General features: G+C 43.9%; 5 protein-coding genes and 1 long non-coding RNA gene across 7 annotated transcripts; 5 read left to right on the top strand and 1 right to left on the bottom strand.

Annotated features, from left to right (window-relative positions):
* Positions 1-26,303: 26,303 nt before the first annotated feature.
* Positions 26,304-27,507, top strand: LOC136544400 (protein ALP1-like). The gene is made up of 2 exons (XM_066536578.1): positions 26,304-26,970; positions 27,056-27,507. Exons 1-2 carry the CDS (start codon positions 26,391-26,393, stop codon positions 27,505-27,507), a joined length of 1,032 nt encoding a protein of 343 aa, XP_066392675.1. The 5' UTR covers positions 26,304-26,390.
* Positions 27,508-29,116: 1,609 nt separating this feature from the next.
* Positions 29,117-31,518, top strand: LOC136546858 (WAT1-related protein At5g64700-like). The gene is made up of 6 exons (XM_066538824.1): positions 29,117-29,388; positions 29,582-29,647; positions 29,742-29,858; positions 30,007-30,421; positions 30,531-30,682; positions 30,994-31,518. Exons 1-6 carry the CDS (start codon positions 29,210-29,212, stop codon positions 31,217-31,219), a joined length of 1,155 nt encoding a protein of 384 aa, XP_066394921.1. The 5' UTR covers positions 29,117-29,209; the 3' UTR covers positions 31,220-31,518.
* An 11,689-nt stretch (positions 31,519-43,207) lies between these two features.
* Positions 43,208-45,642, top strand: LOC136546857 (uncharacterized). Its single transcript, XR_010781440.1, has 3 exons — positions 43,208-43,467; positions 43,565-43,667; positions 45,615-45,642. It is a non-coding gene; the product is annotated as an uncharacterized lncRNA (long non-coding RNA).
* Positions 45,643-48,745: 3,103 nt separating this feature from the next.
* Positions 48,746-49,599, top strand: LOC136546856 (uncharacterized). Its single transcript, XM_066538823.1, has one exon. It carries the CDS (start codon positions 49,060-49,062, stop codon positions 49,516-49,518), a length of 459 nt encoding a protein of 152 aa, XP_066394920.1. The 5' UTR covers positions 48,746-49,059; the 3' UTR covers positions 49,519-49,599.
* A 1,331-nt stretch (positions 49,600-50,930) lies between these two features.
* On the top strand, positions 50,931-51,843 carry LOC136546854 (uncharacterized). The gene has a single exon (XM_066538822.1). It carries the CDS (start codon positions 51,072-51,074, stop codon positions 51,657-51,659), a length of 588 nt encoding a protein of 195 aa, XP_066394919.1. The 5' UTR covers positions 50,931-51,071; the 3' UTR covers positions 51,660-51,843.
* A 3,236-nt stretch (positions 51,844-55,079) lies between these two features.
* LOC136542398 (protein disulfide isomerase-like 5-4) lies at positions 55,080-63,081 on the bottom strand. 2 transcript variants are annotated; one of them, XM_066534795.1, is made up of 16 exons: positions 62,933-63,081; positions 62,750-62,844; positions 61,452-61,542; positions 60,617-60,711; positions 59,710-59,767; positions 59,386-59,570; positions 58,623-58,680; positions 58,280-58,320; positions 58,112-58,186; positions 57,160-57,216; positions 56,728-56,794; positions 56,261-56,407; positions 55,927-56,151; positions 55,633-55,794; positions 55,468-55,545; positions 55,080-55,391 (listed from the first exon to the last, which is right to left on the bottom strand). In XM_066534795.1, exons 2-16 carry the CDS (start codon positions 62,788-62,790, stop codon positions 55,314-55,316), a joined length of 1,458 nt encoding a protein of 485 aa, XP_066390892.1. In that variant the 5' UTR covers positions 62,791-62,844; positions 62,933-63,081; the 3' UTR covers positions 55,080-55,313. The 2 variants fall into 2 exon arrangements, with proteins under 2 accessions (XP_066390892.1, XP_066390893.1); XM_066534796.1 differs by lacking the exons at positions 61,452-61,542; positions 62,750-62,844; positions 62,933-63,081 and having other exon boundaries at positions 59,386-59,565; positions 60,617-60,715.
* Between the last annotated feature and the right edge of the window lie 8,600 nt (positions 63,082-71,681).

Genomic DNA, 71,681 nt, shown 5'->3' with positions numbered 1-71,681 from the left:
TACTTTCAACACCATGCAGCCTATGGACCATCGTGTGACTTGGCAGGAGTTTACCACTGCTTTTCATGAGTACTATATTCCAATTGGTTTGCTGAACAGGAAGTTGACTGTGTTCCTAGATCTGAAGCAAGGGAGTATGACTGTGATGGATCATGTGAACAAGTTTAACCATCTTGCATAGTATGCTGGGACCCATGTAGACACTGATGAGAAGAAGAGGGACCGTTTCTACCGTGGCCTCTCTTGCATCTTGTAAAAGGAGCTGTACACCGGGGAAATTAGACTTTTGGTGCTTTGATGAATGCAGCCATTGCTATGGAGGGACTTTAGCATGATTCTTAGGCGGAGTGGAAGCGCAAGCGGGTGATCACTAGATCTTCTAGTCACCCATAGGCATAGAAGGTGCAGGTTGTCAAGAGGATGTCCTATCACTCTCTAGGTGGATAGCCGTCTTGCCAGACTCAGCAGACTCACCAGGCACCTCCCACTCAGTACCGTGCACCTACTCTACAGGTGCAACAATAGCCTCAAGGACAACAAGTTCTGCCTCATTAGGGACAGAGGAACAAGCTGGGTGCTTGTTTCAAGTGTGGCAAGGAGGGCCACTATGCTTGGGAGTGTCCATAGAACCAGCCTGCGTATTCTTCCTAGCCTTTAGCCAACTCCCATCTGGTCAAGATGATGATTATCAAGAAGAGGGTGTCTATAAGCCGCTCTGGACAAGTCAACTTCACTGAGGCTGATGAGATTTTGCAGAATGAACCTGTGATGGCTGGTATGTTTACCATTGATTCTCACCCAACATATGTGTTGTTTGATTCTGGTGCATCACATTCATTCATGAGCATGGGGTTTGCACAGAGGCACAATATATCTCTTTTGGCTACTCCTATTGCCTATAGAATCAGTACTTTGGATGCATAGTTGTGCGTTAATACTCGAACGGACATAGTCAGGTTAGTACTACCCACTCACACTTACCGCTTCCAGTTCATGGTTGTGGCAGAACCTCCTAATCTAATGCCTCACAGGAGTGCTTGACTTCCATTAGACACTAAGCACCCAAAGGAGAACACTAAATTACTCGGTTCCGTCGGGCACACCCCTTGGGAGAACCCAAAAATCTACATTTTTGCCATCAAGATCACAAATGAGAGAATAAAGCTTACATCATTCTTAACCATTTCTTACATCACTTTTAATACAACATCAGAGTATAACATTTATTAAATAGCGGAATGTAATCATATTATTAGAGTTATGAACAATTTAATTTAACAGCAAAATATAAACATGTGATCATAATTACAGCGGAAATAAATACCTATTCATGAAAGGATGAAGCATTGATATATAAACTATGACAACATATTATAATACTTTCATACATAAAATCATTTAGTGAGAGTTATAAATAAAAACTACAATCGCAGCGTAAAGGAATCCTCGCTGAGCCCACCAGGAGGTATCCACACACAAGGGTCAGCTCTAGCATCCACCTGTCACCTACAACAGGGGGAATAAAACCCTGAGTACTCAATTGTACTCAGCAAGACTTACCCGACAGGAGAAAAGAAAAAACTCCAAGGATATGCAAGGCTATCCGGCTTGTGGGTTTATTGCATTTGGAGGAAGCATTACTAAGCGTGCGTCCTTATATTTGATTTTTATTTATAGCCATATTGGTTCATTAACTAACCATTCTATGTAAGCACCTATGCTACTTTCAAGCAGGTGGTAAGCAATCAGATTTTCTTTTTCCATTCCATCTTTCATCTTTTAGTTCTTACTACAGTGCTAGGCATAAGACAAGCCATATCGACTCGGCGGCGATTTGCGAACCAATGTGCCCAGTTGAGTGCCCCAAAAACACACGCCCCGCTTGTACCCAAGGCACAAGCAGAACCAACCCATCACCCTTCTATCTTGGGGTCCTAAGTCCCCATCCAAACTAGGACTCCAAGCCCCGCCCCTGAGTCCTGAACTCAGTGCGGTGCAAGGACCTCCTCCACCAAAAAAATAACCCTAACAGTCGGTCCAAAAAGAGCCAGAACCCACGACAAGAGAGCAACAAGTCTTCTAAACACCAATACCCAAGTATGTGCTCAGGACAATAGATTTGTGACTTGCCTCGATGGCTTATGCAACGACCAGTCCTTAACCGACATAGACAGGGAAAGCAGTGTAACCAAGCCATGCCCCGCGTCCATGGCGACACAAACCTCTTACACCCACCAATACCCAAACCATATCCCTGCCCAATCATCATTTTCCTTTCCACCATTTATATTTTTCTAAGTAATGATAATACAGTAATATATTTCCTATCTCTCACGAGTACAGGCAATCACTCGACTTCTACCGAAGTCCTATAGCATAGCACTTTACACGATCCTGTTGTACTAGTAAGACTCATAGGATAAAGATGTATATGCAAGTGTGTTTCATTCAACTCCTTAAAACTTAATACACAAATATAATTTAAACTGTAGAAAAGTAGGGGTTATGTATGGGGGCTTACCTAGGTAAGATATATATTAAAAAGTTAGTATCTACATCTTCAAATCATCCACCATCAACTGAATAGAAAACCCATTGTATCATCTCCTAGAGGGAATACCATTACACCATCTTCGGATTCCCAATCATCCTTTAATTGATCCGTTGATCCATCATCGTACCTATATGATATGCAATACGATGCAATGCAAGAAGTAATTAATCAACTTCAATCGTGATTCGTACAATACAATTTACGCCTCTCAAGTTAACGAGCTAGTTCTAATAATGAACGTACTAATCTACGTATCAACATCGTCAAGAAAAGTGTCATTTCCCAACAATTATTTTAGTTACATAAACCCAAGTTGTAGCTTTATTCCATTATATCAATTTAATCATTATTCGAAATAGGGCATTATTATCTATTTAGCAAACTAATTATTCTAGAGCTACAAAAATTATAGTGGATACCTAATATTGCTAGGAGCATACTGTACAAATTTTAGATTCAACAATATTACCAATTTATCATGGAAATTCCTACAAGTTTATCTTTTCATAATATTAAGTGCCTTAAATTAATTATATAGCTCCCAAGAATATTATCAAACTATGTGAACAAAGTATACTAACAAGTAGATCATGATTTTAGAGACTCAACAAAACTGGTTTCATAATTTTTAGACAACTACACAGATTTATATTGCTTTAACAAGTTGCAGCCATTTTAAACAAAACAAGAAAAAGAAAAGGGGCACCTGGGCCGGCTTCGGCCAGCGTGGCCCACGTGGGTGGCCAAGAGGCCCAAGCACACGTGGCACAGCTAGCCAGGTAGGTGGTCAACCGGCATGCACGCTGCGGCCCAAACGCGGCGCGGTAACGGACGTGGCCCACCGCGGCATGAACAGCCCAGGCGCGGGCGGCACCAGATCGGCCCAAGTGGGGGCAAGGCCAGCGGCCCAGGCGGGCATGTGAGCGGCCCACCAGCGGATGAGCGTGGCCTAGCAGGCCCACGCCAACCGTGCCAGTGGCCTAGGCGGCAACGCAGGCCAGCCCAGGCGGGCATGTGGCGCAGCATATTAGCGAAACAACCCCTGCACTTTCCTCAAATTATCGAACGGTACAAACATACTATTTACACGAGTCTCATATTTTACAAGAAGAACCTCGTATAACATTTCTTCTTGGATTCTCACCCCTCTCACCTTCCTCAGAAGCAGAGTATGACCGGGGTAGAAATCCACCGACCACAGGAGGGCTCGCCGATGGCGATGCGGCCACAGATGATGGAGGGGGCGCACGAAAGGGCAATGCCATGGAGTCAGAGGTCCGGCATGGCCACGGGCACACGCGTGCTCACACACGCACACGATGGTGGTGAGAGGCATGACAACAGCGGCTTCCACGGCCTAGCTATGGTCATGGCGATGGGAACGGCCGCAGGTGTGTCGGAGGGGCAACGCTCGTGCGCTAGCGTGGGGGAGGGCCAACATGGGGCTAACATGGTGAGGTGCGGTGACTCTAGCACGAAATCATGGGAGTCCGTGCACGCGCCCATGATGGACTGGCGGTGGACAGCGATCTTGGCCCTAGGCGGGGTTGCAGGGCAGCGGCAGTAAGGGGCGCTAGGCGTAGACAATGGCAGAGCACTACGGCCTAAGCGCACTGAGGAGCCGTAGGCCTGCACAGAGCCAAGGGCACACGCACACACGAGGTGAAAAAAGGGGGAAGGCGACGGGTCAGTTTGGAGGACGAGCAGGAACTAGGATTGCTACTTCTATCACAGGACCAAGGAGCTTCATGCGCGCTCACGAAGATGAAGAGGAGGGCAGCGCTGAGGAAGCTGCAGGATGCTCGAGCAGTAGTGTCGACCTTGGCTGTTAGAGGAAAAAGAGAGGGATGGAGAGGCAGGACTAGAGCAGAGATGCCTCCTCTCAGCTACAGAAAACAAAAGGGAGAGAGAGAGAGGGAAGCAACGTTGCCGACACGGAGGTGACCAGGCCTGGCTTGCCTTGGCACGTCAGGACTTGAAGTTTTGCTCGTTAGCCACGTCACACAGCAGAGAGTAGAGAGCACACCAAGAGGACAGGGACAAGCCAAGGCAAGCAAGTAGAGACAGGTCTGGCATGACTAGACTTGGCTCGAAAAACACTCAAGATAGAGGCAGGCAGAGGCCATAGGAAAAGCAAGGAGATGCTAGCGGGCTCGATTACTTCTTAAACACAATGGCAGGACGGCTTGGCCCAATGTGGCCAGCAGGGCATGCCAATTTGCATGGACAAGACCGCGGCCGCAGAGGCAAATAAGGTAGGCAAGGACAAGACCGAGGTCACAAAAAAATAGAGGGAGGGGAGCAACACGAGGCTCGGCAGCAAGTCAAGAAAAGCAGACATAGATGATGCGACGAAGCAGGCAGATGGACGGTGATGCCTAGCGGGGACGTGGGAATCACAGAGCCTAGTGCTCTCATTAGAAATTTTTTGGACACGACACAAGCAATGGAGATAAAGACAGGGGCGCAGGCAAGCAGACGCGCCGGGGTGCAAAACCATGACGGAAAACGAGATGGTGCATCATTGCACAGCAAGGCGAGTACGCCGAAACCATGCCCGAAAAAGTAAATGAAGACTACTAAGCTACTGCGCTATCTCGCGTCTGTAACGTGTTTCACACTAACCACGTAAATTTATGAAGCGGCCAGACCGGCAGCTGTCGCGGGTACGTTACCAAATTATCATAGGGACTAAAACGAGTTTATACTTAAACATGTCACTAGACCAAGGCTATATATATATATCGTTCTATTTATTAATAGATTTTATTATATTTATAAAAGTTGATTTTTCCTGCTTAATCTAATAGAACAAACCGTTCACTATTTATTGGCTAGAATTGTTGTTCGATATTCCTAAATATCTTTACACACTGAGTAATTTAACTTGGGCATTGATTCGAGTCCACAACATTAAGTCACACAGGATTCACTCATCACGTCGAATACGTTTTAAATAAAAAATCCAAGAAACTCGTTTCGAAAATTTTACTTAGGCCTAAATCACGGTGGTAAGCAAGTTTGTAACACCAGGGGTGTTACAACCAACCCCCCTTAAAAAGAATCTCGTCCTGAGATTCAAAGCAAGAACCAGGAGAGGGGAAATGCGATTACATTTCGTAGATCAGGGATTACACGAAGATTACATGACTTCAAATACTAAACCACATGGGGATCTTGGGATACATGGTCAAGAGCAACCTAGTACAACCGAGACTTAATCTAGAAGTCAAGATAGACGAGGACAATGGAGAAATAACAAGATAATGATTATCCAAAACATGGCGTATCACCAACAGATCCAAAATAGGACTCCTAGAACTCAACCATTGTGAACCCTAAAACCAAACTAACCAAGGGAACTTAAACTTCTTCAGAAACCAGATCCTTCTTCTTCTTAGATTACACCATCACCTCAGACTAACGGACCTAGCTCCTCAGATGATGACTAGATTTCTCAGCTGTACTCTGAATGTGAGGGAAATGGGGATGGAGAAGAAGAGCAAGGACCAAGGGTAACTTATTGAGGCGAATGAAGGTGGGGCACAACACACTGGAAAAGGAGGCGATGTGAATGTGATACATAGATGAGTCATGCTGTGGGGATAAACACGGCCAGGGTGCGCTCGACGAGGGAGGCATATGGGCGGTCATGTCCCCAAAAGAAGAAACAAAGGAGAGGGAAAGGGGGTCCCGTATGAGGGACTAGGCGTGAGAGTCGAGAGCCAACCGGATGTCAGAGAAAAGCAAAATTGCATAGTGCACAAAGACAGCGAGTGCGGCACGATGCCGAGGCTACACAAGAATGGTGCGATAATGGACCCGACACATATGGCGTTCGCAGGGCACGCAGTGAAATAACCCAGCATGCGTAGCGTAGTCGACTAAATACAAGGATTGGGACATGACATCCACTCTGACTTTCGCAATCACTCCCGACTACCCAAGGCTAACTTTTCTTACTACTCTTCTTTTTCTTTCCTTTACTCGACCACATTCATCTTTCATGTAGACTAAGACCATGTCATACATTCTTCCTCCAAAACCACCTCCTCTTGCTTACTTTGAGAGAACACTATGTCATCAACCTATTGTGGATTTCCTGTTTAAACACCTGAACATTTCCAAGGAAATTTTTTGTAGCAAAAGTGGTATGGCGGTGTAACTTGGTAAAGGTACTTGGTCAACAACCTCGATACCAGCGCATGACGAGCAGCGTCACCATGTGGCAGCTGTTCCATAGGGAGCCCTCGGTGTCATCGTGGCACCATAAGCTATTAACCAGACAACTACTACCAATTTACACGCCATGAAGGTGGTGAGGTCATAGACCACATAATAAGAGGAGTATTGCAAGGGAAAATTCAAACAACAAAGGTTCCCTTTACAACAAGGGACAAGGAATTCAAATCCAATGGCAGATTTGATTTAAAGAGATTCAAGTGTTCTGCTGGGACATCCACAATTAGTCGATACAGTGTCCTATGTTCTCCAATCACAACTAGTTTGCTAATATCTGAATGGCAACTTCTCTTGTAATCCACCTAACATTGCCCTTGAAAAATTTAAGCACATCTAATGAAACTTAAGGTAGATGAATGCAATAAACATGGCAAAATAAACAAAATGCACATTCCAATGGTCTTATGCAGGTACAACATACAGGCATTCAGGCTCCCATTCATGACACAACATTCTCCTACGGTCAGACGATCTCAACAACTATAGATGAAATCAATGGCAAGAGTACAATACCAGAGAACAGCGACAACAAGCACTACTACTACTAGTATAGCCTTCCAAGGCAACTAAGCTACTCTAGCCATGCATCTTCATTCCCGGGCATGGTGGATTCTTCCACCACCCTGGCTATGGATCAACATCTTCTCGGGGTAATGGCTGAGTGAGAGGAAGCAAGGGTTCTGCTTCTAACACTTTCGAAGGTGGAGGTGTTGGCAGTTCTGTATCACCGGTTCTCCTTCTTTTAGGCGGGTCGATAGGGATCCACTCCAAGATCGGGGCATCTACCTTTCATCAACCAGCATCCTCTGCTTGGCCCTAGTGAATAGATAGGCCTCACCTAGCTGATGGACATCCTGATCTTTAGCCTCCTTTAGGGTTTTCGACATGGCACTCTCCTGGCTCTCAGCAGCTATAGCACTGGCATGCGCTTCGGTGAGCTGCACCTGGAGCATCCGGTTGAAGATCTTGGCTTCCTCAGCTCGATAGAGACAGATCCTTAGTTCCAAGGCTTCTTGGTCATACTGCTCATCCAGAGCAAGCAGGTAAGTGGTTAAGTGCACCATGGTTGGACTATCCTCTTATGCATCTCGCCCTTGAAAAGCCTCCATGCAAGCCCTCCATGCCTGCCGGTTCTTGTCAAAAGGTGGAAAGAACCTCAAGGGGGTACGAGCAATGGGCTCCTCATAGATTTCGTAGAGGTACCGCAAGGCTTTGCGGGCCACAACCTGGCAGGTGTCAACAAAGTGAAACCCAGTTGCGGTCACACTCTAGGCTTCAATGAGGTCGGGGAACTCTTCACTCTTTCTGATATAGACGGTAACCTCACACCACTCGTGCCATGCTCCTCATACTCATGGCCCCCATACTTGAGATGATCTTTGACTTCGAGCTTTTGCAGGGTGGCATGCACGATTCTAGGAAAACCCTCAGCATTCAGGCAGTAACTACTAACCCAGGCTCCTACCATTTCTGGCGGTGGTTGCAAGGAAGGCTGAGCGAAAGGCTGGCTCAAAAGAAGAGCTAAGCGAGCTAAAGTGCACCGAGTGGTGGTACTAATGGCTAAGCCAGGCTCTGCTTATAAAGGCGGAGCATTCAATGGTCCTGGCGTGGTTCACCAGGGTTCCTACACGGGATCACTACGACGAATCAACCAATTTTTGTGTGTTCGAGGCAAGCGACGTGCGATGCCATTACTGACTAGTACGACTGTAGGGCAAGGGTCTGACAAGAGTGCAGAAAAGGAGTATGGGGAGACATGGGTCACAATAGGCGTGAACCATAGGCGAGCGTGGAACATGAAGCCACAGTGTAGACCTAACTCTAGAACAGGAACGAGTCAGACGTGCACAATATGACATGCGCGACACCTAAGGAGGGCGTATCTACAAGCAATACGAGCGCTATAATGCACAAATAGGATATGCATGAATGCACGTCCTATACGTCCTTTCACTGTTGCCAACATATAGGGCAACCGTTCTTAGATTTTTGGCATATTGTTCTCTCTCTATAGCTAGTCGATACTATCGGACTATGCTCGAGTCAGTGTACCTGTAGAAAAATTAATTAAGCCTACCTAAGTCAGCAGAGTGCCATCTATCCTAGATACATAACCATAGTAATAGGGCTACTTATATAACTTCGCATAAAGATGCCCTAACTTTTTGTAAAAATAGGTTGTCAAATTTTAGTTTAGAAAAGGTTTTTGAAGCCTTATTTCCTCATTTGTGCTCTGATACCACCTATGGTAGAACCGCCAAATCTAATGCCTCCCAGGAGTGCTTGTCTTTCATTAGACACTAAGCACCCAAAGGAGAATACTAAATTACTCGGTTCCATGGGAGAACCCAAAAATCCAAAATTTTGCCATCAGGATCACAAATGAGAGAATACAACTTACATCGTTCTTAACCATTTCTTACATCATGTTTCATACAACATTAGAGTATAACATTTATTATTTAACAGCGGAATGTAATCATATTATCAGAGTTATGAACAATTTAATTTAATAGCAGAATATAAACATGTGATCAGAATTACAGCCGAAATAAATACCTATTCATGAAAGGATGAAGCATTGATATATAAACTATGTCAACAGATTATAATACTTTCATTCATAAAAACATTTAGTGAGAGTTATAAATAAAAACTACAATCACAACATAAAGGAATCCTCGCTGAGCCCACCAGGAGGTATCCACACACAAGGGTTAGCTCTAGCATCCACCTATCACCTGCAATAGGAGAAATAAAACCCTGAGTACTCAATTATACTCAGTAAGACTTACCTGATAGGAGGAAAGAAAAGACTCCAAGGATATGCAAGGCTATCTGGCTTGTGGATTTATTGCATTTGCAGGAAGCATTACTAAGCGTGCATCCTTATATTCGATTTTTATTTATAGCCGCATTGGTTCATTAACTAACCATTCTATGTAAGCACCTATGCTACTTTCAAGCAAGTGGTAAGCAATCAGATTTCCTTTTTCCATTCCATCTTTCATCTTTTAATTCTTACTATGGTGCTAGGCATAAGACAAGCCGTACCGACTCGGCGGCGATTCGCGAACCAATGTGCCCAGCTGGGTGCCCCAAAAACGCACGCCCCACTTGTACCCAAGGCACAAGTAGGACCAACCCATCACCCTCTTGTCCTAGGGTCCTAGGTCCCCATCCAAACTAGGACTCCAAGCCCCGCCCCTGAGTCTCGGATTTAGTGGAGTGCAAGGACCTCCTCCACAAAAAAAATAACCCTGACGGTCGGTCCAAAAAGAGTCAGAACCCATGACAAGAGAGCAACAAGTCTTCCAAGCGCCCATACCCAAGTATGTGCTCGGGACAATAGATTTGTGACTTGCCTCGATGGCTTATGCAACGACCGGTCCTTAACCGACACAGACAGGGAAAGCAGTGTAACCAAGCCATGCCCCGCATCCACGGCGACACAAACCTCTTACACCCACCAATACCCAAACCATATCCCTATCCGGTCACCATTTTCCTTTCCACCATTTATATTTTTCCAAGTGATGATAATACAGTAATATATTTCCTATCTCTCGCGAGTGATAGACAATCACTCGACTTCTACCAGAGTCCTGTAGCATAGCACTTTACATGATCCTGTTGTACTAGTAAGACTCATAGGATAAAGATATATATGCAAGTGGGTTTCATTCAACTCCTTAAAACTTAATGCACAAATATAATTTAAACTACAGAAAAGTAGGGGTTATGCACCGGGGCTTGTCTGGGTAAGATATATATTAAAAAGTTAGTATCTGCATCTTCAGATCATCCACCATCAACTGAATAGAAAACCCATTGCATCATCTTCTAGAGAGAATACCATTACACCTTCTTCGGATTCCCAATCATCCTTCAATTGATCCGTTGATCCATCATCGTACCTATATGATATGCAATGCAAGAAGTAATTAATCAACTACAACCGTAATTCGTACAATACGATTTACGCCTCTTAAGTTAATGAGCTAGTTTTAACGACAAACGTACTAATCTACATATCAACATCGTCCAGAAAAGTGTCATTTCCCAACAATTATTTTAGTTACATAAACTCAAGTTGTAGCTTTATTCCATTATATCAATTTAATCATTATTCGAAATAGGGCATTATTATCTATTTAGCAAACTAATTATTCTAGAGCTACAAAAAGTATAGTGAGTACCTAATATTGCTAGGAGCCTACTGTATAAATTTTAGATTCAACAATGTTACCAATTTATCATAGAAATTCCTACAAGTTTATCTTTTCACAATATTAAGTGCCTCAAATTAATTATATATCTCCCAAGAATATTATCAAACTATGTGAACAGAATATACTAACAAGTAGATCATGATTTTAGAGACTCAACAAAACTAGTTTCATAATTTTTGGACAACTACATAGATTTATATTGCTTTCAAAAGTTGCAGCCATTTTAAACAAAACTAAAAAAGAAAAGGGGCACCTAGGCCAGCTTCAGCCAGCGTGGCCCACGTGGGTGGCCAAGAGGCTCAGGCACGCGTGGCACAGCCAGCCAGGCAGGCAGCCTACCAATGCGCACGTTACGGCCCAAACACGGCGCGGTAACGGACGCGGACCACCATGGCACGAACAGCCCAGGCGCGGGTGGCACCAGACCTGCCCAAGCAGGGGCGAGGCCGGCGGCCCAGGCGGGCATGCGAGCGGCCCACCAGCGGACGAGTGCGGCCCAGCAGGCCCATGCCAACCGTGCCAGTGGCCCAGGCAGCAACGCAGGCCGACCGAGGCGGGCATGTGGCGTAGCATATTAGCGAAACAGCCCCTGCACTTTCCTTAAATTAATGAACGGTAAGACGTACTATTTATGTAAGTCTAGTATTTTACAAGAAGAACACTGTATAACATTTCTTCTTGGATTCTCACCCCTCTCACCTTCCTCAGAAGCATAGTACAACCGGGGCAGAAATCCACTAGCCATAGGAGGGCTCGCCGGTGGCGGTGCCATCGAGGGGCGGTAGGGCCACGGACGATGGAGGCGGCGCATGGAAGGTCAATGCCGTGGAGTCAAAGGTCCACCATGGCTATGGGCATGTGCGGGCTCGCACACACACACGACGGCGGTGAGAGGCACGGCAAGAGCGGCTTCCATGGCCCGACGATGGCCATGGCGACAGGAATGGCCATGGGTGCTGCCCTTCCATAAGGGGAACCAGGTGTAGACAAATGGTGGAGCGCTATGGCCTGGGCGCGCTGAGGAGCCGTAGGCCCGGGCGCACTGAGGAGCCACAAGCCTGCGCGGAGCCAAGGGCACGTGCACACATGAGGTGAAAAAAAGGGGGGAAGGCAACGGGTCAGCGGGGAGGACCAGTAGGAACTGGGATTGCTACTTCCAGCATGGGACCAAGGAGCGTCGTGCGCGCTCACAAAGAGGAAGAATAGGGCAGCGCTAAGGAAGCTGCAGGACACTCAAGCAGCAGCGTCGACCTTGGTGGTTAGAGGAAAAAGAGATGGATGGAGAGGCAGGACTGGAGCAGAGACGCCTCCTCTCGGCTGCAGAAAATGAAAGGGAGAGAGAGAGAGGGAAGCAACGCTACCGACACGGAGGTGACCCGGCCTGTCTTGCCTTGGCGCATTGGGCCTTGAAGTTTTGCTCGTTAGCCACGGCCCATAGCAGAGAGTAGAGAGCACACCAAGAGGATAGGGATAGTCGAGGCAAGCAAGCAGAGATAGGTCTAGCATGACTAGACTCAGCCTGGAAAACACTCAAGACAGAGGCACGCAGAGGCCATAGGAAAAACAAGGAAACGCTAGCGGGCTTGATTACTTCTTAAACACGATGGTAGGACGCCCTGGCCCAACGTGGTCGGCAGGGCGTACCAATTTGCACAGACAAGACCGTGGCCGTAGAGGCAAACAAGGTAGGCAAGGACAAGACCAAGGTCGTAGAAAAATAGAGGGAGGGGAGCAGCACGAGGCTTGGCAGCAAGTCAAGCAAAGCAGGCATAGATGATGCGACAAAGCGGGTAGATGGATGGTGACGCCTAGCAGGGACATGGGCATGACAGAGCCCAGTGCTCTCATTAGAAATTTTTTGGACATGATGCAAGCAATGGAGATAAAGACAGGGGCGCAGCCAAGCGAACGCGCCGGGGTGCAGAACCACGACGGAAAATGAGACGGTGCATCATTGCACAGTAAGGTGAGTATGCCGAAACTGTGCCTAGAAAAGTAAATGAAGACTGCTAAGCTACTGCTCTATATCATGTCTGTAACGTGTTTCACACTAACCACATAAATTTATGAAGCGGCTAGACGGGCAGCTGTCGCGGGTGTGTTACAAAATTATCATAGGGACTAAAACGAGTTTATACTTAAACATGTCACTAGACCAAGGCTATATATATATCGTTTTATTTATTAATAGATTTTATTATATTTATAAAAGTTGCTTTTTCTTGCTTAATCTAATAAAACAAACCGTTCGCTATTTATTGGCTAGAATTATCATTCGACATTCCTAAATATCTTTACACACTGAGTAATTTAACTTGGATGTTGATTTGAGTCCACAACATTAAGTCACACAGGATTCACTCATCACGTCGAGTACGTTTTAAATCAAAAATCCAAGAAACTCATTTCGAAAATTTTACTTAGGCCTAAATTGCGGTGCTAAGCAAGCTTGTAACACCAGGGTTGTTACAATGGTGCTGTCTAGGCAGGGCATAGATGCAATTCTGGGCGTGAACTGGTTCGGAGTTTATGGGGTAGTCTTGAACCTTAAGTAGAGAGTTGTTGAGTTATGGCTTCCTTCTTTCGAGGATAGGATGTCCCTTCTTATGCCCTCCGATCCAGCCTTACTAGTTGTTGCTCATGTTGAAGCTTCACTTGATCTTGCTTCTATTCCTATGGTCTATGAGTTTCTAGATGTTTTTCCTAAAGATCTACCTAGGTTGCCACCAGATAGGGACATGGATTTTACTATTGAGTTAGATCCTAGCACTGCTCCTATTTCACGATGTCCCTACCGCATGGCTCCTAAAGAACTAGAAGAAATGAAGAAGCAGTTAGAGGAATTATTGGAGAAGGGCTTTATCTATCCTAGTTCTTCATCATGGGGTTGTCCAGCTATTTTGTGAAGAAAAAGGACGGCACTCTTTGGATGTGTGTAGATTATCGCCCTCTCAATGCGGTAACCATTAAAAACAAGTATCATTTACCTTGTATTGATACTTTGTTCGATTAGTTGGTTGGTGCCAAGGTATTTTCAAAGATTGATCTTCGTTCTGGGTATCACCAAATTAAGATCTGGCCACAAGATATACTAAAGATAACTTTCTCTACTAGGTATGGTCTATATGAATACCTAGTCATGTCCTTTGGTCTCACCAATGATCCTGCATTCTTCATGTATCCCATGAATTCAGTCTTGATGCTGGAGTTGGATAAGTTTATAGTGGTGTTCATTGATGATATTTTGATATACTTCAAGAACAATGAAGAGCATGCACAACATCTTTGGATAGTACTGACTCGATTAAGGGAACACAAGTTGTATGCCAAATTCAGCAAATGTGAGTTTTGGTTAGATCGAGTGTAGTTTTTGGGACATGTTCTGACATCTGAGGGTATCTTTGTGGACCCAAGCAAGGTGCAAGATGTGTTAAATTAGAAGTCTCCCAAGTCAGTGCATCAGATCCGTCAGTTTCTTGGTCTTGCTGGTTATTATCGGTGCTTCATTCTTGACTTCTCCAAGATAGTCCAACCAATGACCAAGTTGCTCTAGAAAGATGTCAAGTTTGTATGGAGTCCGGCTTATGAAGAAGCTTTCCAAGCTCTAAAGCATTTTCTTACCACTGCTCATGTTCTTGCCCAACCAGATATTGACAAGCCATTTGATGTGTATTGTGATGCCTCAAGGACTGGATTGGGATGCGTGCTTTTGCAGGATGGGCGTGTGATAGCTTATGCTTCACGCCAGCTAAAAAGCATGAGGTAAATTATCCCACCCATGATTTAGAGCTGGCTGCTGTGGTGCACGCTCTAAAAATTTAGAGGCATTATTTGTTGGGAAATAAAGTACATATTTTTACGAATCACAAGAACCTCAAATATATTTTCACTAAATCCAAATTGAATATGAGGCAACGGAGATGGCTGGAGCTAATCAAGGATTATAATTTGGAGGTTCATTATCATCCTAAAAAATCTAATGTGGTAGCTGATGCCTTAAGTCAAAAGTCGCATCAAGCAGAAGAAGAATATTTGTCTCTCAACCATTCTGAGGTGTTAGCCCATATTGTTCTAGTCTCGGATTTACTTGAGCAAATTATTATTGAGCAAAGGCAGATGTTTTGGAAATTCCGAGTATCAAGAAGTTAATTGCCGAAGGGTGTGGTCCTCATTTCAGTGTTGATGATCAAGGTTTAGTGAAGTTCAAGAATCAATTGGTGGTTCCCTCAAGTGATGAACTTAGGAGAAAATTTTTGGACAAAGCTCATAACTCCAAGTTATCCATTCATCTAGGAAGTAACAAGATGTATCAGGATTTGTGTCACTTGTATTGGTGGCCAATTATAAAATAGGAAATTACCAAATACATCTCAGAATGTGACATTTGTGGAAGGGTTAAGGCAGACCATATGCGTACGACTGGATTTCTACAACCCTTGCCTAACCCTGTTTGGAAATGGGAGGATATTTCTATGGACTTTGTTGTGGGTTTGCCCCGCATGGCAAAGGGGTATGACTGTATTTGGGTCATTATGGATCGCCTTACCAAGTCCGCTTATTTCCTCCTAGTGGATATAAGGTATTCAGCCAAGAATTATGCCAAGTTGTATTTTGATCGGGTTGTGACCCTACATCGAGTTTCTCTTACTATTGTTTCCGATAGAGGGTCAGTCTTTGTCTCTCGTTTCTAGGAGCAACTTCAGAAATGTCTTGGTACTAGTCTCCTCAGAAGTTCAGTCTATCATCCGCAAACTGACGGTTAGACAAAATGAGTCAATCGGGTACTTGAGGATATGTTGAGGGCTTGTGTCATCTCTTTTCATGAAAAGTGGAACGAATGCTTGACTCTAGCTGTGTTTTCTTATAACAATAGTTATCAAGAAAGCATTTGAATGGCACCATTTGAGGCTTTATATGGCAAGAAATGTAGAACACCACTTAACTGGGTTGAAGTGGGAGACAATGGTTATTTCGGACCTGATATTATCAAAGAAGCAAGAGAGCAAGTCAGTGTTACTCAAAGTCATTTGAAGACTGCTCAAAGTCATCATAAGACTTATGTGGGCAAGCGAAGAAGGTCCTTGCAATTTGAAGTTGGTGATCATGTGTATCTCAAAGTGTCTCCCATGAGAGGGGTGCATCTCTTTGGTGTCCAGTGAAAGCTAGACCCTCGCTATGGACCGTACAAGATTTTGGCCCGGTGTGGTTCTGTTGCCTACTGTATCCAGCTCCCGGATATTTTGTTAGCAGTACATAATGTCTTTCATGTTTTCCAATTAAAGAAGAGTTTACGGGTTCCTAAGGAAGTGGTGGAAATTGAAGGACTCACTCTCCAACCTGATCTTTCTTATATTGAGCATCCTATCAAGATCTTAGATGAAAAAGAAAGAGTGACGAGAAACAATGTGGTGAAGTTTTATAAAGTTCAGTGGCAAAATCACTCAGACGATGAAGCAACGTGGGAGCAAGAAAGCTATATATTGAAGCATTTCCCCCACCTTCTTTCTAGTTCACCGAGGTAATTGTTTAAATCAAAATTTATTTCTTACCTCTTTTCCCACACTAGGCACATGAAATCTCGAGACGAGATTTTATTTAAGGGAGGTAGAGCCGTAACACCCTTGGTGTTACCGCTTAAACAACTTGCTAAACTATGTCATGAGCATCATATTTTTGTGATAATACATGTGATAAAGTGTGCAGATCAATTTTCGTAACTCAAAATGATCAATAAAATGCTAAACAAAAGTTATTCGATAGTTTATGCATATCAAGTAGGGTTTGAAACTAATTTTTATTGAACAAAAATACTATAGAACATGTATGTGACACTTAAATAAAGTTTGAAGTGCAAACTTTGTAGATGACAATGAAATACTTGCTGTAGAAAAATCAAGTTACTAGCTAGTATTTCTAATAGTCTAGAAAGGGAACTTGAAAACAAATCCAGCTCAAAAACTTAGAAATTTTTAAGTCCGCCAACAGCTAGACATTACTATGTTTAGCAATTTATGGTGAGAGATTGGGTTAAAGGGTGGTGTAGTGTTATATCTCGACTTGGTAGTCTCATATGCCATCTTGAGCATGGTGAAGCCGGTTTGGCTTCTGGAGCAATCGTTTGGTCATGTCGAACGCTTTAAAATTCATGCGCGTCACATGTCTCGGGCTGGTTGGCCGCGTGGCCACGATCACCATGCTCGGGCATTCGGTGTCGCCACATTAGTCATGTGTGCATGCGCTGTTGTGCACAGCCAGCCATGGCTACCTATGGCCTGGCTATGGCTCGGCTACCGCTGGCTGTGTCGCACCATGACGAAGCCACAACCGATGCTATCACCTCGCCATCGCGTCCGCCACTACTGCCTCACCACGCTGCCAACCCGCCTCACGCTACGATGCTGCCGCTGCTATCGCATCGTGGTCACATCCGTGCCTATCTATTGTATCTATGCGCTGTTGCTAGCCCTGTGCGTGTTGCCTCTGCCGTGCGCACATGGTCAAGCTCACCGTCGCCTCGTCATTAATGACACTATGGCCACACGGGCCATGCCAATTGGGCGCGCACACCTATCGGCTAGCACCGACGCATGGGTCTCTCGATCTCGCCGCTCATGTCCTACCAAGGTGAGGATGAGCTAAGCCCACCTGCCGCGCCTCATCTCTCTTTCTCTCTTTCTTCCTCTTTTTTCGCCGTTGTCGAGTCATGGTCACGGCAAGTCAGGGAGCGAGCACCACTCATCAATTCCTTGTGCCCGCATCTCCTCCTTTACATCCTCTTGCCGACCACCCCCACCCTGCCTTGATTATGGCCAGGCCGAGCTCCAATTTTGGAGCTTTGCTCCCGCCACTGTGCCATTAAGGCCCAGCCTGCCTCATCGTGGCTAGCTCCAACCTTGCCATCTCACGTCGAATTGACTGCACCACTAGCCTCGCCTAGAACCCCTCTTTGTTGTGTGCATGCTAGTTGCAACCATAGTGCCACCTCCACAACACTAACACGGCCATGTCGCTATGGTTCGTCGTCGAGCTCGCCGTGCGCACGTGGCTAGACTTGCTCGGGGCATCTTCAGCCAGGACACCACCATGGGTAGGATCGTGGTGCATCACTAATGCTTACCCATCACATCTATTATTTATTGTATGATGTGGCTCATCAAAATGCAGTTGCCACTGCTGCAGGTCACCGCCATCGGGGAGAGCCCGCTCTGCTTCACCCCATCCGTGCAACCACCGCCCATCGTTGTGCGTCGGCCCATAGGTGAGCATCGGTCCCCTAGCTAGGTCTACAAGGGTCTCGGGTGGCTGGTGTACCACCTAGTGCCACCACCTGCCTCACCAGCGTCTCGGGGACCTCTTCGATGCGAAGGTGAATAGATACGAGGGCTCCGTTGCAAAATCGTTGTCTATAGAAATAGTATGTTTAGTGTTCGCACTATTATCTGATAACACAAGGGCGTTTTTGCAAGAGTGCCAGTGCACAGGGGCTCCCCGCCGCAGGCCGCCTCCACGCATGGGCCGCGCCCCGCGTGGGCCGAAATTGGTTTATCTTTTTTGTGGAAAATAGAAATAACTTTTTATTTTAATTTTGAGCTAAACTTTGGTAATTAATATAAGATAATGTAGATATCCAAAAATTGTAAAACAAATTTTGTCAGGTTCCTAAAATTGTGCTCTATCTGTTAGTGTATTTTGTTCATATATGTGCTTGTTGATACCAGGAGCTATTAAATCATTTGAGAGTGCTCAATATTATTAAGTTAATTATTGTAAGAATTTTTGTGGTAGATTGATGATAGCAAAAACCCTAAAAAAATTTTAGTAGCTTCATTGTATTATTATGTGCTCACTATAATTTTTGTAGCCCTAAAATAGACTATTTAATATGGTAGCTAAATACCCATTAAGGCTAAATGAATAATGGCATGATATTGGTTTATAAAAATTAAGCACTTGTAGGGTAAGCTTGGAATCTATTTGGTAGAGATAATGATTAGCTTAGTATCATAGTCATTAGAGCTAGCTTAGTAGCTTAGCATGTGTATTCTTATTTTAAGAGTTGTTATTGCCAAAATACTAAGTGTTGCATCATCGTTGCATGCATGTAGAGAACGAGTTGGTGGAGTTCGTGACCGCCGAAGAGCAGAAGTACGAGGAGGTGATCAAGGAGTACGAGGAGGAGGTACTTGTGCAGGAAGAGGTCCCAAAGCATCACTGACTAGCTTAGCTGACAATCTGCCTGCCCAAGGCAAGCCCCGGTGCATAACCCTTATTTTGAATAATCACTGGATATATATATATGTGATGCGCATTTACATTACAGGACTTATATTGAAACTACATGCATAGATAAAACTACCATGAGTCCTACTAGCATAGATTGAGTAGCTGCTATGCTTAGGCTATCAGTAGCATGAGTAACCTACTGTTACTCACAATAGGTGATTATTATTATTACTCTCATGATAAAATGGTGAAAGGAAATGGAGACCAGACAGTGATATGGTATGGGTATTGGTGGGTGTAATAAGTTGTGTCCCACGGCCAATGGGACATAGCTTTGTTACACTATTTTCCCTATCCTATGTTGGTTAAGGACCGTCCGTTGTTGTGGATTGTAGTCAGGTCATAAATTTATTATCCTGAGCACATACTTGCTTATGGGAGCGGAAAGGCTCGTTGCTCTCTTGTCATGGGTTCTGGCTCTTTTCAGACCGACTGATTGGAGGTGGGGATGGTGGAGGTCTAAGCACCACACTAAGTCCGAGACTTAGGAGTGGGGGCTTGAAGTCCAAGTTTGGACAGGGACCTAGACCCCCTGATAGGAGAGTGGTGGGTTGGTCTTGCTTGTGCCTAGGGTACAGGCGAGGCATGTGTTTTGGGGTACCTAGCTAGGATATATTGGTTCGTGAATCACTGTGTGATACAGTATGACTTGTATATGATCTAGCACCATAGTAATAACAGGAAGATGAAAGATGGTGAAATGGATCTGATTGCTCAACTCTTGCTTGAAAGTAGAATAGGTGCTTACATAGAATGGTTAGCTAATGAACTAATCATGACTGCTAATAAAACACATACATAAGGATTTACTACTAGTAATGCTTTTTGCAAAAAGGAAACTCAGCAAACCATAAAGCTTATCATATCCTTTGGAGTCGAGAAGTTATTCCCACTAGTTGGGTAAGTCTTGCGAGTACATTATGTACTCAGGGTTTATTTACCCCTGTTGCAGGTGTAGCTTGAGGAGTGGCTGTTGTGTGGAGGATTCTTCTAGTGGACATAGATGGATCCTTGTATCTTATCGTTAGATGTTTATTTCAATTTTGCTATTTAAATTCCGCACTCTGAACTTGGTATTGTAATAAAGCATTTTTGAGAACTCTTGTTGTATGAAATGGACTAAGTATTGTAAGCTCATTCTCATTATTGGATCCTAGATGAAAAACGTGGATTGTTCGAGTTCTCCCTTAGGGTGTGCTCAACGGAACTGTCCGATGTAGCTCACTTTCGGTGTGTTTAGTGTCTAGTGGAAGACGAGCGCCTTCGAAGGTGTGTTATCTTAGACGGTTCTGCCACAAGCTCTTCCCGTCAAAGAGAATAGAAACAACTTCTATCTTAAGGTCTCATCAGACATGCCAGTGATACATAAGCATGTACAAGTCTGTTCAAACTCTTGTATGTGTGAGTATGGGTTTTCATTGCCTTCTCCCAAGAAGGATTGTTCCCGAATCAGTTTTATTAAACCCGGACATAGCTCATAGCCAAGTGTTAAGATAGTCTTTGAAGATTTTGGTGGTTGTAGACGTGCACTCGTAGGTTTAGCATATTGATAGATAGGTGTGTTATCTATGCTAAAAAAGAAAACAAAAGAAAACAAAAGATAAAAAAAGTTAAGCTAGGTTCATAGTTAATTCAGCAACTCTTTTCCTGTAACAGCGCCAGAAAGCTTGTTGGTATTTATTAACGCACACAGATAAATCCGTAAGCATACGGATACCACTGTAGCTTTCACCCAGAAGTATTCCAAGTATCGTATCCACAGAGAAATGTGTGAGACTAACTACGGTCTAACTTAACTAAGGGTAGCAACAAGGTTAGGATAAATAGGAGCGTAGAGAGGATAACTAAGGTTCTCTTGTTCTAACTTCAGTAAACTATGTCTTCTACTATTTAACTGGGGACATTACTAGGGAAAGGCACCAGCAGAGGATGCTTTCCTTCGTAACCAGGTCCTACTTGTCCTACAGACAGGAGGTGAACTATAAAGGATTCAACGAGGCTATAAGAGTCACCCTCACGAGTTACCACCAATCCAGAATGCAGGGTGCATCCACGATTAACCTACGTCTAAGCATCATGCTTACAATTATGATTAATACTTTACTCCCTCTAGAACAGGAATAAAGCACTCAAGAGAGTCGTGAACCTGAAGAACAATATAGACAAGATGCTTACTTGAATCAAAAGTTGATTACCAGAGAAATCTCAGAGGCAAGCTCAAGTAGAACTTGGATCCGCTAAAGTACAAGCCATAGAGAGAGCACCGACAGATCAGCACCTCCTCCAAACTCTTCCCTCACTCTCTATTTCACTATTTATATTTATAAGACTATATCCTATGGAGGACTAATCTTCTCTTGATAGCTGGGTCTGATCCTGAAGATATGAATTAGGGTTTTAGGGATGGCTCTCTTGAGGGGGGTACAGCTCTTTATATATAGGGGGTAGCATCAATTCTGGACCCTCGGATCAAACCGACTTGAAAGAATGCCCTAGATGCAATCTAGGAGGCGGTGAAGAACCGACATTCGAAGCAGAGGCTGACCGGTGGCCCGCATAGGCTAGTCGGCCTAAAAGTGGGGTCGGTCGACCTATCTCAATGATAGGTGGGCCCCATCTTTAGTGGTTCGCCCTCTAGAGTCTTCTAGAGTCTTCCCGCGTCTGTTTCGCTGCGGATAAATGTGGTTTGCTTTGACAAATAGGTCCTCCTTGATGGTTTTCTGATTAAACCCTGCTTAAAACATAGATTCACCAAAACTCATGTAATTTATTAGTTTAAACCCCTAAACCTATGTTTGATGATGGAATTAAGTATATATGCATGTTATATTGATGGTTTATAATTGATGTTAATGACCGTCAATATTGGTTAGCTGCCACAAATGATTTCCTTAAAGGTTTAACCGCCAAAGAGACAAATATGAGGTCAAAATTTTCACAACGTCAAGGAAATATGACAACCCTCTTACCCCAAGGATATATATATTTTTTAGGCTGCCAATCCTAAGGTATTTGCACAAACCCCGCTAACGATATATATATTTTCTTATGGGCTGATGACCCCAAAGTATTTGTACCAACCGCCAAAGATATTTATATATCTTGAGGGCTAATGACCCCAAGGTATTTCTACCAACCAATAAGGACATGCTTAGAAATGAAGTAACATCGGGAGAAGCCCGTCACAAGCTTTTCATGCGCATGTGGGTACCAAGAATTAAAGTCATGACCTGAGGTCTCGTATAAGCCTCCGCTACCGCTCCATCTAAAGTTACTTGTGACTAAGAGCCTGTTTGTTTTAGCTTTTATCCGACTTCTGACAGCTAAATGCCAGAAGCTGGAACAAACAACCCAGCTATTGAGTTAGCTTTTTGAAAAACTAGAAAGTTGACTTCTAAGGAATGGAACTAAAAGCTAAAAAGCAAATTGAGAGCACCTTTTCTGGCTTTTGGTGTGCTGACAAGCTATAATTTATTACACAAGCTATAATAGTAAAAAGCCAACAGCCAAAAGCCCAAAAGTTATAGCTCAAACAAAAAGCCCAAAGTAAATGTTGTAATGAATATTTAAGACCCTAAATGATTTCAAATACAAAAGGTTAAATTAAAAAGGTTTATATCTCATCGAGTACTACAACTTTGGTTTAGGCCATATCTTCATCTCATATCGCTTGGAGAATTCAGAAAATTTTGAATTTGAAAAATTGAGAAATCAAAACATATATTTTGACATTAAATGACTTCAAATCAAACAGACTTCAAGGAGGGAGCCCGCCCACCGCAATGAGTTGCATTAGTTGGAACTAGCACGGATTGGGCAACGCTATGGTAGTGAAGGAGCTTTGCAAGCTTGCGAAGAAAGTTCCCCCTATTGTGCTGTGCGCTATGGAAACATAAGTTCATCAAGCACGGGTGGAAGGTTTGAAGATACTCTAGGTTTTGATAATGCCTTTGTTGTTAGTAGTTGTGTCTATAAAATGCAGTACCTAACTAACAAACTGTCAATGTATCCATTATACTGGTGGTTAAGAGGAATGACTAGTAAAATGAACATTTTTTCTTATCAGCTATACAACAATTTACTCGGGTGGTTACACCCCAAGGAAACTAGGACTACCTTGGTGGTTTCCAATTACACCAATACATTTTCTTGGCAGTATGGAATAATAGCTAAGGAAATGTTGAATACCTATTTGGTTCTTATGGACTAAAGCATTTTAGACTAAAATCTGCACTTTAGTTGGACTAAACAGCCAAACACTTGAACTAAAAGTGGACTAAAGTACTTTAGTCCTTTAGTCCAAAAAACTAGACTAAAGTGGACTAAAAACTCTCTTTCCCTCCCCTGCCCCTGTCATTACTGCGCCGAACCAACTCCCCTGCCCCTCCCGTTTCCCCACCACTCCTCCCCATTTCTGGTCCCTGCTCCGCCACCTTCTGCATCGGTGCTTTTCCCACCGCGCCCATCCGTCCCCTCGTCGTCGGTGGCAGCTCCCTCTCGCTGGTACCTTCCCTGCTCTCGCCGGCCACTCCCCCTCCTGCTTCCCCGCTTTTCTCGCCGCTCCTCCCCACCCTTGCTCCCAACGCAAGTACAGCATCTAGGTCTAGCCGCCCCCACCGCATCCTTCTTCCCCCTGCCTAATCCGTCGCCCAAGCCCCTCCCAATGCCTGATCCATGGCCTCCTTACCTCCCCACACCGGATCGACCTCATCCTGGCCCTCCCCAACACCATGGACAACTACCGTGATTTTTTCTCTCAAGGTTCTTCATTGCAAGGTACCCGAAGCTTCCTCCCCTCCCAGGATACCGGCGATGAATATGATTTCAGGCCCTTCACCTCGCATCCAGCTCACAGCCTCTCTGTTCCCCACTGGCACATGGAAAACCTCGACTTGAACTCATAGGCCGATGTGTTCCCCAACCTAGACTCGTACCAGGAGTTCCTCTGGACCGGGGATGATGGAGTGAACTATCCCCTTCCTCCTCGTGCCCCTACAGGCAGATGGCTTGGTCATGGTGGAGCTTGTGGAGGTCGTCGGGCGAGGTCCGCCAGATCCGCTGGAGGCAGAGTACAAGGATGCGGTGGAGCTGTTGGTAGCCACGGAGGTGGAGGGGGGACCCATGGGGGAGGTAGAGTTGGTGGACGTGGTGGCGGCCACAACTTCGACCATCCACATGAATTTGGCACCGGTGAGGATGAAGATGAAGACTCCCAGGGGGTAAGCCACAACTTGGACCTGTTCCCTGTAGATGAATGTTAATGCTGACTATTTTTTACATGCTTCTGAATGCTACCTATTTTGAGTATTTTTGTGAATGCTAGCCATAGATTTTGTATGCTAGACGAATGTGATGCTGAGAATTTTTCATGCTTCTGAGTGCTAGCTATTTTTAGTTTTTTTGTGAATGGTAGCCACAAATTCTAAATGTTAGATGAATGTGATGCTGAGTATTTTTGTGAATGCATCTTATAAACATTAGAGGGATACATATTGCTACCCTGTAGATGAATGTGAATGCTTCTGAATGCTAGGTGACTGCATATGACAAGGCGAGTTGGACCGAGGAAAACACTCATATTTACTGTGATCTAGCGGTTGAACAAATAAGGGCAGGGAATTGCTTGCATGGTATAATGTCACGTAGAGGGTATAATATGATGAGACAAGGTTTTCTATTAAAGATTGGACTAAACTTAAATGTCAAGCAATTGAGGAACAGATGGACTCAATGCAAGACTTTGTACTCCTTCTGGACTATGTTGAATACTAGTACCGCACTAGGTCGAAGACCTGATGACACTATCATAGCATCAGCTGCATGGTGGAAAAGGGAGTTAGAGGTAATTGAATCAGTTTTCACTCCCATGTACTGTTTTCATTCTTGTTTCTATGTTTCTGATTACTTGTTTCTGTTTTTCAGGGAAGATTTGAATGCAAGAAGTTCATGCATGGTGTTCCTACTTATGTAGAACAACTTGCAGAGATGTTTCATGGGGTAATAGTTGATGGATCGTCTTCTTGCATCCCTGGTTCTTCGCATCAACAAGAAGAGGTGTTGGCTGATGAGGAGGGTGAAGATCAAGAAGGAGAAGGCTTTGTACATAGCCCACTAAGCAGTAACAGCCACAAGAGAACAACTAGTACAGCAGACACAGCCGCAAGTCCAGCTAAGAAGAGCAAGAGCCCAATGATGAAGATGTTCCAGGGAATTATAAGTGAGTTGCAGGTTAGTAGAACTAAGGATGAACAAGCACTGGCAGAAATGGCAAGATAGAGGGAGGAGGAGCTGGAAAAGAGGCAGAAAATGAGAGAGGAGTTACTGAAGAAACAGAGAATGAGGGAGGAAGAGTTCGAGAAGAGGCAGAAAATGAGGGAGATGGAGTCACAGAAGAAGAAGGAAGAGGCTCAAGAAGACATAAATAGATGCTTGTTTTTGGTCAAAGATGCTGGAGCAGGACCAAACATAGAAGAATTTTATGTTGCAACAAGACTGTTTCATTCTAAGTACAACAGGATGGTCTTCAACATGATGGACACTAAGGAAGACCGACTGACTTGGCTGAAGAAAGCAGTCCAGGATTATAATAACTACTGAAGACCTTATGCTTAGGACTAGTTTTAAGACCTTATTATTCAGAACATGTTTTAAGACCTTTAATGCTTAGTCTTGTTTGATGGTGGTGTTACTGTGTTAAGACTTGTTACTGTATTCAGAACATGTTTTAAGTCTTGTTTGTGGTACTGTTTGAACATGATGCCTTGTGGTACTGTTTCAACATGATGTTTTCTGATGATGCTTTGTGGTTCTTGCTTTTGTGGTTCTAGAAGCAATTGAGAACACTGACATGTTCCTGTTCCATCTTATAGGAAGAAGAAGATGAGTCTGATGATGATCAATGGGAAGAAGATGATAGAGATGATTATGATCGAAGAGTACAGACATACATATTCGAGTCTCAGAAGAAGAGGAGGAAAATCATAACCATAGTTGCTGCCTTGATGGGTATGTACCATTTTGACACTTACATGAACAAAGCGGCTTATAGAGTAGCTACATAAAGTTGTTTTGATTGGGTTATGAAGACACTAGGAAGTAGGACAGCTTGCTTCAATATGTTTAGGATGAGTGAAGGTATCTTTATGGGGCTCCATAGTGTGCTAGTTGGGTCATATGGATTGAAGTCCACTAGGAGAATGCCATCTATGGAGGCTTTAGGGCTATTTTTATGGATATGTGGTGCCCCTCAGACTGTTCGACAAGCTGAAGATCGTTTCACAAGGTCACTGGAGACAGTATGTAGGAAGTTTGATAAAGTTCTACAGAGTGTGATCAAGCTAGCAGTTGATATCATTAAGCCAAAGGACCCACAGTTTAGGACAGTCCATCCTAGATTGCAAGCCCCTCGCTTTACACCGTTCTTTGACAGTTGCATTGGAGCAATAGACGGGACACATATCCCTGTTGTAGTACCAACTAGCAAGGTAGTACAACATATGGGACGGCATGGATATACAAGTCAAAATGTGATGGCTATATGCGACTTTGATATGAGGTTTACTTTTGTCGTGGTGGGATGGCCTGGATCAGTACATGATATGAGGGTATTCAAAGATGCCATTGACAAGTTTGGAGACAAATTTCCGCATCCACCTGAAGGTATTGACTTTTTCTTTTCTATGTTGTCTCATTATTGCAATACTTGGCATATGACTTGCTTAAACCATTTGACTGCTATGTGTAGGAAAATTCTACCTTGTTGACTCGGGTTACCCAAACCGACCGGGTTATCTTGCACCGTACAAGGGAACTAAGTACCATATCCCGGAGTTTAGACAAGGACCAATGCCAAGAGGTAAAAAAGAATTATTTAATTATGCACATTCTTCACTTCGTAATGTCATTGAGCGGTCATTTGGAGTTTTAAAGATGAAGTGGAGGATATTGCTTGACCTACCTAGTTATCCTATGCCAAAGCAAAGTCAAATAATTATTGCGTGCACGGCACTACACAATTTCATTCGAGATAGTTATTTGGGGGATGCGGACTTTGATTTGGCTGATAGTGACGAGAACTTTGTTCCACTCTCGGAAGCATCGTCTTCTCAAGTATCTAATACACGTCATGGAGATGAAGATCACACCATGAATCAATTCCGTGATTCGATAGCTGATGGGTTGTTCAATAGAGCATAGATGTCTACTGTTTAATGGTGATGTTATATTTGCCGTGTACTACTGTTGTATGGACAATTTCCTCCATTTGTATGAGTGTTTGAATGTGTACGACGTTTTGTATGAACATTTTCCAATGTGTATGAAGATGTGTTTGAATGTGTATGAAAACATAAGCGTGGTTTTGGCGCCAGTAGCACAGTCTTGGCGCCAGGACCTTCATATCGCCTGGGACAGCAGGGTCTTGGCGCTTCCGTGACTTTATTTTTTGCTTTTTCTCCACTGTTTTGGCTCCAGTACGTGGTCTTGGCGCCACGATCAGATCGCCTGGACATTTCTCAACTGTTTTGGCGCTAGTACCATGATCGCGATAGAATCAGATTGCCTAGGACAGCAAGCAGGGGTCAATGAGTCATCCTACCACAGCATTTATTACTTTTAGTCCATACTAGTTTAAGTAACCAAACAGTACTTTAGTCCATGGACTAAAGGTGGACTAAAACTTTAGTCCATGGACTAAAGAACCAAACAGGCCCTTATCTTGGCGATTTGAAAATATGAAATTACCTTGGTGGTTTCGATTAGCACCTATGAAAATGTGGCATTACCTAGGACTCAAGAAATATGTATTTCCTTGGAGGTTTCTTTGATGGTTCAATTTGGTCTCTAAGGAAATTATTAGCCGCTAAAGAGATATTCCATTTTTTTGTAGGGAAGGTAACTGTTACCTTTGAGATTCTCTTTCCTTGCATGGGGTTTATTCTTTTTCTTTAGATGTATGAGCTAGAAAAATGTCTTTTATATCAAGACTTGTTGTTGATATATATAAAAATTCAGTCATCGCAAAACCTTAATCTATTTCACGGTGGCGCACGTGATTATCCTTCTTATAAAAGTAAACAATGTCAGGAGTTCAGGGAAGCTTCTCCCATGAACAGCTTTTCCATGAACAAACCCATGTCACAAAGAGACCTTTATCCAACAAACTTCTGTTCTGCTTGTTCAAGTGGTAGCTAGGTTATTCATCTGTGGCCAGCGCACTACTCAATGCTTTATAATATAAGCATCATGACCACTTGGCCAATTAAGATTCATCCATCTTTTTGCTTAAGAAAGAACTAATGCTGTCGATTGTCTCAAAAGCAGATATATACTCCCTCCGTCCTGGAATATAACACATTATGGCATTTGAAACTTATTCTGAAATATAAGGGATTCGGGGAGAAAAGATAATGTTTACTAAATGGAAATACTTGATTCAGTACTTGATATATTTTTGTAAAGGGAACTGAGAGTCCACCCTTTAATCATGGAGGATAGAATATGATTTCAATAAATTAGGAAGTTAATAAGTGAGGGGTACATGTGTCTGAGAATGGCTAGAATTCACTATATTTAAGAACAGATGGAGTATCTTGTAATGATAAATTTTGTAACAACGAAAAAGAATTTGATCCTTGTTTAAGGGAGAATTGCCAATAATCTCGATCACTGTGCTACCTGAAATTTCTGTTATCCGGAATGCATGCATGAACATGCAGAGAATTTTCAGCCTCCGCTCTTTCATGTCCCTTTGCTCTCTTTAAGCAGTCTTGGCAATTCACAGAAACGAACTCTGTTGGCTCGCCATCGCGTATATATAGAGGCGTTAAGTAAGCTCTGGGGCAGGCACAAGGCACAAGAGCAGTGTTGATGCACCATTGATATCGTTGTTCTAGACACCATGGGCAGCGGCAACGGCAAGGTGTACGCCACGGTGGTGCTCATCAGGCTCATCTATGCGGGGATGCACATCCTCACCAAGGCGGCCTTCAACGAAGGCATGAGCACCACCGTCTTCGTCTTCTACCGGCACGCCGTGGCCGCCATCTTCTTGTTGCCTTTCGCCTTCCTTGAAATCAGGTACCTATTTATCTTCAGTCATGCATATATACTGCAAGGGCGAAGCCATACACCACAAAGTCATCGGGGCCAGCTCCATTAATCAATCTACTAGGAAACTGTAAATTTGTATATGCATGTGTGCATGCTCTCTGCAAGTCACCATGAATGATAAGAGAGTAGCTCATCTGGTGTTCTATGTATGCGTTTGCAGGAAGCGACCGGCGCCACCTCTGACCTTCAGGCTCTCCGTCAAGATCTTTGCTCACGGCTTCTACGGGTATGTCGGCGATTTCAGTATGCGCTTTGGCCGAAGCAGATTATTCTCTGTTTTTGTCGCTGAAACACTGAGCTGTTTGCGTTCTGTGGATCAGGATGGCTGGAACGATCAACTTGTACTGCATTGGCCTGAAATATGCTTCGGCGACCTCGTCGTCGGCTATCTTCAACATCGTGCCGGTGGTCGCCTTCATCTTGGCCGTCATGTTCAGGTCACTGATCGAGCTTAACTACGACAAAGAGCTAGCCGACGATTAGTTACCTTTCTCCATTACTTGTGGTAGCAGTTTCAGTAATAGCAGCTAACAGTTTGTAAACTGCATGCGCTTAACATTCTTGGTTAATTTGGGCGATGGACAGGATGGAGACCCTGAAGCTTAGGAGCATCCATGGCATAGCCAAAGCCTCCGGGATACTCCTCTGCGTCGCCGGCGTCATCGTGCTGGCGCTGTACCAGGGCCCCCAGCTCAAGTCGATGAACCACCACCAGCTCCTGAAGCACCACGCGAGCGCGGCAGCCGCCGCGCAAATCCATCATTCCAACAGGGAGTGGGCTCTGGGGATCTTCCTGATGACAACGTCGGTCGTGATATGGTCCCTCTGGACAGTGAAGCAGGGGCCGTTGCTGCTGGAGTACCCTTCCAAGCTACTCAACACGACGCTGCAGTGCGTGTTCGCCAGCGTGCAGTCGCTGGCCATCGCGCTTGTTCTCGAGAGGGACTTCTCGCGGTGGAAGCTCGCCGGTCCCGTGAGCCTCGCCTCGGTGCTCTTCATGGTACTAAACACGCCACACCGTACCACTACCAAGCAGGCGGCCATCTATCTCTTGGCCAAGCAAGTCACTTCTGATCTTACGCTGCGCCTGCTGTTCTTTGTTACTACAGGGCATCGTGGTGGCGGCGATCTCGTATTACCTGCAGATCTGGGTGATCGAGAAGAAAGGGCCCGTGTTCCTGTCCATGTCGATGCCGCTGAGCCTCGTCTTCACCATGGCCATTGCCTCTTTCCTGCTGGGCGAGGACGTCAGCCTAGGCAGGTATGTAATGGTATTGGTAACCTCACATACATCACATCGATCGCATTCGCATTGATTGCCAGCCACACACACGTCACCGGCGATGGAAAACCATTTGCTCGCGACTGCCTTTTGACTTGCGCACGCCCCCCGCAAGTGGCTCCGTGGCGCGACGATGTGGGGTTAGTTGTGGGCAACGATCGATCGAGCTGATGGGGTCCCGACACAACGGATCGAGCTGATGATCTACTCAGTCGTTTCGCTGTCTGCGAACGCTTTAGCTATCTCCAAACGACTCATCTGACTCATCTCTGTATCTTGTATGGGCGCAGCATTATCGGCAGCGTCCTCCTCGTCGCCGGCCTCTACAATGTGCTGTGGGGCAAGAGCAGGGAGGACAAGCAACAAGCGGCGGCGGCGGCGGATGAGACGACGGACAGCGGCAGCGACAATGGGAACGTGGACGTGGAGAAGAACGCGGCGGCCGTGCAGCCGGCGGGCGGGGAGAAGGAGGAAATGGACGGCGGGACGCGCAACGACGCGGGGGCCAAAGTCTGACATGGCACAGCGCGTCCGTGCGTGTGAATCATGCATGCAAAGCGATCTACCGATTCACTGCAGGCGTGGCGGGCGTACGACCGGTGTTTGTGCGATCACTGCAGAAAGGATCCGGGCAGCAAGATCAGGCAGGCACTGTCGCACTCACACTGATCATGTCCTCACCCTATCTGAAAGCGGTTCTTCGGCCGTTGAGCGCCCTATATGCGTATGCACCACTTTTTATTGCTTGTGTGCTCAAATGTACTGTGTACATCACATCAAGTTAATTTCTAGGTGATGATTGAACCTTTCGTAAAGATTTTTCTTTCAGCAATGATATACAACACACATGTGTTTTAGTACGAAAAAACACATGAATTTTTTGTATCTCTCTCCCTCTCTCTTTCTCACCGGTGACCACTGGCGCCAGCAACGGCGACCAGCGAGCTCGCCCCAGCGCCCGCGCCCGGCGTCGGCCATGGTAGTGGCGGCGGCGGATATGTAATTTGTCCTTCCATAGAAAAAAAAATTGTGATATGTGATCTGTGGAGGTTGGAGGTAGAAGAATGGTGGAGGCTGTTGGATCTTAATCCTATGGTGCAAAAAAATTCATGTGTTGAAACTGTATAAAACACATAGTTGTGTAGTAGACAAACTCTTCTTTTTTCTTTTCTTGTAATCAAAGAATCTGCTTTAGTTTTCTTTAGAGAAAGAAGAATCTAGTTTATTACGACCAAATCGTGAAATGGATGTGGAAGCTCCAACGCAAAGAGCGAGCCGACTAGACAGGGAAAACGGAAGCAAGCAAAAGGGAAGCAGCAAGCAGGGTTAATGATCCTACGGGTGAACTCCCTTTTCTTAAATGTGGTTTAAGATTAAGATTGCAGAATATAATAAGATACACCTTTATTGTTTTATTATCAATCAAAATAGAAACGACAACTACGAGCAAAGTTGTTGGATCTAGTTGTTTTTTTACGATAATGCCTAGACGCGGGTGGGCACGGCTTCCTAGGTCTGCGCAGCGGACCGGCCCAACAGGCGTGCTTACCTCTACATCTCCCCTAGTTTCCCCACTCCGCCTCGTCCGTCGTGGCTTCACTGCGCCGTCCGCCCACCCCACTCCACCTCACCGTCACGGCCATCCTCCGTCGTACCCCACTCTGCCTCGCCCATCGCAGTGGCGGTGTTCACCGCACACCACTGCCCGGGCACCACCTAGAGAAGGTCGCCATCGGCCAAAGACACCACGACAGGGAGCCACGCCACCACCGATCCTTCCACGATGGGCCGTGGCCGCCAGTGATGCCAAGTGTCTCAGGTGTTTTAGACGTATGTTTTCAGTGTTTCATCTAGATGTTGTATATGTTGCGATGGCTATATATGCATGTTGTAAACGTATATTTCAAGTATTTTAGGTGTTTTTAGACGTATGTTTTAAATATTTTATTTAGATATTGTATATACATGTATGTTGTAAGCATATGTTTCAAACAGGGGTGAAGCCAGGCCGATCCAGGCATAGAGTATCAACAATTCCATCCCAAGGAGTACAACAATTTCATAATGAAAGGACATGTTTGCTGGAGACAGCAATAATGAAGATCTTCATCATGAATGGGTGCACGTTTTCTAATAGATTTAGTACACTTTAAGACATTGAATTCGTCTCCAAAGTGTACTTGGTTTAAATGGTCCGTTGCGAAAGTCTTATAGAGGCCAGAATATATTTCTTCTTTTTCTTTAAAAATGGATGTTACATGTACTCTCTTTTTTTCTATTCTATTCTCTACCTCGTATGGCTGGAATTGGACTGACCAAGCCCAACAAGTTGTGCCCAGTCCGAGAGAAGGAAGTCTAGCACAAACACGGCCCATTGGCCCAACCAAATCGGCATCTCCAGTCACTACCGGAGACCGGCTCTTTGCCGAGTGCCAAGTGGATTGCCGAGTGTTTTTTTTTTTTGCACTCGGCAAAGAGCTTCTTTGCCGAGTGCGAAAAAAAAACACTCGGCAAATAAGCTCTTTGCCGAATGTTTTTTTTACACTCGGCAAAGAAGCTTTTTGCCGAGTGTTTTTTTTTTTGACACTCGGCAAAGAAGCTTCTTTGCCGAGTGTTTTTTTTTTGACACTCGACAAAGAAGCCCTTTGCCGAGTGTTTTTTTTTATACTAGGCAAAGAAAATTTCAAAGCGCATTTTAAAGCAGTAAATTAATTCAAATGAAAAAATTTTCAACTATAAAGTTGTATAACTCATCAAGATGTACAATGTTTGTTTTGGTCTTTTCTTCATATGACAAAGTAAAAGTAAATTTGTTCACAAATCTAACATATCTCTCTTGTAGTTTATGAAACTACAAGAGAGATAATAAGATTTGTGAACAATGTTAGAACGACCTTGTCGGATGAACAGATGACCAAACAACCAAAATAAACTTTGTAGATCTCAAAAAGTTATGAAACTTTGTAATTGGCAACTTTTTGATTTGAAATCATCTTGTCATGCAAAACTGTGTTTGAATTTCAAAATTTTAAAATTTGAACTTTTCAAACAATCTCGGATGAAAAAACAACCAAAATAAACTCTGTAGATCTCGAAAAGTTATGAAACATTGTAGTTGGTAACTTTTTTATTTGAAATCATCTTGTCATGCAAAACTGCGTTTGAATTTCAAAATTTTAAAATTCAAATTTTGTAAATGACCTCGGATGGAAAAACTTCCTAAACTAAAATTGTAGATCTCGAAAAGTTATGAAACTTTGTAGTTTACAACTTTTTTATTTGAATTCGTTTAGGGCCTCAAACAAGCAATTTACACTTGGTTTAGTATAATATGTGGGGAACCAAAACGGAATCCAGACATAAGTGGCAGTGTGGTGTAGTGGTTAGAGGATGGGATGCGTGAGGGAGAGGTCGTAAATCCTGCCGGCCTCGTAGCCGTGGGGGGGGGCCTCCACCGATTAAAAAAAATTCTTATTTTTTCGGATTTTTTCGGTTCCAACTTTGCCGAGTGCCCGACAAAATACACTCGGCAAAGACGTCTTTGTCGGCCCATTTTTTACCGAGTGCAGCACTCGACAAAGCCTGGGGGGGCTTCCACCGATTAAAAAAAATTCCCATTTTTTCGGGTTTTTTCGGTTCCAACTTTGCCGAGTGCCCGACAAAATACACTCGGCAAAGACGTCTTTGTCGGCCCATTTTTTACCGAGTGCAGCACTCGACAAAGCCTTTACCGAGTGTAAATTGGACTTTGCCGTCCGGTAGTGAGTCCATTAGTGCTCATGACCACATAAGCATCGACATTCTTGAACTTTGATTCCTTTCAACGTATCGTACTCAATGTCTCAATCATGTCAGATTATGCCGTATGAGTGCTCATCTGCTGTTGGTCTTCGGCTAACCAAGGGTTATTATTCGTTTCTGCGGCGATCCTTTTGTTGGGCAAGCAATGGACATGATCAGACTATTCTGACCGGAAATAAAGTTCTTGCAAGCACACCCGAGCAAGTCACGTCAATGGCCGTCTTATCCTGTATGATGCTTAGGTGTACCTCTACTATGTTTGACAAGCTAGAATTGATGTTCCACCACAGATAAAAGAATGGAGCAAATCCCCTGTTTATTTATTTTTCTAGGTTTTGGCTTGTGTTCATTCAGAAGCCATCAAGTCTTATCTAAAAAAATATGTTCATTCAGAAGCCAAAAGCCAAAACACTAGGTAAATGAGCACTAAACGGGCATTTAGCTAGACAAGGCCGCCATACTCCTCCGGCAGAAACACCATCCACGTCGGTGAAATTGTTTTCGACCGTGCGATCGCGTCCTGCAGGGTCATGATTTCGTTAATCAGCTTTAGCTTTTACTTTACCTCTTTGTTTCCAGCTTCTTACCATGGGTTGGTAAGAATCCATTACCTTCTGATGTCCTCGGACTCCATTGTGAAGTGCATCGGTTTCTCCCCAATCGGGTTTCTTCCCTTTAATTTTCTGTTGTCCTCGAGCTGCAGGGTCATTCCTCGTCCTTGTCGGCCCGACCACCTTCGTCGCTGTTTTTCTCCTACTTCTTCCTCGCTGGCTTGCTACTCTGTTGCCGCCGTCGTCGCCGGAGGTCTTCTTCTTCGTCTTTGTTCTTCCTAGGGTTTCGCGTCGCGCCTCCTGTCTGCGCCGGCGGAGGTCTTCTTCTTCGTCTTTGTTCTTCCTAGGGTTTCGCGTCGCACCTCCTGTCTGCGCCGCGGTTCCTGCTCGCGTTCCTCCTCCGGGTGCGCCGCTCATGGCGGATTCGGGGGGGAGGGAGGGGGGAGGGGGAAGAGGGGTTGGAAAGGGGGGGGGAAGGTGGACGCTCTCAGGGACAACGCTGCTGTTTGCTCCTAGCTCGGCTGCTACGCTGGGCTTGCCTAATTTCGTGCGTAGGTTCTCGCCTCTGTCACACTCGATCCCCTCTAGCCTAATGCGGGTTGTTTATATCTGTTCTGCTATGTTTGCTTATAGATAGATCTGTTGCTTTCCCTGGTTCTGATGGCTTGGTCTCAAAACTGTTTGACGCAGGTTCGCATCGTTGTTGTTCAAAGGTGTCATTGGCCGAACATTGCTGCGATTGTTGTTCCTGGTGGTCAATTGGATATCTTCCTAGCTGAGATACGCTCTTATTGGACTATCTTTGCTTCTAGGTACTAGATGCTTTGTTCAGTATATATGTTGCTTTGTTTTCTCATTGTTTGTGCTATGTTATGAAACTAATATTCCTTTGCTCTTCTTTGCCGTTTGCAAAATCATTCAAAGGACGCGTACGGTTGTTGGAACTGTTCGAAGATCGGTTGTTGTCTTTTATTTGCAAAAAAAAGGGTCTTGCAAACTGATTTTAAAATTATCTTCTGGTTTTAAACGGCCCTACATATTTGTGCCTTGCAGACAGAGGCGGCAACCAAAAAAGTGTGCCCAGATTTGGACTGCTACTTTCGCTCGGTGTGGTAGATATGCTTTTTATCAATTTGTCCTAGGTAGCTATGTTGCAAGAGGTTGCTCACCGGTGCTGCCTACCTTATGTATCCTATATACATGAGGTGGTACAGGATGGGAAAGATATATATGGTATAGAGGTTGAATTGACCCCCGGTATGGTCCAAGGAGCCTCAACAACACTCTTTTTCTGGGCTAAGCCTGCTGTGGATCCTGCCGTGGCCTACGAAGTAGCAGCATTGCAGGCTCTTGTAGTTCTACAGGGGATATATGGATTTGTTCTTCTTGATTATAGTGTCCATGGGCTTCAATTATATAGGGATCTAGCTCGCCATCTATTCGGCATTGCAAATAGAGGAGCTCAGCTTGCTAGGTTGGTCGTTGTAGCGCCCAGCGACGATGTTAGACCGTTGTCGGCTGTTACAGTGTTCGCGCAACAGGTGTTAGATGAACTCATCGTGCTGTCGCACGATTGAGTGTCAGCATGTTTGTAGGGTTACAATTTCTTTTCCGGCTTTATGTATTTTTTTCCTCCTTACATTGTACGCATCGCACCATTAATTATAAAAATGTTACATGAGGTGACTTCAGTTACACCTCATTCAGCATCGGTCTGTTTATACATCCATATTTTACTTCTCATCTTTATGTAATTGTTTTTGGTTCTTACTGCACTATACACTCCGATTTTAGTTTTCCTCTTCATATAGTCGTTTTTGCTCTTATCGTGCTTCTACCGCTCTTACTGCATGAATCCACCCTGCCTATACATCTAGATTTGTGCCTGTGCCTACACTTGCCTGTTTCATATACTAATGTTTTGCCTTCTCCATTACTCATGCCTATCATATTCGCTATATTACGCTCTTATAGAACCAACTAGAACAGAGCCAAAATGCACGTCACGGAATCCATTACGCCAGCTCTCTGGTACTATCAGCTTGTTTGTGTGCTGTTTTTCTGGATTATCCAGTGCATGTTAACATACTCAAGCGTATCGTGTTCGGTACATTAGACTGTTATAGAATCAGGTACAGCACAAACAAAAGATGCATCAAAGAATGCGTTATAGCAGTTCTCTGCTACTATTAGATTGTTTGTGCGCTGTTATTCTGGGTTATCCAATGTATGTTAAAGGTCCATAAACACCACATGCTATTTTTCCCAAATGTTTTTCCCCAAAAAAATGGTTTCATTGTTTTATGTCCATGGTCAGATGCACAGCCTTCATCGTCTATGGAATACCAAACTGGTATGGCTGCTCAGCAACCTTGTATGTAAATTGTGCTCTATTTTGCCTACATATCTATGTTTTCAGTGACCGCTGCTATATTCAGTGGCCTCACTATTTTGCTGTATTACGATATCTAACAGTACCTACCTATATTACTCAGTGGATGCTTCGGTGGATATAGGCACCTCTGCTGCTGCCACAGCGAGGTCCCACCGTGCAAGACCACGTATGTAGCCTACTGTGTATAGTCCCATATGAGGCAAGAATATTGTATGAATCTTCTTCTTATCTATTCTGTCCTTCGACTAGGAAATAACTCTTCATGTCCCATTCAAAGTCCTGATCCAGCGCAGTGTAGACAGAAGAGGAGAAAGCTCCTAAAGCAGCATCGTCATGTTTGGGGAGGTACTACAGCAGATTCTACAGCAAATGATGTTTTCATGCCTTTGGGCTACAATATGGTTCAATCCTATACCCTGTGTACAGGTGCAGCTTCAGCGTATAGTGCTAGCTTAGAATGTGCTCAGTTCGATGATGATTTCATAGAGCCTCTTAAAGGTAAAGGCCGTACCTTCGTATGCTGCATCTATCTTTTCCATCATCACCAGGCCTACCTACGGGTATCTACCTCATCCATGTTTAACTCTATCTTACATGTGCATAAACCAGTTTCTTATCCTAGGAGATCATACCATGGACCACCTGCACAGCAGTGTTCTAACTGCCACGCCATTTTCTAGAATGCTGAAAGTGTTGGCAACGAAGCACGCACCTCTTCTGGATCACTTATTTACAACAAGTGCTGTAAAGGAGGCAGAGTTGTTATTCCTCCCTTCCTTCCTAGGCCTGAACCCTTAGCATATTTGGCAAGATTTGATGGAGGATCGGTCTCTAACAAGTTTATGAAGAATATAAGACGCTACAATTGTCTTTTTTGCATTCACCTCTATGGGAGCCAATATAGATCGAACCATGAATGATGGCAGGGGTCCTCCGGTTTTTAAAATTTGTGGACAGATTCATCACCGCATCGGCTCTTTGATACCTCTAGATGGTCACCCTCCAAAATTTATTCAGCTATATGTGTATGATACATCAGCCGAGGTTGAGAACAGAATTGCCTCATTAGACCAAGAAGACACAACAGCATCAGATCTAGATCCTACTATTGTATAATCTTTGGTTAATATGTTGGATGAACATAATTTGTTTGCAAAGCAGTTTAGAATGGCCAGGGACAGATTAGCAGACAATGAGGCTGAAGATTTTGTCATTCGCATTGTTGGTCCAAAAGACGGAGATCCGCCTCAGTACAGTTTACCAACTACAGATCAATTGGCCATGCTTGTGGTTGGTGATTTTAGCTGTGAAGAATTTGAGCGGGACATTATTGTGCAGAAACAGACAGGAGATCTAGATCAAATCTCTGCTTTGCATCCTACTTTCATGGCGCTTCAGTATCCTCTGATGTTTCCATATGCTGAACATGGTTGGCAGACTGGTATTTTATACACTGGTGCCACTCAGTCAGCACAGAATGCTCATGTAAAGCTAACCATGCAAGATTACTACTGCTACATGTTCCACTATCGAAAAAATGAGCCCGATCCTTATTTATGTTATGGGCCATTGTCAAGTCAGGCCAAGGTTGATGCCCGGGCCTACGTCGATGAAAACATACTAAAATATATAGTGGATCATCAGGCTAATATCAGGATGGAAAGTATTCAAGGAATCTGTGATGCTATTAGCAGAGGTTCCCAAGAAGGAAGTGAGGTTGGGAAAATGACCGTTTTACCGACATCATATACAGGCGGTAGACGTTATATGATACAAAATTATCATGACGGTATAGCTATCTACCGAGAATACAGTCCCCCTGATTTCTTTGTTACATTTACATGTAATCCTAAATGGTTAGAGATTTCTGAGGCTATCTTTGAGCCTGGACAGAGGCCAAGTGATAGGAATGATATAATTGTCAGAGTGTTCAACATCAAGTTAGAAGAACTTCTGCATGATATTAGATGTGGTACACCCTTTGGACCTTGCAACGTAGGTATATTCATCTACATACATCAAAACCATCCTTTCTATCTACGTCCATTTGTCTACTATCTCTTCCAGATCCTAAATATTTCCTATTAAAATGCAATGCTCCACACTATAGAGTTCCAGAAACGCGGACTTCCACATGCACACATAATCCTTTGGACTTCAAGAGATACATCTGATCCAACTTCTGCAATGATAGACAAATATGTGTCTACAGAAGTGCCTGATCCAAGAAATGATCCGCTAGGCTATGCTCTTGTTGCAGAGCACATGATACATGGACCCTGCGGTAAAAATAATCCTAGGTGTCCATGCATGAAGAACAATAAGTGTTCCAAGCATTTTCCCAAACCATACCAGCCTGCAACTACAGTTAATTCTATTGGCTTTGCTATGTACAGGAGACGTGAGAACAATCTCTTTGTTTGCAAAGGAGGCCTCCAAATGGATAACAGATGGGTTGTTCCATATAACATGTTCCTCCTTACAAAATATCAGGCACACATCAATGTTGAGTGGTGCAATAAAACTACATTCATCAAGTACCTCTTCAAGTATGTAACCAAAGGAGCAGATTGTAGCAAGGCTTATCTACACAGAGTCAAGAGAGGCCAGCAGGCGCCGTATGATGATGAAACACAGACTATAAATGAGGTAAAAGAATATCTTGATTGTAGATATATCTATGAGCAAGATGCATGTTGGAGAATGTTTGGATATGATATTCATAGACACTATCTAGCAGTAGAAAGAATGCCTGTGCATCTTCCAAACGAGAATTTCATAACTTTTAGTGCTAGAGCAAAGATGGATAAGTTAGTATCTACCAAGTTTTTGAAAAGAACGATGTTAACTCAGTGGTTTGTCTACAACGAGCTTTTTCCTGAAGCTAGAGCATTGACCTATCCTGAGTTTCCTTCAAAATGGATATGGGATCAAAGAGATAGAAGGTGGACAAAGCGGAAACAACAGCATGGTAAGATAGGCCATCTTCACTATGTACACCCATCAGCTGGGGATCGGTACTACCTTCGCATGTTGCTGCTAACAGTTAAGGGTGCAACAAGCTATGAACATCTCAAATTCCACAACCGAACATATCATCATACATTCAAAGAGGCGTGCAAGTCCCGTGGCCTTCTTGGTGATGATCAGGAGTGGTACAACGCTTTTGATGAGGCAGCAGCTTGGGCTACTTCACCGTAGCTTCGTAGCTTATTTGTAACAATGATATTGTTCTACGAAGTTGGTGATGAAAACACTTTCTTCGAGAAAATTTGGCGCCATCTAGCCGACGATATCATCTACCAGTACAGAGATATGATTGGTGATCCTAATTATGTGTTGCCTGATTCAGTAGCTAGGGATTACCTTCTGGATGAACTTTCCACTCTTTTTTTTGTCAGAGTGGTAGGAACGTAGCTGATTTCAACTTACCTCCAAAGACACATGCTGAATATCCTGTTCAACACAATCGGCTTGTCGAAGAAGAGCTATCATATCCTGCTGATCCATTGATTGACATGAACAACCCAACTGCTTTCCTTAATGAAGATCAAAGAAACGCCTTCTATAAAATAGTCCATAGAGTGCAATAGAATGAGCCCGGCTTTTTTTTGTATCAGGATATGGGGGAACTGGTAAAACATATTTATGGAATCAAATAGTAGGCTATCTCAGAGGACACAACAAAATTGTTCTTACTATGGCATCTTCTGGGGTAGCAGCGCTACTCTTACCAGGGGGACGGACTGCTCATTCAAGATTCAAAATACCTTGTGAGGTAGAGGATGATATGATCTGTGATGTTAGCAGGGGCACCATGCTTTCAGAGCTTATTGAACTTACAAGCCTTATTATTTGGGACGAAGCCCTTATGGCTAATAGAAAATGTTTTGAAGCATTAGACCACACATTCCGTGACATAGAAAAAGTAAAAAAAACCTTGAGGCTGCAAATATTCCATTTGGTGGTAAGGTTGTTGTGCTAGGAGGGGACCTCAGGCAGATCTTACCTGTGGTTGAATGAGGTACCAAACAGGACGTCATCAGTGCTGCTATAATCACCTCACGCTTGTGGGCTCATGTAGAGGTGCTCAGCTTAAATCAAAACATGCGATTAGTATGTTCATCGAATGATTCTTGCCAACAACAGGAGGTCGCCATGTTCAGCAGATGGATATTAGATATTAGCGAAGGTAAGGCATCCTCTTTTGCAAAGGATGGAGAAGATGAACCGAGCTGGATTACAATACCTGAAGAATTGCTCATAGTGCCTGGTGAGGATAAACTTGCAGCCATTGTGCAATCAGTATATCCTAACTTTGAAACCAGGTACAGAGACCCTTTGTACATTTCTCAAAGGGCCATACTAGCTCCAACAAATGAACTCACAGATACAATAAATGAGTACATGGTTCCCTTAGTTCATGGTAGAGAAAAGGAATATCTCAGTTCGGATACTATCGCCAAGGCCACTGCTCAACATGAGGCATATGATCTCCTATATCCTATTGAGTTCCTTAACTCAATTAGTGGTAATAACTTCCCGCAGCATCGAATTGTCCTCAAACGAGGAGTTCCTATAATGCTGTTGCGTAATCTCAATCAAAGAGCAGGCCTTTGCAATGGTACAAGGCTGACTGTAACCTCTATAGGAGAATGGACAATTGAGGCAAAAATTATGAATGGGCGCCATGCAAATCAAACATTTGCAATTCCACGCATAACTCTGTCTCTCAAAAGTAACAAGTGGCCATTTGTTCTACAACAACGCCAATATCCTATAAGAGTTTGCTATGCCATGACAATCAATAAAAGTCAGGGACAAACATTATCAACTGTTGGCATCTACCTCCAAAAACCAGTCTTCACACATGGTCAACTCTATGTAGCTGTTTCGCGAGTAACAACAAAAAAAGGTCTCAAAATCTACATAGAAGATGATGATGGCAATCCCTCCAATGAGACAAGAAACATTGTGTACAAAGAAGTTTTCCACCATCTATCTTAGCTGCTAAATGCAGGGCCATTCTATAATTACTTCGTACCTAAAATGGCCGTCATGGCTACAATGACCCCACATTTGGTGCTGCTAATATTTGCCTGTATAGTCTCATGTAGTACACAATTAAAGTTGTAGACCAGTGTACATATATGTGTTCAGTTTGAAAAACCATGCCTATGTGCTTTGTCTTACTCAGCACTGACCATATGCATACATCATTTTGGGTTTCCTTGTAGCCAAATATTTTGGTAGTGGCTGCATCAATGTACAGTGGGGCAATGTAATTGTACCTCTCTATGTAAACACCAGGCAATGAAATTGTTACTTTTGGTGCTCATGATTGGCATTACTGGTTCTACATCTTTCGTCACTGTACCTCAATGTATTTGGGTTCTCCTCAAACTATATGTATGCATAAATAGCTTTATGAATTGTTGCTGTGTGTGTGCCAGGTCCATCATGCAGGAACCGACGTTTCTTGACAAGCTAGAAAAAGGACGCCACTCGCATGGCATTGTTGTTCGAGTTGTAAGGAAGTGGGTTCACTACGAAAACAATGGACAGGGTCCACCTTAGTACGTTGGGATGGTTGTGGCGGACGCAAAGGTACTGGTACCAGTTCTTTAAAAAACATAATAATATTATCTTTGTGTTAACCATGAGGATCACATATTTACAATCAGCAAAAATAGTACTTCATACACATTAACATGCAATCTAATCAGCTTAATACCTACAATAACAGGGAAGTGCCATATATGCTGAAATTTCAGATGACCTCATGGATGACAAAGCCTATCTTTTCGATGTTGGGAAAGTTTATGTTGTTAAGAAATTTGTCGTCCAGAATGCCAAAAAGAGCTACAGAGCAATTGATAAGAACCTCATGATAGACATTACAGACTACACAACAGTTGAGCTTGTTCGGAATCCTCCACACTCAATTCCAGAGTACATTTACAGAATCACTCCATTACGAGCCATTAGACCAGCACGAGTCGTCTTCAACCTGACAGGTGACCTATTTTTTCAAATATCATTTCTAGATAGATTTACCTTGTACGTGCTATATAAATCTGGTAACTGACAAAGTTGCATCGATCTTTTTACAAGATGTCCTTGGATATCTCATTAAGTATGAGGCAGCTCACACATTTGTTCCAAAGAACATGGAAAAGGCTAAAACACTCAGAGAAATCTACATTAAGGATTTAGGGTATGTATCACTTGCCCCTACGATAACTTACATAACAGTGGTTCTATCCTACTGCCTCAAAATCTACTTTTATGCAGTGAAAATGTTATGAAGATTACCCTATGGGGTGAGCATGCCACAAATTTCAGTATCGACAACATATACGATGCTACAGCTGGTAATCTTATCGTTTGCCTTCTCGTTGGTTGCATACCGCGTGAAGATTTCAAAAACAATGGTAGAGCCTTCTTTTCCAGATTGGTCTCAACATTTCTTAATATATTTACATATGCATTGGGGACTAACATAGCTTTAAGATACACGCGCTACAAACCATTTTATTCCTTACTATTGCAGATAAAACATGTCTAACTGGAAGCTCAGCTTGCGCTTACTATTTCAACCCTACCATTCCAGACGCATGTGCTTATCACTCCAGGTATAGCCACATCGAGGTCAACCCAAACAAAAATAAAAGAAGACACAGAGAAAGAAAGATGCCTGAACGTTTGTACTAATATGCTTTGTATCACCAGGTTCAAAAATACGTCAGTCTACATCGACCGACCTGCGCCAGAAGAAGAGGCGGTTCCAGCTTCGGTCGAAGACATTCAACTACCAGAAAAAACTATAGCTGACCTGAACCATGTTGATCCCTTTGATGACATGGTAAACAAGATAAAGGTGTAAACTCATCCTCCTAAACAGCCTCCTATTACATATGTTCCAAACGGATTTTATAGCTCTTTCACCAATGCCATATCAAATTTGTTTATCAAATTTGTGAGCGAACCAGGACCGGTTATAATGTAAAAACTTCTGAATTATTTGCTGCGGTGTAGGAAACAGGACCATATAAAGTTGCAGTAACGATTGTGTCTATTACAAACACTACTAACTGGTGGTACATGTCTTGCAAGCCATGCAAAAAAAGAGCTGATCAACAACTAGATGGTACCTACAGATGCCCAAAGTGTGGAGGCACAATCACAGTTCCTAGGTACCTTTTCATTAGCTTAATACCATTTCCAATCCGTACATGAACTGAATATTTTTCAACGTATCTACACCTTTCATTGTTTATAACTTGTGCAGGTACCTATTATCATTTATTGCAAAAGATGACACAGATGAAGCACAGTTCTTTGCATATGATGATGAAGCGAGCAAAATAATTCAAAAAGACTGCCAGGCATTGGTGAACCCATTGCATATAAAAGAAGGATTGCCTCAGGCAATGCACAAGTTGATCTTACCAACGAATCGTGCAAAAGTATGAAAAAAAGGCAGTACCAAGTCAAAGCAGTTTTAGACAGGCCACCGAAGCGGCCTTCGCTGTAGATCATGGCAACATCTCCGTATCACCCACCTCACACAACAAGCTCAACACCAATCATTAAGAGTCCAGAGCATTCGGCTGATCTACTTCTGATTGAAGCCGCTGCACAATCTGCAAGCAGATTTTACAGCTTGTTTGGCAACACTATTCCAACTTATTTAGTTGTAGTCCACTCAACAAATTTTTCGTGTTACAGACTCCAGCACCTGGTAGCGAACTAGACCATGAAGCCTCCAAACATGATGTCGACAGGTACATAATAATCCACCATTCTACATTGAAACTCCATAATAGATAAATACATATATACTGCTTACAAGCAGTATACGTAATCAGTGCACAATTCCAATTTATGTAAGGTCACCAACAACACGGACAGGTGCTCGCAAGAATCTCTTCGGCCACGCTGATTCGGCCGAAACTACAGAGACACAAGAAGAACAGCGTGCCAAAGAACCGCGTGCATCCTCTCCGGAGTCAAAATCAAAGAAGTATATTTTCAAGAATTTTAACTTACCATCTTTTTATGTCCAAACATGTTGACATACAACCTCTAAACATAGAAACCGAGTATAGTGCTGACTGGTTTTTTCCCAGGCAGAAAAAAATAAACCAGGAAGATGATGCAGGTAGCGACTCACAGAAGTGAAGCAGCGTCTCTGGTACGCAAGAGGTAACATTCTCCAAACAGCATGTGACTAATATGTACCAATAAACAACCAAAAAGATAAGGTCTTCCTTGCCAACTCTTATCACATAACTGACTTAGTTCTGGACAAAGACATACACAATACATTGTCTCACACCAGTTAGTTTCAAATACTAAACATTCTTCCTTTATTGTTCCATATAGGTGCTGCCGCACTATTGCCGACATGTAACAAGCTTTTGCGTCCTACAAAGAACTGTCGTTCGAAGAAATAAAACATATATGTAAATTATCAGAGTACGATGCATCGACTTCTGTGGTACATGCATCAGGCTATGATGCATCAACTTCTATGTACTATTTGTCGTGTCTGTGATCTAGACATAGCTATGGGAACATATTTGATGTGTATGGAACCTAGATACATCCTGCTAACAACTTTGGTGCCCCCCTTTAGCACACCGCACAGAGCCAAGAAAAAAAGAAAAAGGATTGTGCTCTCACATATCATCGAGCCTCGATTATCCAAGCCACGGCACCCTAATTGATACGTCTTAGGCCCAGATAACACACGGTACCAACCAACAGACGTGCAGAAACAGTGATATAACAAACCCAAAAAAAAAGGTATCCGGCCCAAAAATAAAACAGTATGAGGCCACGGGCGCGCGAATGCGCGCGTCGCCATACTAGTGTTCATCTATTTCGACATTGGTTTCTAAAAAGAAAATTTTATATTTGTATTAGAAGCCAAAAGGACAAAAGCAGTTCTTTTCTTTTGCGATTACACAGTACAATTCAGATATTCACAACGCATGAACACTCACCCCTATCAACGCACGCATGTAAATCCTACCCCTATGTGCATCTTCGAATACTGGATCGGCAAATCCTCAGGATTATTGAAGTCACCACAGGCACCTCGCTGTTGATGGGAACATCGTCTATCACTGAAAGCACAACGCCGTTAAATCCTGGAATATTCGCTCTCTACAGGTGCATTTGTTGGTTTTTGTGAAATGCAGTTCCAAGGGATACGTGGTTTACATTCCTTTAACTGTATTTTATTTTTTATATCTTAACTATCTTAAATAACGAATTCCAAAATTAAAAAGTTGTAGATCTCACGATAGCTACAACTTTAGTATAAAAACTATCTTTATTTCACACCACACAAGAAAGATATGATTTTTGTAAGACGATAAAGCCCTCCTACGCAATTAATATGCTATTGAGACTTTATGTCACCTTTTCATCATCTTAATGGCCTCAAATGAGAAACTCAAAACTCTCAAGTTATAGGGAGTTATAACTTTCATATAAAAATATCTGCATTTTGTGTTTTAGTACTTAAAATATTGTTTTCATAACAATGACCTAGGTGGGTTTGCTTCGTTTTGTGTTTCGGTAATGCTCACTATCGAGCGTCCGTCCGACCAGACGCGCGCCTTCGCTGGGCCCATGAACAAGTTTTGAGTTTCTCATTGGAAGTGTCCCATTATTCAAAAAATCTAGACGCTTCCAATGGGACGGAACCACCTCGTGTGCCACGCGCCCCTGCCCCACGCGCTGGACCCGCTTCGTGTCGCGTGCCCTTGCGCCTCACGCCTCATGCTGGACCCGCCTCATGCCGCGCACCCTACTCGTGCCTCGCGTTGTGCGCCATTCGCACCTCGTGCCATGCGCCACCCACACCTCGTGCTGCGCTCCCCCGCGCCCACGTCAACCATCATTGGGCGGCAGCAAAAATATGAACACATGTTGCAACCGTATGTTTTATGCGTTCATATATGTTGCATATGTTTCATCTGGATGTTGCAAAAGTAGATCTGGTGTTGTATATGTTGCAATGGCTATACACGTGTGTTGCAAGTGTATGTTTTAAATATTTTAGCTATTTCAAACATATGCTGCCAGTGTTTCATCTGGATGTTGTACATGTTGCAGTGGCTATGCACGTATGTTGCAAGTGTGTTTTCCAAATGTTTCTGTTGTTTCATCTGGATGTTGCATGTTTTCATCTAAATGTTGCATATGTTGTAGTGGCTATACATGTATGTTGCAAGTATATGTTTCAAATATTTCACCTATTTCAGACATATGTTGTAAGTGTTTTATTTGGATATTGCATATGTTACAGTGGCTATACACATATCTTCACCTGGTTTTGGTATGTTGCAATAGGTGCTGCTCCCTACGTGCTCTGACTCGCGGCCACGCACGCGCTGTACACACCCATCAAACGCTGACTATCTCTATCATGCAGGCTAGCTCCAATAATCGGACGTACATGCAACGGGCGGTCAGTGCCCAAATGGCCGAGCACTCCCTGGTCAAAGTGCATGCGCCCATCCAGAGCGCCAGAGCGGGCCAGCGCCCAACGGACGCAGAACCAGGCTTCACTGTGCCATCAGGATTGGCCCCCACGGTGGAGCATGCAGCCATGGTCAACATAGGTACGCACACTGTGCTCTCACCATCTCTCTCGCATACAGCAGGGCAGGCCCCACGCACATGCTCTCCGAGCAGACGCAGCGGCAGCAGGCGCGGGGCGCGAAGCACCTGGGCAGGCGCAGCAGCAGCACGCTCGGGGCACAGCAAGCGCAGCAGCACCACTCACTGACCCAGCAGCAGCAGCAGGCACAGCAGCACACGGTGTGCATGTGTCCGGATGTCCGTGCGCTAGCATGGCCCTTTGTGTTTTATTAATAATGGTGAAACCGCTTAATGTTGATATATAAAAAGAATAAGATGGCATGCAATCCACCCGTTAGGACATGTTTAGAAAAAAAATTTCACTTTTAGTTACAAACCGGCCTGGGGTAGAACCCTACCAAGTACGATTACTCTTAAGATATAGGCCTACCTACTGGGATTACATCAACAATCAAAAGAGACATCCTTAGGTCAAAAAAAGAGAATCAAAAGGGGCATCCCAAGGCAACCAAAACCTTCTAATTTAACTGAGTTTTAGGCACATCCCAAGGCAACGCTTCATTGCGTACCGTGCATAACGGTTTGTGCGTAATTTAGCCTCAGCAGATGCAGATTGGACGATAAAGTGTCTTCTTCACCTGCAATCAGTTATCAAACATATAGTGCACACGGAATTCCAAACCACCAAATCAAAAACCGATCAACAAGCAAGCACTTGCCAACAAGACGCCGAGAAAATAAATATATAACTCTGCTCATCATCAGATCGTCGATCAATCACATTGCCGCCATTGCTGTGTACTGAGTAAGCTTCCCCCGCAGCAGGGTGATCAGATCCGGCAAAGATCCTGGGCGCGCTGGCGCTGGCCTTCTACCTCCGGTACCGTCCGCGGCCGCCGCGCGTGGTGGCGACGCCCGTGGACATCAGCATCGACGAGTTCAGCCTGCTCCCGCACCCGGTGCTGAAGCTGTCGGTGGGCGTGCACGTGATGGTGACCAACCCGAGCAACTCGCCGTTCCGGTACGGCCCCACGCCGGGCGCGGTGACGTACCACGGCGCGCCCGTGGGCGCGACGCTGGTTCCCGCGGGCGAGGTCGGGGGCAAGTCCACGGCGCGGATCGATCCGGCCACGGTGGTGGACGGCGTGAAGGTGGTCGAGAACCCGCACTTCGCGTCCGACGCCGTGGCCGGCGTGCTGCCGTTCGTGGCCGTGGCGAGGGTGGTGGGCAAGGCGCTCGTGCTGCTGGCCTTCGAGGTGCCCGTCTCAGTGGAGACCGTGTGCTTCGTCCGCTTGTACGTGTTCCATGGCGAGAGCAGCTCCCGGTGCGTGTCCACCGTCCGCACCGGCAGCGGCGCCGCGTCGGGGTCGAGGTCCGGCAACGGGAACGGCTCCGGCTCTGCCGCGGGGTTCCATGAGGGTGCAGGGCGCGCGCAGGAACATGACTAGGATCGGAGTCGGAGGATTTGTTTGTGTGTGTCGATGGCCATGGTTTACGACCATGTAGAACGGGAGCTTTGTGAGTGCGGGTGAAGTTTTTTTTTTTTCCTCAATAAAACGGTGTATCTCTTGCACTTGTACACTGTACGGAATTTGAGATTTTTTTGGCCAGATGTACGGAATTTGAGATGGTTCCGTTCAGCTGTTATGGTTGCCGTCGAAAAAAAGGGAAGTCGGAATGGGCCGGGCCGAGGTTGCCGCGTTGTGGGCTAAGCAACGCCAGAAACAACGCCGGCCTCCAAGGGAATACGAGAGACGAGACGTTTACGATGGGCTGTGCCGGGCCGTTCTTGGTAGAGGTCGATGAAGGTGTATCATTGGCCGTCCGATTCTCTTCTTATTTGTGTGCTCTGGTGCTCTCGTTCTTCTAGATTGAAAGCTACAGAACCACGACTCTTCAGTTTAAAAGGAGCAGATTGCGATCTCAATCGAAAAAAACAAAAAAGAGAGTAGGACAAAATACTACCGACGCGTCGAAATGGCTCACGCTACAGGTACAGCTCTAACGGACAACCGTAATTCCCCACCCAATTTCTTTCCAACCTAAAAGGTACTACTAGCGGTTTTTTATTAAGACGAAAATAGGAATCCAAATTCAAGATGGCCCCTCTGCAGAGTACATCCCCATCTAACTTTTTTCAGCCTAGAAGGTACTAGCGAGATGAAAAATCGGAATCTAAATTCGATCGGAGAAGACTCTGAATGTGAATGGTTGGGTGTACGAGCACGCTAACTCCCAACTAAGGCCTTGTTTGGATGCCTATGTATTTATCTCAATCAACATGTGTTGAAGTGGATTGGAGTAGAATTAAACTAAGTTACATTCCAATTCATTCTAACACATGTGGATTGAAAGTGGATACACATGCCAAACAAGGCCTAAGCTGAATTAGGCTTACTTAAAAGTTTTGGGTCAATTTCCATGATATCACAACATATTATCAAAACCTATTCCACGATGAGCATAGTGACATGATTATCTCACTCTACTATCAAATTTACATAGTTTGTTGCATATATTGACAATTAAAACTTAAAAGTGACCACGGTGATAAAAACTAGATGGCTAAAGACCTTAAGTTTTGGGTCAGAATAAGTAGATACTATATATAGAGTGAAATTTACTAACATATAGAAGTTGTTATATAACATCTACTTATATAGGAGTTATATGTGTAACCATAGCAAAACAAACATCTTAGCACTAGTCTCCAATCTCCGTGGTATTATTTTACAAATGTTCTGAGCTGGGACGCGACCTGATCTCCGGACAGCTGACAGATTTAACAATAGTAATGAATAGAACACCAGTGAGCAAAGCGATCACATACCGCCATACCGGGCCCTAAAGAAACAAAAAATAGCTGAAATTCCTATGCCACTTCCATCTTACATATGGCCGCTCTCTCCTCCACCTCTAGTCACATTGACCTGCGCCTCCAAACCCAAGAAACACAATAAGAAGTGGATCGGTCCTCTCCTCTCCGCTTCCCGGCTAGGCGATGGGCATCGCCGAGGGGAAGAAGAGGAGGCCCGTCCTGATCTGCTGCGGCGTGCTGGTGGCCGTGATCATCCTCCTCGCCGTCATCTTCGTGGCACTCTACTTCACCCTATTCCGGCCGCGGTCGCCCAAGGTGGTGGCGACGGCGGTGGGAGCGGAAATCTGGCCCAAGAGCAACGGCGGCGGCGCCCAAGACCTCAACCTCACCGTGTACGTGGACGTCACCGTGAACAACCCCAACTACGCCGCGTTCCGGTACGGCGACGTGGCGACAGTGGTACGGTACCACGGGGAGGACGTGGGGCTGTCGGTGGTGCCCGCGGGGGAGATCGGCCCGCGCGAGACGCAGACGATCGCCGCCGCGATTGAAGTGAACGCGGGCAAGGTGGCGACCATCCCGTACTTTTGGGTGGAGTTTCCGACAGGGAAGCTGCCGTTCCAGACAGCGACGGAGGTGGCCGGCAAGGCCGTGGTGCTGGGCACGTTCAAGATCAAGGCGACCTCGGAGGTGGCGTGCGATGTCACCGTGCAATTGTTGCCTGCCAACGCCACGTCGGAGTGCACCTCCACGGTCCATATAGGCCGGTAGTAACGGGCTATATATATCCAGTGGTTCTGCTCATCTCTGAACAGATATTGTGCTTGTGTGAGCATCAAAATGTATACTCTGCTGTGAAAGTATCAACGCCCGTGTTTTCAAGGGACAGTAAAATAAAAATGTATTAATATAGGTCCTCTACATATTCACAAAAAAATATATAGGCCCTCTACAATTATTTTAATTTTTTTGATTGGATTTATTTTAATAATGGAAGTACACCTTCCTACCTCTGCTTAAATTTAGGTCCAAATGACAAATAGATCAAAATCACAACTTGTTAAATTCACAAATAAACATACTCTTGTAGACGTCTAGGTACATGTATGCTTACCTCTTCCAATATATGTGTGCAGGTAAACCCCACCTCTAACACCTACGGAAGGATTGGATCGTATTAACATTAAGGTCTTGTTTAGCTGCACTTGTATTCACCTTAATCCACATACAGTGGGATGGAAAATTGACTAATTTTCATTCTATTCTAATCCACTCCAACGCATATGGATTGAGGTGAATACGAGTATAGTCAAACAAGTTCTAAGGAAGTTTCCACACAACTGGCTGTCAGCGGGCTCATTTTCTACCACTGGAAAAATAATAGCTTTGGTGAAACATATTTCTAACTTGGGGTTTTGATACATGGTGGAAGGGAACATATAGTAACCTTCGCTAATCATCCATGCTATTGCTAAATTCTCAAAAACTTCAGTCTTTGCCGCACACATAACTACTAATGCGTGTGGCAATCTCCGAGTAATAACACAATAAGTTTCATGCAAAAACGAAGACAGCCAAGTTCATGGAAAACATTGCATTAGTGAACAAAACAGAATTCCTTTGTTGTCGGATTCTATTTGTCATCTTCGTGCATGACGTTATTTACGTTGATATTAACAAGGGTCTAGAAGCGCTGGTCACATTCATTGATCTTGGAATCATTCTGATCAGAAAAATAATCTTTTTCCTCTCTGTCACGAACACAAAAAGATCATTTGTCATGTTATACCTTTTTTTTTATAATTCATCCTCTTTTAGCGTCACGGTCGCTTTATAATCCTACCATTTTAATATGAGAAATCCAAATGTTGCTTTTTAAGTTTAGTGTAGAAATGATGCTTTTTTTATTAAAAACTGTGGGGGCAAAAAACCCTCAGCAAGGTTCAACAAAATACAAGGCCAGCAAGGAGCTGATAGAACACGCCCAACACAACTCACACTTACCTAACTGAAAAGAGAAAAGCAGAACCAAAAAGGAAGGACACTACTCGACGTTTTAGAGAATTTCGCTCAATCGTTGTTTGCTGGAACCAAACCACAATTTCCAGGTGTATACCAACACACACCCTCGTCTTTCGTATCGCTAATGCTCCTATAAGAACGTCCGTCCATCCGAACAGGACGGACCCGCCTCGCGCGCACCCCTGCGCCTCCCGCCTCATGTGTCCCTGCACCTCGCGCTTTGCACGGTCGCATCAGACCCCCCTTGCCCCACGTGCGCCCTGCGCCTCCCACCTCATGCACTTCGGATGTACGTTGCATATGTTTCATCTGGATGTTGCAAAAGTAGATTTGTTGTTGCATATGTTGCAATGACTATACACGTATATTGCAAGTGTATGTTTTAAATGTTTCAGTTGTTTCAAACGTATGTTGTAAGTGTTTTATCTGGATATTGCATATGTTGCAGTGGCTATACATGTATGTTGCAAGTGTATGTTCTAAATGTTTCACCTATTTCAGACCTATGTTGCAAGTGTTTCATCTAGATGTTGCAATGTTGCATAGGTTTTAGACATATGTTGCCAGCGTTTATTCAAAATATTTCATATATTTTAGACGTACGTTGCAAGTGTGTTTTATCTGTATGTTGTAGGCGCAATAGTTCCAAGCGGGGCAGGCGCTGTCCCATTTCTTCATGAGTGGAGCGCATTCGCGCGGGAATCGTGCATGCAGAAGAAATTTGCTGCCACTCTTGTGGTTGCATGCAGTAGAGAGAATGTGTTGCTGGCGCATGCGAGACTGAGGGAGTAGGGCGTGCAGGTAGATGCTCGACGCTGGGGTGGGCACGCAGGAGAAGGTGAGGCACAGCCGTCAGGATGGACAGCGCGGTGGGGCAGGCGCGCCGGGCGCTAGCCACGCCACTTTCATATCAGTATATCACAAACTCACAATGACATTGCACCAAACGCACATAATAATAACACAATCAGAAACGCCGCAAACCTTTTTACGTGCCTCCTGCTTCCTGAATGTAAAGCTAAGCTTGGCAACAATCAAGAAGGCCGCGGGCCCGCGGTAATATATGCTGCGGCGTGCTGCCAGCCGGCGGTATCATCCTCACCTTACACGCTTCGCGTTCTACTTCGCCGTGCTCCGGGGCCGACCGCCGCGCCGCAGGTGGTGGCGAAGGCTGTCCACACTCGATTGAGGCCCGGCCCCCAAATTCCAGGGGGGCCCTAATATCTTGTGTACAGCCCAATAATAATAGGTCTGGTGTCTATTCTTTTTTGGCCCAAGTCCTATACTCCTATGTAGCCCAAAAGGCCAAAACGCGTGTCGCGTCTGTTCAGCTTTCTCCGTCGACTCTCCCTCGGTCGTGCGTGTCTTTTGTTCTCCCCGTCGAATCGCGTCTTCCCGACTCCGCCCTAGGCACTTCCGCCGCTTCGCACTTGGCACTTGCCGGACTTCAGCATCGGCGCCGCGGCGGACGGCGAGGCCGAGTGCCGAAGCGGCCGTGGTGCCGTGCCAATTGACAAGCGTTTAGCAGGGTACGTGAACTCGTGAAGCTAGGAAGCAGAAGCAGCCAAGACGGAAGCCTGATCAATGGTAATTTTATTCTTTTCTTATTTTGTATATACATGTTCAAGTAAACACTATGCAACGAAGGGTTCAATAGGTACTACAATTCATAATAACTTATCACATTTGCAATGTAATATGTTTTTGTTTATATATCATTTATGGTCCTGTTTTGCTGGCACGAAGAACCTCGCCCTGACCGTCGAGGTGACGCTGCGCAACCCGAACTGCACGCGATTCCTGCACTACCTCTACGTGTTGGACGTGCTCACCGGGAGATGCTGCCGTTTCAGTGACCGGGAGAGATCGGGCCGCCGTGCTCCGTCCTTTCCGGGTGTGCGCGGCGGCCCGCGTGTCGTGCCACGTTGCCATGTACCCGTTCAAGAGGGAGAGCAGATCGCTTTGCACTGCGGACATCTAGCACGACGGCTTTTATTCAGATTGTGCTAAAAAAAGGTAATGCAATCGTGCAAGTAGCGCTCGGTCGCATAGAGGAAAAATATATCTAAAAATTTACGCAGTTGCAGTCTGGCTTGAAGAGCAGAGTTGTCGGGAGAGACACGAATGTACTGACCACCGGAGACATAACAACCAGAGAATACTGAACACTGAATATAATATCTACGTCGATTAGCACAGGGGCACACTCGCAGCGATCCACTGTCTTATTGCAAGTGTTTTTAGCAACACAGTGGGATCCCTAGTTATATGATGAGTTCATAGCCCCGAATTCGAACTGTCAATGCCACAGACCATCTTTCATATACCGATTTTCATGAATCACACTACCCAGGTATAACAAAACAATGGCTACCTAGTGCATCCTTGCAGCGGCGTCAAAATTTATATGTTCTTTCCCAGCTCAACCTTCTTCACCATCCTGAGTGTGTTGTGAAAGATGGAATCCAGTATTCCAGCAACCTAGAATTTGCATGTCAGTTTTCAGTAGAGATTTTATTTGGATTCATTGATATCAAGATATATGTAATGTTCGCACCGTGAAGACTCCACCGATGATAGCGCAGACATTTGTGATGAAATGGGAGAAGGATCTCGGGACTTCAGTTACCAAGACCTTTAAATGTGAATCGTTTTAGATGAATCATTCACTTGTTAATGTAAACAAAATATATGAAAAACTTAAAAAGATGAGCATGCGAACCTGCATGGGAGAAGGCTCAATATGGAATTTCACAACAGGAACATAGAGGCTGTGCACCAAGCTGCTGTGTGCTGTGTATTCATATTCCTCGAGCACTTTTAGTTCCTTTGAGGACCTCTGTGTTACAAGCTCAGTCTTCACAACTTGAAGGTAGTGCTCAATCTAGGAATAGCACAAAAGAAACAAAATTTATGTAATTCCATAAGAAACCAAAAGTATCAGCACTCAAAAGAAACTGAAGCTGACCATACATTCTAAATAAATAAAAAAATTAAGGAAAAGTTAGGGACTTACAGTAACATTGGCGTTAACCTCGCCATGCTTAACAGTATAAGACTGGCCAGCTAATCTATCATGGTATCCACGAAGATAGGGAGTAAGTCTTATGAATTCATCAAGCATCCTTGGCGAAAGTCTCTTGCCAAATGAGAACTGTGTCACATAGTGTGAAACATTTATCTGAGATGGATCAAACGAGTGAGATCCAGATCGAGCTGCGACAATAACACTCCCTGGAACCTGGTAAATAGGACAATTTATTATTAAAGGACAGAAGAACACCCATCTTCACATTATCAACCATTAGCACAAAATTATATCCATGTAATTTCAAGTGTAGCTCGTTTACCCTTTTGACCCGCACAAAACCTTCTATTCTGCATCCACTCGCCATTGGAGCAGGGCGCTTTGCAGGATCAGCAGTCTTATTGGATTTGTCTTCCAAAGCAAGCACATGAGCCTCTTTTGGAATGTTTGCAACGTATGTTTCCATTGCCTGAGGTTCAAAACATTACATCACAAATTCGTTCAGAGCTAACGATAGATAACATAGTGTCTTAAAGGCTATTTCATTTCCCCATGCATGATGTTTAGGATATACTCCCTCCATTCCAAATTATAAGATGTTTTGGCTTTTCTAGATATTGTCTTTACTATGCATCTAGACTTAGTGTATATCTAAGTGCATAGCAAAAGCTATGAATCTCAAAAGGCCAAAACGTCTTATAATTTGGAACAGAGGGAGTAGTACCATAATTATTATAAAGAATGTTAAGTCAGTACAATGAATCTGAAACCAGATGATGCATAACATACCGCGACTAAACTCTCAGTATCACGTTCCCCATAGTATGATTCATGGTCATGGTGACCCTGATTCTCCCTGTGCAAAGAAAAATTAGGGAGTTCCTTCTATAGAACTATGACAAATAAAGGGCGTACCCAGTGCAGAGAGCCCCCGCTCTATGCGGGGTCTGGGGAAGGGTGGCAGTGGCAAGCCTTACCCTCGCCTGTGCAATGCAAGGAGACCGCGACTCGAACCCGGGACCTTCCGGTCACAGGCGGTAAGACTTTACCGCTTGCACCAGGCCCGCCCTTCAACTAGGACAAATATCAAACACAAATATAGAACAAACAAATGTTTGCAGCCCAAGTAGCATATACTTAGAGGCTACGTAAACAAATCCCAGATGTTACAGAAAAAAACCAGAAAGTATCTAAATAGAATGTAAGAAGAACTGTGCTTACTTTATATCAGACCCTTTACGGAAAACGCGAATGGATGGGTATCCTTGTATGTGGTGTCTGCATTTGATAAATTGAAGTAATGAAAAGTATATTCCAGCGAAAAGAAAAGAAACATTCTCCAGATTTCTCTTGTGGTCAATAATAAGTTATCAATATGTGCAGTTTGAAATGTGCATATATGGCACCAGCAAAGAAACATCAAATCATCAGATGCCCAAGAGAACATTTCATTATAGAGATGATAAACATATATAATGCTGGCGGTATGGCACCCCTTCTGTCTGTTTATGAAGACAGACAATCACTAATGAAGATGGGAAACAAAGCCCCTTAGGTGGAAAACGTTTGAGGGTGAGGTTAAACAGCACCAGGCCCCTGGCCTGTTCCCACTTTTTATCCAACAATATGGAACACAGAAATAACTGCTTTTATTTACAATGAAAGATAGTTTACAGGAACTATACAGACTAACAAGGTTAAAAGCTGAAGCCATAATGGCCAACAAGGCCAGAAATCAACAAAACGGATAGTCAAAGTAAGGAGTCGACAACATAAAGAATATCAAACAAATGTGGTCTAAAAACAAATGTGGTCTAAATAAATGGTAGAGATAAGGCATGAGCTTTACATGGAACCTTTCTTCAATTCCATATTAATCTTAACAGATCTTTGATTGGACCTTAGTACCAGAAGAAATAGTTCTGAATGCAACTAGTTCCAGAAGGAAAAGTACTACAGAAACAAGATGGAAGTGAATATAACATTGTAATTTTATGAAACACAATGGCATCATGATGTCACTTTTTTAGACTCACATTATAATACCCTCTTATTCAGACTTTGTAACTAGTTGACAAATTTATACATAACCAACAATGATTTGATTCCATATTGCATCATGCACAATTAAATCATGATGGTCTGAATGTATTAAGTATCAATAGGTACAGACCTCCTACACAAGTCAACTTCCTCAGTGCAATCAACTTTGCCTAGAAGGATTCTACCATCCATTTCAGGGTCATATCTGCACATGATCAGTAACAAGGTTATTGATTAGCAGTGCAAGATATTGATCGCGAAGTCTTATTAGGGGCATATACAGAATAACAGTATTTACCTCTCCCTCATTATTTTCGCTGTCTTCTCCCATGAAGGTTTCTGAAAAGAAAAAAAAAAACAAGTGCTAAGAAACATTTGAAATAGAAAATATACCATTTACTTCAACAGAACAGAACCACAGATATATTTCAGCTGGAATAAAAACATAAAAGGTTAAAGGTCAAGCATCTAAATCAAATTAGCAATATTACAACAATGGCTTTCACTGCATTATGGTGCATCTGTTGTTCTGCGCTGTACATTATGTCCAGATGACTTGCACAGTACCATACATTAATTGTCGCCTCAGAAAGTCGTGAACACAAAGAAATGAAAAGGAACACTAGGAAATAAATACTGACCAGTCGATTGCTCCAGTAACACCAGGGAGCATAGAAGTTGACAACCAAAACAGGATATCTAAACAGGAACAAAATAAGGATGAGTATAACAATGTTCAAGAAAAAGGATAAGTATCAACAAAGCCAATAATTCAAAACGTGCTAGGTGCTAGGTAGGTGGTCAGGTGCTAGTGCCTAGGTGTGCCTAAGCAATTTTGTTTAATTTTTTCTTTTTGGTGGCAAAAACACCAGGGTGCTAGGTGAGGCAGTGCTGCTCTGCCTATGCCTAGGCGGAGCTAGGTGCCGCCTTCTGAACACTGAAGCAAATATCAAGAAATGGAAAAGTTGCCTCCATACCACAAGTTACCAACTTGATTGCTAAAATACCATCGAAATGTGTAACATGTGGGACCTGGTCCCACATGTCATAGACACAGCTGATGCTATTTTGGCAATGTCACAACTTTTGATGGTATTTTGGTATTCATGTTGCAATATAGTGCTATAAGTTCCCAAAAAAATACAAGAGGGGTTAAATACTGCATAAAACATTCGATGGCAAATATCTTAACAGGCAAGAACAGGATGCTTTGCCATAAAGAATACCCAAAAGAATGGGGGTTATTGAGATACAATGAATGTAAACTGCGACATGAATGTGGACCAGAAAGGTGTGATGAGTAGAATAATAGAAACAATGGTTATTGACGATTTTAAAATACAAAGTGACTAAGATGCTTGATCAAGCAGGACTGTAGGTTGGTAGATAACACTGAATGCTTACTGGTGTGAAAAGCTATCAAAATTGCGAGATGACAATGAAAATGCACCATCCACATGATCCTCTTCAACATCATCTCCATACTTATTGACAGTGGGGATAGGCCCAGGGTGGAATTCTGATCCAGTTGGTACAAAATTCCGATCAATTGAATACTTTCGAACAGTTTTCCTTATGTTCAATCTGTTCTGCATATGGATTTAACAGATAATTAATATTAAACCAAAAAAAAGATAATGTGGTGCTCAGAGGGATAATAACTAAGAATTTTGCCATATTCTAGAAGCTATAACCAAAACACAACATATGAGCAAAGATATATCTTACTGTTCCCAGCACGTCACTAACATCAACTTGTACAAATTCACATGAAAGTGCAGGAAAGCTGCAAAACACAAAGGCGGTCAGTAAATATTTGAGAGAACAATAATTAAGTTTCACAGTCCAGAGTTGCTGAAATCATCCCAAATTCCTACCCGACACCAAAGCCTTTCATCCTAAGTAATTGGTGTATGCTAGAGATGAAACCAACAAAGAGCCACATGAACCAAGGAGAAAGGAACAAATAAAGAACTGGAAGGGCAGGCCTGGTGCAGTGGTGAGAGCTGTCTCACTTAGTCACCAGGTCGCGGGTTCGAAGCAGCCTCTCCGCAGATTTTGCGGGGGGAAGGCTTGCCTCGGTTTTTCCCTTCCCCAGACCCCACGTATGTGGGAGCCTCCAGCACTGGGTCTGCCGCCCTAACAATAGAATAAAAAAAGACCATTCTAGAGCTCAAATGACCAGCAAGACTAATTAAACCATACAATGCTACAAAGTACAAACGAAGAAAGGAAGTGTCCTCCCTAATATTCGCAGTTTCCCTCGGCGTTAGATTGACCAATACATCACGCTATCTCAGGCAGTACGGTATCCAAGACAAGAGATTAGACTCGTCACTTAAACCTAGAAGTTATTCGGTAAGGTTACATGATTTTCTTTAGTGTTGTGTGCTACGCAAAATCATGAACTTATTTGCCTTAAGCAGGCATTTGCATTGGCTTACTATAATCATGACATCCAATGATTAGTATCAGCAGAGCAGACATAAGTTAGGAAACCACCAATTTCCATAAATTGTAAACCCAGATGGAAGTTTAACAGGTAGCAGTGTAATATATCCAACCATATGGGCACATATCATATTGCTATTTAACGCCAAACTGAACAACACTTGACGAATGCTATAGGGCTCACCTTATATTGAAATCTATCCGTAAAAACTCCCCATCTGAACTCCTATCAACAATCACAGATGTGGTAGTATTGACTGCTAAGTAACTGCTCAACTCCTGCAATATCAAATCATCATTGTCTTAGTTCAAAACTTGAAGTTCACCTTTGAAAGGATAAAGCTCACAGACCTTGAATGAGAAATCAGGTCAACTTCAAACTGCTGGCAAGTAAAGCGCATTGCAATATTTAAAAAATGGCAGCCCGCAATGTATTGGACGCAGAGCAACTAATATTTAGGATACAGAATGTAACTGAACTACAACTTTCAATGTTTAGTATGCCACAGTAAGTGGAATATTTTATTTGGATACAGAATGTAACTGAACCTTCACTTTCAATGTTTTGTACACCACGACTGACAAAACTAAACCACAATTTGACCACACTTGCTTGAAGCTCACCCAGTCATAACTATCTTCAGAATCTAGAACATCTTGTTGATGTTCTAACCTCAATAGTCAATTGAACGTGAAATAGATAACAAGATTGAATTGAATCAATTAAAAGAACAGATGTGAGGAATGGAAAATGGTTACTGAAGTCAGCTATGCTTAGAAAACCAAATGATAATGCACTGGTATCTACAATTCTACATAAACAGAAGAAGTGAAGTTCAATCATTTTTCCAAATCCTTTCCATACACTTGTTTAAAACCACAAATTGAAACATGAAAGCAATCATATCATGCTGACTTTTACTTATTTTGGTGCTAAAAACCATTAACAGAGAACAAAAGTGGCAGCAACAACTGCAACTCATTACAGAAGAAACAGAGGGGGGAAACAAAGAACAGACCATTCCAAATAAAAAAACCATAGCTAGTGCTGCTACAATGGATAATCCAGCGCCAGACAGTGATGCCTCGGTCAAATCCCTAGGGATTTTCCTGCAAGATGAAAAAATAAGGAATAGGAACTATATAAACCCATCACTTATAAATGAAACTCAGGACAGGACAATAAAAAAGTTAAGTCATTCTGAATCAAATTAGTCTATCCTCACCACTTATAAATGAAGCTCAGGAGAGAACAGTAAAAGTCAGCCATTCTGAATCAAATTAATTAGTCTCCAATGTGTTATTTCTCGGACTCCCAAATCAAGGAACAGCTAGCTCAAACAAATTTTTATGACTGCCCAAGAGGGAAGTGGCTCATGCTACCTCCAATTATGGGTATCCCAAAGACAATATGGACATGGATAACTATAAGTTTCTGATGAGTTGCATGATTGATACATCGAAGAACTAAACAGTGTGAGCTACTCAACTTTGAAATCGCGATGATAATGGTTCAGACCCTTATATACAATAGTTCATCATAGCATGGATGTATTACGTCTGAATAAGAAGCACGCATTTGCTTTAACAGAATCAGAATGGTATGAAGAGAACTTATCATATTACAGGCATTGCCCTTGGAAAACATACATCTCACTGGTTAAATACTGACACTTCTTCTACAAACAGAACAATCCTCTCCTATTGCGACTTATGAAGATGAACTTCGTCATGACACATGACTTGCTAAAAACAGTGCTTACCAAGGACGAGTTTCTGCAAGCAGACACAAAGCAATGCCATGGGAACATTTGGCTCTCCTATCTAATCGAAAACTGTCCAACTCGCTTCTATTTGAGGATTTAGAATGGCATATCCCACCGGAGCGTAACACGTTGTCCAAACAGAAGCACCGCTACAAAATGAAATGTGATCATGGGCCATGAGCGCACTAGCACTCAGGATGCAGTTACAGAGGTCACACTCACACACCAATATTTTGAGCACAGCATCCACCGATTCATCGTGCGGCTCTCGCGTCTGTACCGAGCCTAGAAACAGACAAAGGAAACCATCGCTGACGCAGAGTACCCCCCGCCCCCAACGCCAAACTGCGCATTCGCCGCAAAGCAGACGCCGCTGTCATCCAGGACTCACCGGAACGAAATCCGCCAAGCCCAAGCTGACGAAATCACTCTCCGTTCTCCTAGTCATCCAATCCCCAGAGAATCGTACAGCTCCAGCGTATCCCGGGAAAAGCATCGAGGAATGGAGGTGCTCACGAGATCTGGGGAGAAGGGATCGGGAGCGCGCGCACCTGTAGAAGTCGACGGACTTGAGCCTGCTGGAGGAGATCATGGCTGCCGATGACCCTCAGATCTGCGGCGGGCGCCGGGGTTCGGAGAGAGGGATCTGGGAGGAGGTCAGGGGGAGGATGGAGGTGAGATTTTTGTGAGGGTTTCAGTTCGCCGTCGTCTCGGTGCTGGGGAGGGGATCTCACCGGCGAGCACGAACACACCGACCTCGTGTCCTTCCTCGCCTCCCCGAAAGTACCAGTCGCCACGCCACGCCTCGCCTCGCCTCGCCCGCCTGCCTCGCGTCCCGTGACTAGGGACCAAAGGTGGGGCGCCCATCTCAAGAAAACGGGATTGGCTCGGTTTCCTTTTTTCTTCTTTTTCTTAGTGGGCTTATACGCAATTCATCAGAATTCGATTCAGTGTAGCCCACGGAACCCAACCCTGTCCGGTCTCGGACTCACGGTGCCGCGGTGGGCCGGGACTCCGGGGTCCTCAGTATACTGTTGCGTCCGCGGTCCACCAACCGCCACCGCCGCTCTCGTCGAAGCGACGTAGTAGACCGCGAGAAAAAGAAGATTGTGCGAGGAAAAGGAAGAGGCCGAGGGTCGTCGAGGACTCGACTCGAGGCTCGAGGGAGATGGATCCGCGTGCTAGAAGCACGACGCTGGGTGGCCGTACGGGTAAGCGACCGGTGACCACGAAGGAGATAGTTGAGCTAACAGAGCGTCGCCGGAGGAATTGCCAAGAGAAATAGAAGATGGATCCCTCTTGGGGCAGTCTCCCCGTTTTGGGCAGATTCGTACCTCCCTCGAGATTAAGGTTAGATTGGCACGTCTGAGGGAGGAGACTGCTCGCTTGCGCGCCGAGTTGGAGGCCGAGAAGACCTCGGCCAACGACGCCTTTACTCGCTACTCGTCGTACGCTCGTCTATAAGGGTAAGGGGTGACCACTATCTTCGGACACATCCTCTCGTTCAGTGATTGGGAGGCATAATTATGTCTTATCTAATCGATCTCGATTCGTCGATCCCCCTATTATCCTTGCTATTAGGGATGTGATCTGTGTGCTTCAACAATCAAATCTATCCTTGCACTATTAAGGACGTAATGTCTCTGATTTTCGGTTTGTTTTTAAACACGACTATTGCCTTATGTCTGTGACATCTATGAATAAGTTGTTTTCTAGTCCCCTACTGTTGTTGGTTCCATATCTGTACTTCGAATTTTTGTATGTGATTTTGGTGCCCAAGGTTTAAAATGTCGCCAGATATACATTCTAAAATTTCCGAGATACCCCATTTACCGGCTGGGCCTGAAATTTTGGCTCTGTCACCCGAAATTTTCAGAAATTTAAAATTATAGCCTAAATAGACACCAAAGCTCACCCGATACGACCTTAATCCACGTTTCATTTTCTCTCCTCTTTCCTTCCAGGTTTAAGTTGCCACCCCCATAACCTCCAACCGCATCGCTGCCCTCCACATTGGATAGGCAATTTGTAATACGGTTTTATTTAGTTTTTTTAAGTTAAATGATAAATGATTAGAAGTGACTTGTGCTTTCCTGAACAAAATGAGTTATTTTTGTCTAATTTTTTCTAAAAAAATATTTCTATCACCGATAGATTTCCGAAGGGCCCAAGGGGGGCAAGGGGTGACCACGATCCACTCGTTGGATCCGGATTCAGGAGGCATGTATCTGTTAGTCGGGTTCAAGGTTTACTTTATTTTCTAATTAATCAAGTGTCTTATATCTAAACGATCCTTGTTAGCAGTATGTGTCGAGGAGGACCGTTTGTTGTGTGTGCTAGAACAATCTAGCTTAATATATTACTTAGCAGTTATGTGTCTTGATCGGCCTCCTCTCTGCTTTTGTGATGCCCACCAGTTTGCATATTATATTATTCTTCAATTCAATACAAACCCTATTGCTTTCATGGTTTGCGGAAAATTCTACGATGCAAATCCTGCCATGTCATTGTAGGCCTTTTTGATCCACCAACACTTCACACCTCAGCTAAAGTTTAGCTGAGTTTAGCTACTTCAACCCATCAGCTAAACCCAGCTAAAGTTTAGCTGAGCCTATTAGCCGAATGATATAAGCACCCCAACTAAAGTTTAGCTAAGATTTAGCTGGCTTAAGTTTAGCTTTGAAATTTTAGCTAGTTAAACTTTAGTTGGGTGGATTCAAACAGACCCTATATTTCGCAGTCATTTGTACACCTGTTCTAACTGATTCCCGTGGTCGGCGGCGGCTCCTTAGCGACGCTTTGTTCATCCTACACGTGCACGGGCTCCGCGCCCCGCGTTATGGTTAACGGGCTAGCTAGGGCTGGAGACTCAGCTACATACTAACTGGTCGGGCAATTTATATTAAGTATAAACACAAACTTCACATTAACACTGATGTTTACAAAGCACCAACTGCTTTATCACATCATGCTCATGACTGCTGAGCGTTATTTCTTCGTCGCTGATTTTTTCTCCATAAATTATTATTTTGTACATCATGTACTACCATTCTACATATTTATATTGCAGGAATTTCGAGCTATGTTCGGGGACTTCGTTGCTCGCTTCTCGACCTACGCTCGGGGACTGCCTCGATCACTCTCCGACCACGGCTCGAGGACTTCGTCGCTCGCTCCTCGACCTACACTCGGGGACTGTCTCGATCACTCTCCGACCACGGCTCAGGGACTTCGTCGCTCGCTCCTCGACCTGTGCTCGGGGACCGCCTCGACCACTCTCCGACCACGGCTCGGGGACTTTGCGTCTCGACTACATGTGACTGGCAACTCGCATACAGTTGGGATATTTTTTCTCACTTAGACCTTGCTACAAGGCTCATACCTCGCCTTCCAGCAAGCTCGGGAACTACATCGGTACGATACACCTGCCGGTGCATCTCGTATCGCATGTACGACGATTGGATTCTCAACTTAACTGGGAATTCTTTTTAGACCCTGGCACCACGTGCCTACGTCGCCTACTACCAGGCTTTGGAACTAAGTGGGCACATTTCACCTTGCGGTGAATGTGTTTGTTTTTCGACTACTGCGCCTCTGATGATCAAGGACGCTACGCTTCAAGATGCACTTACATTTTTTTCAGAAATACAAGTGGGCACACTTCCCAGGACGGAAATCTTTTTCTTTCTTTTTAAGAGCACCATGCATTCTTCGGACAACCTACTTCTCCGGCGACAACGGTGGTCGAGATGTCAAGAACTCAAGCCTCACGGTTCGGAAAAGGTTAAAATGGTGTGTCGCATCAGAATACATGGCGCTCGGGGACTAGCTGTGGGGGATATACCCCCAGGTACCACAAGATGGTACATGGGCCGCACCATCCGAGGTGGCCCGGCCCATAAGATCGAGGTGTGCACAGCAAGATTACAAATTGTACTAGATATTGTAATAGTACCAAATAGGATACTTTACTTGTAACCCTCCTCCTCCAGACTATATAAGGAGAGACAGGGGTCCCCCTCAGGGAGGACAACAGATTTCACCCCAGATCAATACAAATAACAGAGCACAGGACGTAGGGTTTTACACCACACTAGCGGCCTGAACCTGTATAAATCTTGTGTCTTGTGCCTCTGTAACCATCTGGTTCCTGATTACACGCACCGTCTACCGATAATCTACCACCACGGGCACCTCCCTCGATGGACTGCCGACCATGTTTCGTCGACACCGTTAGAGTGCATTAATTAAATATAACAGTTAGCAAATCATTCGCTCGATCGTGAACTGGATGGTGCATGTGTGACAAATGACTAGATTGGAACAATCTCATCAAAGATACTGATTGGGAGAGATTTATATATAACTACTAATTAGAAAATTCCTTGTTTCGCCCATACCTTTCCATATTCATGATGGCATGAGGACATTGTACCCATATTTCTCTCTATAGCGCCACCCTTTTGAGTGCAATTTTTATTTTTATTTTAGTTGGATGTGTACTTTACATCGCAAGCGACCAGACCTTGTGGCAGTATCTTCCTACTGCAGGATCGTTTCTCTCTGATAATATCGATAGGATATGAATTATGAAGTACGTTTTTTTTCCATCAATCATGCATTCGACTACCTACCTACCAGAGCGGCAACGAAACGGAAAACAATAAACAAGATGATATATATATATATATATATATATATATATATATATATATATATATATATATATATATATATATTTGTGTTAGCTCGCTAAAGTCTCTACAATTTGGGACAAAATTATGCCTCCAACCTGCAAATGTTCACATGCCAAGCATCAAAGGTGGCAAGGTGCACTCCAACCCTCTAAGAAAGTTTCTGCTTTTTCTGAACATTGGAACCTGAAAAGGCACGACGTGGTGAAATGATATATTTCAGTCAGAAAATACTGAATTCTGGCCTGAGCAATGTAGATTTTTCTTTATAGAAGTCACCATGCATGGATGTGGGCGACTAAGAAGAAGAAGCACCAGAGGCGGCAAAACAACTTTCTTCCATGCGGCCATTATTGCAAAAGCAGTGATTGCTGGAGACTGGCACTCGGATCCATCTGTTGCAAGGGAAAGACCGCTTCGGCCCCGTCCGCCCCCTCCCCCAGGGGCGACTCCGCCGCCACCGCCGCCGCCTTCGGCCCTGTTCCCCTCGCCTCCGGCCTCTCTACTGGTAGTGAGGAGGAGCGGGGGTCCGTCCTTTTAGCAGATCCACTTTTTTCTTAGGTTTTCCTCCTTTTATTTTTCTTTCCTCCATAATAATTTGGGCTAGGTTTTGGTTTGCCGTTTCGATGTTTTCGATCCGACTTTCTGTTTCATACCGGATCACTGGTGGATGCGTCGTCGTCTTCGGTGATGGCATGCTCTCCCTAGAGAGATCGAGGTATGTTGGCATAGTCCTTCTCGAGGAGGGACTGGATCTATTTTTTCCCTTCTACGGGATCGTCTTTCTGGCTGCCGGTGATGGTACTGGCGGCAGCGGATCTGCCCTTCCGGTTGCTGGTGGTGATGCTAGCGGCATCAGATCTTATGTTCGGTTCAACCTTCAGAAGATATGGCCGATGTGCTCTCGGCGCCCTTTACTCGCCATAGCGGTTGAGCTTACCGTGCCTCTTTCGCGGTCTCCATGTTCGTGGAGTCTTCTGTTGGTAGGGACTATGGCTCTCGGGTCCAGATCTGGTGTGCTTCTATGGTCGCGATGAAGTTTCCTGAAGGGGTGCACGCCGCCGGACACGAGGAAGATGAAGTATAGGGATCTAGTGGTGTGCTTCAATGTAATTTTATTTTATGTTGAGGTCTCAGTTGTAAAAAGAGTTTTAATTTAATGAAATCCAATTCCTTTCTAAAAAAAACTTTCTTGCACGATGGATCCAACCGACATGGTTTAGGCCTCGTTCGTTTCTCACGGAATGGCCTGGAACGACACCCAATCCGCCTGGTTCAGAACGACCTGGAACAAAAACCCGGCCAACAAAGATTACCGTTCGGTTAAGCTTGGCCTGGAATAGAATCCGACCAGTCTTGGACATTCTATGTGATCTACGGCCAGGTTTGCTTCCTCATCTCTTGACATCCGGAACCAAATCACCTGGATCTCACTTGATCCCCGCCTAGGACCATTCCTGCTGCAGTTTCATTCCCAAGAAAACGAACAAGGCCTTACTTTTTTGCGCGATGGATCCAACCGACATGGTTTGCTCTAAACAGTACATAACTATATGTTGCTTTGCATGATCACGATCTCACAATTCTCGCCTGCTGGTAGGTTGTCCGGTGAACACAATCCAGCATTGCAATCCAACAGGCCAACTGTACTAAATTCCTGTCTGAATAAGAGAGAGGAGGAACCAAAAGGAAAGGAAAAGGATACAGGGGGCTAAGGAAGCATGTGAGTAGGCATAAAAACGGTACGGATATTTTTCGACCGTATTCGAGACCGAATCTGTTTAGAGGGGTTCAGATCTGTCTATATTTGTGTCCGGATATTCAACATCCGATACCGTATCCGTATCCGTATCCGAATACTTAAATCGCATATTTATGATGTCGACATCCAATCATATCCTATCCGGCATGGCTGACACTATCCGTATTCGAATTCGAATCCAACCATAAATATGAAAACAAATGTAATATCAGCCATATCCATCTGTATCCGATCCCTTTTTATCCATACATGTGAGCTACGCATAGATGTTCTTTGTCTTGTGACTGATGAGAGTATGTCGTTTGCTGTTTTCCGTAGGTAAACTCTCTTTTCCCAGCTAAATTGAAAGGGCAAAAGGCACACCTTCTGCCATCATTATTTTTTTTTAAAAAAAATGACAAGAGACTCTTTGTTGCAACTACTTTAATCTTCTGCATTCGAAAAAATATGAAAATTGACACCTATTTAAAAAATTTCTTCCACATAGAAGAAGTGTATATTTTTCGCACCCAAGACCGGGTTACTGGTTCAGAAACATTGACTTTGTAGCCAATCAATCTTTTGGATCAATTATCTCCTGAAAAATTTTGCAACTTGTCGTAATTTTTAATCAGGGCGGCCGAAGAATATTGGCCAAGGTGCAAGAACATAGAGCTTTTCGCTATTTAAATAACAACGCCAGGAGGCCAACACCAAGACGTGGATTATTTGATATGATATAGTACTTCAACTGTTCTAACAACCTTAATGCTGTGCACATGGATGTGAATCTCTTTTCGGCTTGTGTGTTCGTTGCTTTTTTATACTTCTCTCCGGGATCTGCAAGCAAGAGGGCTATTCTCTTGTTCCACTTGCCGCCACAGATTATATATGTTGATGTATACAATGTACTTACTCTTATTGAAAATTCAGACCGGCATAGTTAATTAGTCATCGAGAATTTTAAAAAGAAACGGTGCTAGCTATTTCAGATTGTCGATTAGTTAATAAAATGGCTTATGTTTTACTTATTGTGTGATACCTTTTTTGGTTAGAAGCTTCAGTAACATGGAACCCAACATTGTCCATCATGCATACGAGTATGGAGTGCTATTTCTTTTAAGATTATTATTAGTAGGTGTTCGGCTTCTAGCTTTTTACATATTAAAAAACAAGGATAACATACATGTATTAGGACGACATCCTCTAACTGAAACTAGAATCACCAGAATATGTAATAGATGTTTATGGTCTGTGAAACAGTACTTGATAAGAAGTGAAACCTTCAGATGTAAAGAAAATGGAGAGCAGAAGTCGGTATGTGCAATATTATCATCATATATGTTTTTTCCAAAAAAATTATATATTGCCATCATCATATCATATATATGATTCACACCAAACCTTTATTAGGAGATCAATCAAGTCATAAATAATTCCTCAAACCCTGAAGCTAAAAGTTGCTCGATCGGTCCAACTGTTTTTCTATATGAATTTTCTACATCCAGTTAACTGCAGCTTCAAATACAAACCACATGTGATGTATACAGAATTTAGTAGGCGACGTAGGATGTTCTTTTCACTCCAGACACCGCTTAATTGGTGCGTTAGTCATGTGTTCCAACAGTAATGAAACAAGGAGATTGTTCAGAAACGTGATAAGCCATGCATCCTAAGACGAAAAGCTACACATAGGTGCTCTCAGGACTTCATGTTTGAGCCTGACTCCTAATTAATACCGATAATAAAAGATACAAAGATGCATGATGCAGTAGAAGCTAATATAATGTGCATGCATATAGCCTGAAGACATATGCTCTGTTATTCAGGGAGGCCCCGTAGCCTTTTCTATTTGATCTGTTAATAAGTCCCTCAGCTTTCAATCCTTTGCAACAGTCGATCCTTAGCTACTTTGTGCCCTGAAAGCTACTCTCTAACCACCCTTTCCTGTTTTTAAGCATGCCATTGCATTGCATCGCATTGCCTGCGTACGTGCTGTTATCTTTACCCACACTTTATATATCTTCGTCGTCAAAAAGAGAGAATATCACTGCTAAGTGATAAGATTGTGGAACTCTTGAACTTTTCAGCACTGAACTTCCATGGAAGGAGCAAGCAAGGACATCATGTCTAGCTAAAATCTAAATGCAGAGAGATAGGCACTTGTTTGGTAAGTTTTGGTACAGGAACCACTCATGCTGTCATGCATGGTTGGTAGCTATGAATATGATGCACACAAGTGACCAAGGGAGGAGTAGGGTACATAGACCATTTGCTCATGCATTCATGCTGATGAGCTAGTGCACCGGTCGGTATGAAAACACTTTGATTCCATATCAAACTAATAAAGTGACAGCTGGGCGTGGAGGTGTTTTTCTTTCAGAAGAAATAGAATTAAATTTAGCTAGCACATAGGAGTTCATATTGAAACTTGTATACATGTTGATCATTTGTGAAGAATACTGGATAAGTGATAATAGTATCTATCTTAATTTTTTTTTAGGAAAATGGTATATTCATTGGGTCAATGGCATCTTCACGCTGATGATATATATGGTGCATTGGTGCCTTTTTTTTTTGAAGCAACAGGTGAGGAAGAAGCCCCTACTCAATATATATTGTTATGTATTGGTAAAGCAAAAGGTACAACAACAAATATCAAGAAATAAAACAGGTTACAAATACTATCCCAGATCTTGACATCACTGTCGGTTCAAAAACCCTCTTCACTGCCGGATTTTGAACCGGCAGTGGTATACCGGCAGTAATGTGGGATTGGCATCACTGTCGGTTCTTATATGAACCGGCAGTGATGTGGTTTCTAGAAAAGCCAAAAAAATCATTAAAAAAATAGAGAATTTTTTTTAATAGCGGGAGAGGCCCCACTGGACAGCCACACGGTCGTGCGTCACAAGTCACAAGTCACAAGTCAAGCGATTTTTCGCCCAAAAAATGCATGCTTCGCAGCCACCGGTGCTTGAACCCCTGTCATCCTGCTTCGCATCTTCAGTCCCTAACTACTCCACCTGCAAGCTGTTTGTGTCCAAA

This window comes from Miscanthus floridulus, chromosome 3 (assembly GCF_019320115.1).
Source record: "Miscanthus floridulus cultivar M001 chromosome 3, ASM1932011v1, whole genome shotgun sequence".
NCBI classification, from domain to species: domain Eukaryota; kingdom Viridiplantae; phylum Streptophyta; class Magnoliopsida; order Poales; family Poaceae; genus Miscanthus; species Miscanthus floridulus.
The sequence above is the reverse complement of the archived record's forward strand: the minus strand, read 5'-3'. Positions and strand labels throughout refer to the sequence as shown.

Coding starts and splice junctions, on each gene's coding strand:
- LOC136544400 (XM_066536578.1), top strand. CDS start 26,391: ATGAAGACACTAGGAAGTAGGACAGCTTGCTTCAATATGTTTAGGATG. Junction 26,971..27,055: donor ATTTCCGCATCCACCTGAAG/GTATTGACTTTT, acceptor TGCTATGTGTAG/GAAAATTCTACCTTGTTGAC.
- LOC136546858 (XM_066538824.1), top strand. CDS start 29,210: ATGGGCAGCGGCAACGGCAAGGTGTACGCCACGGTGGTGCTCATCAGG. Junction 29,859..30,006: donor ATCTTGGCCGTCATGTTCAG/GTCACTGATCGA, acceptor GGCGATGGACAG/GATGGAGACCCTGAAGCTTA. Junction 30,683..30,993: donor GAGGACGTCAGCCTAGGCAG/GTATGTAATGGT, acceptor GTATGGGCGCAG/CATTATCGGCAGCGTCCTCC.
- LOC136546856 (XM_066538823.1), top strand. CDS start 49,060: ATGGTGACCAACCCGAGCAACTCGCCGTTCCGGTACGGCCCCACGCCG.
- LOC136546854 (XM_066538822.1), top strand. CDS start 51,072: ATGGGCATCGCCGAGGGGAAGAAGAGGAGGCCCGTCCTGATCTGCTGC.
- LOC136542398 (XM_066534795.1), bottom strand. CDS start 62,790: ATGATCTCCTCCAGCAGGCTCAAGTCCGTCGACTTCTACAG. Junction 61,543..62,749: donor AAGTCCGTCGACTTCTACAG/GTGCGCGCGCTC, acceptor TTCATCTTGCAG/GAAAATCCCTAGGGATTTGA. Junction 56,795..57,159: donor CGTAAAGGGTCTGATATAAA/GTAAGCACAGTT, acceptor TTCTTTGCACAG/GGAGAATCAGGGTCACCATG.